This window comes from Eleutherodactylus coqui, chromosome 13, assembly GCF_035609145.1.
Source record: "Eleutherodactylus coqui strain aEleCoq1 chromosome 13, aEleCoq1.hap1, whole genome shotgun sequence".
NCBI lineage: Eukaryota > Metazoa > Chordata > Amphibia > Anura > Eleutherodactylidae > Eleutherodactylus > Eleutherodactylus coqui.
The window spans coordinates 122,370,324-122,439,759 of record NC_089849.1 but is presented as its reverse complement, the minus strand read 5'-3'; the positions used below and the strand labels follow the sequence as shown (position 1 = coordinate 122,439,759).

Genomic DNA, 69,436 nt, shown 5'->3' with positions numbered 1-69,436 from the left:
GCACTCCTATTGCATCTATGTATACATGTGGATCAAAGTTACCACCTGGAGTCTCAACTTATCTCTTAGCACGATGCGGTGTTGGATTCTCACCCTCAGTGTAGTCTTCATATTGCACATTTGATTGTATTAATTTGTTCTGAAACAGGGGGCTAGTGTACAGTAGTCAAAGGTGTATGTTAGAGGAATTGTACCACATTATAGCATGTAAAGGATATACAGGATCATGAGTTTTTTCAGTGCGAAGTGTGGATCCAAGTGGGCTTTCCTTCGAGCTTGACTGCAGTTGGGGTGGTGAGCAACATCTGGTAAGGACCTTTAAACCGGGTTTCTCTCTCAAACTTTTTTTACATAGACCCTGTCACCTGGTTTCAGATTGTGACACTCATCTGTAGGACCTGGGAGGAAAGCAGAGACTGCAGAATGCATTATTGACAATTCCTTGGAGAGGCCTATGACAAAATTAACAAGAAAATCATTCCCCAAACTCTGCCACTGAGGCATGTACCCTCCGGAGAAAAAGAAAAACTAATGGAAGACACTCAATTCAAGATTTGCCCCTTTTCTTCATTGCCTTTTGTATCTACTTTCCCACTACTCCGCGGATGGTAGGGTGTGTAAAAAGTCTGGAATATACCCAAAGCAGACATGATGTGTTGCATTATTTCACCTGTGAAGTGTGTACCTTTGTTGACTCAATCACTTCCGGTGCCCCGTATCTGCTGATTACCTCATTCATGAGCTTCCATGCGGTTACCTGCTTATTTACTTTGGTAACAGAGTAAGCCTCCAACCTGAAAAGACATCAACAACAACAAGCACATATTCATACTTCCCAACAAGTGGGAGCTGAATGTAGCCAATTTGAAATCCCTGAAATGGGTAGAGTGGCCCCGGCAAGTGTGATGTGGCAAATTTACTTCTGCCCTGTTGCTTATGGCAAAGATCATGCAAAATTGGACAAATGATGCAGCAGCTACAGAAAACCCAGGAGCCACCCGTCCTTGTTCAAGCACCGACATCATTGCTGCTTTGAGAGGTGCGTCTTTCCGTGCGTCAGCTGGGCCATCATGGGGCACAGGGACCATGGTGGGAAAGTGCTGTTGACTGTTCACCATACACCGTCCTGTTTCTGCTGCTCCCATATTTAGTCCATTTGTCTTTTTCTTTCTTGCTGGCTTGTAACTGTAAAGTCTTTAGCATATCAAAGTCCAAAGTTTTTATCAAAGTCCAAGTTTTTAGTCAAAGTCCAAAGTTATTGTTAAATTCTTCTTTTCTTCCATGGCTTGAGGGCCGCTGCCTTGCTGTGTGGTCTGTGATGGCGTTGCCTCTTGTTTCTCCAGTGTAGGAATTGGTGTGAGCTCTCCACTTTGTCAGGTAGAAGTAGGGTCTCCATGAGACTCTGCACCGCTGCACCATTCTTAATTGGTTGTCCTGCTGAGGTAAAAAACTGTCTGGCCTTCCATTTTGGGCCTTAATCATGAGCTATGCCAAATGCATACCGGGAGTCAGTGTAAAGGGTTGCCGTCTTACCTTCTGCCACTCTACACGCCTCAGTGAGGGCCTTTAGTTCCGCTTCTTGTACTGAGACATGCGGAGGCATTCTGCTTTTAGGATATCTTGTTGTGTGACCACTGCATATCCAGTGTGGAGTTGTCAATCACCCTTGTACCATCTATAAAAAACAACTCAAAATATGCATTGTTAACAAGGGCTTTCAGTAACTTATTAAAACTTAAATTTTCTTGTTGCATCAATGCTAGACAATCCTGCTGATATTCTATTTCAAAAAGATCAGAATCTTGTTGCAAAAAATTTAAAAATGGCTGATTTGCAATACCTAGATCACCTATGCCTTCTCCTCCCCCCTTTGAACCAGGGTACTCAATTGTAAGAAGAGTCGCCGGGTTTCAGGTAGTACAACATTGTAAAAAGATTTGATGGATGCAGATAAGGCCTGTAAGATGTTAGCACCAATAACAGAGACATGAGTTACATCAGGGCAGAATAATCTACAAACACCTATTAATATTTGAAATGTGATATCCTTTAAGCAAATTCATTATTAATCTGATCCTGCCTGCAATGTCTTATCAAATTTGAGAGAGGAAAAAAAAACAAAAAAAAACTTTTACTAGCTGCTCAAGATCCTCACCCCCTCCCTTGTGGACAAGAGGGATGAAACATTACGTCCTTTACATCATCTAGCTCCACTCCTTCGATACTGGCTGCTTGCTTCTATTTTCACAACTTCATTTAAGCTTTACAGTCCGCAAGTCCACATCACAACCAAGTAAAGTCTTATGCATGGGGGGGGGGGGGACTTTTATCCCCAGTCAATATCCGCATCACACATTTTACATTCATCACAGCCTGAACACTGGGCACTAACTCTCATCCATCCATGCGCTCAAGTCTGCCCCGTCACCCCCCATTGTAGGTGTACCAGTACATACAGATACACAGAAAAAAAGTGTGACAAACATACATACATCAGTTGAAAAACATTGAGGTGAGTGCTATAATGTTATAAAGTACATGATTCTATTGAGATGAGATTGTGAATGAGCGCTATCTTTTACAAATTATGTGAAAAAAAATTTGCTGAGTGACAGACATTCTATCTTTCTTATTTACTGAAGCTATTATATGCTATATTAAACGCTGAAGTATTTTAGAATCTGTGACCCTGAGCTTAGAGTGAATCTGAAAGCCCCCACCTTTGCAAAATAACTGTTATCTCTCTACGAATATGAAACACAGACTGAATAAGTTGTTTTAGTTTAACTATTCCCTGCATTTGAACTCATAATTAACACATATGCTGGGACCTTCTGACAGCGCAACATGTTCTTCATTTTCAACCCCTATATTCTTAAAAGCCCCCACAGGATGTGAGTGGGGTATAACTTACACCTGTATGAAAGAGACCAAGACGTGTCAATTTGTGAATTCAGAACCCAGTAAGAATATACCTTAGAAATTGCTATATTTCCTGCCTTGTAAGACAGTATTAGATTCATTCCATTACAGCAAGCAAGGCTACTTTCCAGGGTTAGTATTGCATTTTCTCTCGCTTTGTTATCGCTTGACCTTGAAAGCTAGACACAAGCTGCAGCTTCAAGTAAACAATCCTTCTCCTCTAAAAGCAAGCTCAGTTAACCATTTGCACACATATATACATATATACACATACATCTATATCTATCTAGTATTATACACCTTTTCCTCTCTGCCAACAAATCACATGCTTTGTAACTTTCCTCTCGACTTTGCTTGTTTCCCATATTCCTCTCCCTACCTAACTGCCAATATAACCTTCAATAGACACTCTCCCGACACCCTCTTGATCACTTACTGTACTTTCCAACATTTCACTTACGGATACTTTCTTAAACAAATAATGTGCACATACTTAACTTTCTCTGACTGTCTCTCTGCTTCTCACTTCAGCACTTTCTAGCAACCCTTGATCTTTCAAGGCGCCCTTCTTGGTCCTAAAGACCTCCTTCCAGTCCCTATATTGTAATCTACCGTGCGGGTCGATGTCACACATTTTCATAAGAGTTTTCTTACAGTTTACAAATTGGGACCCTTGTCTCTCCGCCATCAATTGATTCACACGGCGGCGGCCCATAAGGGGCTCCGTCTTCTTTAATAAGGTCTTACGCATATTAGAACAACAATAATAATAATAACACGCTCCATAGAATGTATCCTCCTTAAACCAAATTGTCAGGCCCTTATATACTGGCAAAACAACCGAAGGTCTCTTCTCCTATGGAACCAGCCTCACAGAATGCATCCCTCTGAAATCTAATCGTTAGCCCCATATATAAGGCAAAACAACCGAGGGTCCCTTCTCCTATGAAGCCTGTCTCACAAAATGCATCCCTCTTAAATCAAATTGTTAGCCCCTTATATACTGGAAAAACAACCGAGGGTCCCTTCTCTTATGAGACTAAATGAAAAGAAAGAGAAAAAAATTCTGCAGATACAATAAACAACCTTCACTATCGTTAAAACACTACGGACTTCAAAGTACAAATAGACTAATGACTAGTCCCTGGGTGAGCGATTGGTGCGCTTATCACGGTCAGTGGTCCGTGACGGCAAACCCGAAGCCCACACGAGTTACCGTGTAGAACTCTTAACCCAACCCGTCCGGTCACAAAACACAGATAGTCCCTCCTGCTGCAAAACTCTCAGCGTAAAACACAACATAAATATATGCCGGTCTTACCTGGAGTTCTGTGAGTTGATCAGGCTCTGTTTGCAGCAGGACGGCTTCCCCGTGGCGTGGATCCGGGTGGACAGGGCTGCACGGCTCCGGTTTTACCGCCCCACTTTGTTGGGCGCCATTTGTCAGGGAAAATTCTGCGTACAGCACCAATCAGGCCCACCCCAATGCCCTGTTGCTGGCGGTAAAGAAGAGACACCACACACGGAGGTCTGGTAAAGTTCCTCACACGGGGACATGACTGCGCACTTTATTACCGATTACATGGGGTCTTATACCCTTTGGTCTCATCACTAGGAATGGGTGATGGGCTCATTGGCTCAAATTCACCGCATAACCATATATGGGAAGTCTGGATTTCCGGCTGAGGTACTGATAGTCATATACGTAGTTAAACAGTCGTTATCTTGATACGGCGCCTCTGGGAAAACAGCCAAGCACGCGGCCTTCGTGTTCGGTTCTGTATCATCTCTGAATTTCTGGACACATCTCTCTCAGCCTTGCAAACTTTTGGAATATCTGATGTAAGGCGACATATAAGTTTTTCTCATTTTAACTTTGAATAGAACTTGCATACAGGTATAAAAGCATAAAAAACATATGGCAATATATACATATACCCTCACAGAAACCCCAGGTCATCTCTTACGCTGCACCATCAACGGAAAGATTACATGGCAGTGAGAAGATGATGACAGAAAACTATATATATATATATATATATATATACACACACAACAGGACCCTGTTGTACCGCCTCTAGCTTGAATACAAGATGTGATACGGGCAGGCATAGAGGTGATAGTACCCTGTTGTACCGCCTCTAGCTTGGATACAAAATGTAATACAGGCGGGCATGGAGGCTCTAGAACCTTGCTGTACCAACTCTAGCTTGGATACAAGATGTGATACAGGTGAGCATAGAGGCTCTAGTACTCTGTTGTACCACCCCACCTCTAGCTTGGATACAAGATCTGATATGGGCGGGCGTAGAGGCGATAATACCCTGTTGTACCGCCTCTAGCTTGGATACAAGATGTGATACAGACTGGCTTGGAGGCTCTAGTACTCTGTTGTATTACCTCTAGCTTGGATACAAGATGTGATACGGGCAGGCATTGAGGCTCTAGTACTCTGTTGTACCACCCCACCTCTAGCTTGGATACAAGATCTAATATGGGCGGGCATAGAGGCGATAATACCCTGTTGTATTGCTTCTAGCTTGGATACAAGATGTGATACAGGTGAGCATGGAGGATCTAGTACCCTGTTGTATTACCTCTAGCTTGGATACAAGATGTGATACGGGCAGGCATGGAGGCTCTAGTACTCTGTTGTACCACCCCACCTCTAGCTTGGATACAAGATCTAATATGGGCGGGCATAGAGGCGATAATACCCTGTTGTATTGCTTCTAGCTTGGATACAAGATGTGATACAGGTGAGCATGGAGGATCTAGTACCCTGTTGTATTACCTCTAGCTTGGATACAAGATGTGATACGGGCAGGCATGGAGGCTCTAGTACTCTGTTGTACCACCCCACCTCTAGCTTGGATACAAGATCTAATATGGGCGGGCATAGAGGCGATAATACCCTGTTGTACTGCTTCTAGCTTGGATGCAAGATGTGATACAGGTGAGCATGGAGGATCTAGTACCCTGTTGTACCACCTCTAGCTTGGATACAAGATATGATACGGGCAGGTATGGAATATCTAGTACCCTGTTGTACCGCCTCTAGCTTGGATAAAAGATGTGATACGGGCAGGCATGTAGGCTCTAATACCCTGTTGTACCACCTCTAGCTTGGATACAAGATATGATACGGGCAGGTATTGAGGATCTAGTACCCTGCTGTACTACCTCTAGCTTGGATACAAGATGTGATACAGGGGGCATGGAGGCTCTAGTACCCTGTTGTACCACGTCTAGCTTGGATGCAAGATATGATATGGGCATGAACGCTCTGGTACACTATTGTACCGCCTCTAGCTTGGATTCAAGCTGTGATATAGGTGGGCATGGAGGGTCTAGTACCCTGTTGTACCACCTCCTAGCTTGGATACGAGATGTAATACAGGCAGGCATGGAGACTCTAGTACCCTGTTGTACTGCCCCTAGCTTGGATACAAGATGTGATACGGGTAGGCATAGAGGATCTAGTACCCAGTTGTACCGCCTCTAGCTTGAATACAAGATGTGATACTGGCAGGTATAGAGGTGATAGTACCCTGTTGTACCACCTCTAGCTTGGATACAAGATATGATACAGGTGGGCATGGACGCTCTTTTACAATATTGTACCGCCCCTAGCTTGGATTCAAAATGTGATAAGGGTGGGCATGGAGGCTCTAGTACCCTGCTGTACCACCTCTAGCTTGGATTCAAAATGTAATAAGGGTGGGCATGGAGGCTCTAGTACCCTGCGGTACCACCTCTAAATACAAGATAAGATACAGGGGGCATGGAGGCTGTAGCAGAGGGATCAGCCCTATTGTCATTTGCACAAAGAAAGACTAGAAGCAATGGGATTAAACTGAAAGGGAGGAGACACAAATTAGATATTAGACAGTGAGGGTGATCAATGAGTGGAACAGGTTACCACGGGAGGTGGCGAGTTCTCCTTCAATTGAAGTGTTCAAACAAAGGCTGGACAAATATCTGTCTGGGATGATTTAGTGAATCCGGCACTGAGCAGGGGGTTGGTCCCGATGACCCCGGAGGTCCCTTCCAACTTTACCATTCTATGATTCTATGACCATGGCAATAACATCTATCTACCTTCTCTCTCTCAACAGGTATGGCCTTCTGCATCATCCTACTCCAGGCTAAACCCGCTCAGCTATTCCCCTCTGACTAAACCATCCGTGCTGATTGTGCTGTGACTTGTGCATATTATCTGTCTGCATTGGTACGTCTGGGATGATTTTTGTGAATCCTGCACTGATCAGGAGGCTGGGGTCCCGATGACCCTGGAGGACCCTTCCAACTCTACCATTCTATGATTCTATGTTGTTCTGCCTCTAGCTTGGATACAAGATGTGATACGGGAGACATGCTGGCGCTAGTACCCTGTTGCACCACCTCTAGCTTGGATACAAGATATGATATGGGCATGGATGCTCTAGTACACTATTGTACTGCCTCTAGATTGGATTCAAAATGTGATATGGGTGGGCATGGAGGCTCTAGTACCCTTTTAGTCTCTATTACCACCTTTAGCTTGATTACAAGATGTGATACGGGTGGGCATAGCTCTATATGGTATCCTGCAGCATATCGCTCCACATTTTCAGTAACTGAGCCTCTATATAATACAAACTCATAGGCTATTGAAGTTGGCATGCCAGATGGTCCTATGCATGTTCCATTGGTGATAAATCTGGCATCCGGGCAACCACGGAAGTGTGGCAATGTTGTGGATGCATTCTTGTAACACCTTTGTGTGTGTTGTTGAGCATTATCCTGCTGGAAAATGCCTCTCGGGAGTCACCATGAGAAGAACACATGTGGCTACGGGATGTCCTGAACATATTGCTGAACTGTCATTGTCCCTCGTACCACTACTAGGGGCAACCAACTGTCATATGCGATGACCCCTAGGACTATTACACCAGCAGTGGAGACAGTGTGCTAACCCACAGCAAAGACAGAATTGAGGCATTACCCCAAGTTCTCCAGATAAAAACACAGCCATTATTAAGGCCCAAAATAAACTTTAATTCGTTACTAAAGACAACCCAGTTCAACTCCGTAGCAGTACAGTTTCATCTGTCACAACACTATGGCAAATGGAGGCAATGGTGGGTTGGTGTCAAAGGCAGTACACATAATGGGTACCTTGAGTCTAAATATCCTTCAGCCAAGCATCTGGAAATGGTTCCAACAGACACAGGGCCTGTACTAATGGTGCCACCTGTATCTGGTTGGTGGACAATAAAACAGTTGGAGCTGCTTATGCTTGTTGGACAATCAGACAATCCACCTTACTACTAGTCTGTCGAGGGCATCCTTGGCTTGGTCACCTTGTGGGTACTGTTGTATCTTGTCTCCACCACAAGTATGGTTTGAGACCTAGTGATGTGCTGTATCCGCCCAGTGTACGCCCACGAGCTACTGATTGGCTGTCCGCAGCAAGGTCCTAGCAGTATGGGGACTGAGGTTTGCCTTGGATGGAGAGTTAGGGTTTGTTTCAGTGTTAGGCTTACATTATTAGCTGTAAATGTGAGAGCGGGGCAGCATTCACATGGAAGCATTATCAGCTAATAATGTAAGCCTAAGACTTAAACTAACCCTAACCTTCCAGCCTAGGCAAACCTGAATCCCCACGCTGCTAGGACCTTGCTCCAGGGGACAGTGACTAGGTGGCCTGCGATAGAACTGCTTATAGCAGTGCGTGCTGCAGCAGACGGGGAAACTAACCGCGTGGCCGTTATGGAACAGTGTCCTCGTTCTCGGGGGCCATTGTGGCAGGAACACACTGCAGGGGAGCGGGAACCACATAGCGGAGCCCGACAGCGCACTGGCCAACAGAGTTCCCAGGGCGAAAAGGGAGAGTGAGTGGCTGCACTTCAAGAGGCTGATGCCACAAGCGCCACTGGAACTGCAGAGGGGTCATGTCGGGCGGCCTTTACAGGCCGGGGAGAAGGTGAGCATACTTGCCAGCTCTGCTGGAGGAAGGTATTTTTCTGGATGCATTATACACCGGCAAGGAAGAGCAGAGCTGTTGCCCGAGATGATGGTAGGCTACGGGGATGGTAACCCTAATCCTAACCCTTCATCCAAGGCAAACCTCAGTCCCCACACTGCTGGGACCTTGCTCAAGGCAGGCAATCAGTAGTTTGTGGGCATACACTAGGCGCATACAACTCATCACTAGGTTTCCACCCATACTTGTGGTGGAGACAAGATACAACAGTACCCACCTTGTGTGCCCTCACACATTCAATGGTCCCAACACCTAACAGTCTGATCAGAACGGCTCAGGTGGCAAGCAATTTGTCAAAACAACAATCCATCTTATTGCATTCCAATAATTGGCCCCCTCTCAGACTCTAGTAACTGGGTGACATCTCTTGCCAGAGGAAGGCAAAAAACCCCAGTGAGGCAGAAGTCAATTTTGCCCATTTGAAGGAAAAAATTCCTTCCCATCTCCATAATGGCAGTCAGAATATTCTCTGGATCAATGTTTGATAGTTCCTGCCTGACTCCAAGAACCGGATTGACAATCCTGCTGGTTATTTAATGTCTATATCCTGTAATATCATAGTGCTCTAGAAACACATCTAGTCCCCTCTTAAACTCCTCTATGGATTTTGCCATCACCACATCCTCAGGCAGAGAGTTCCACAGTCTCACTGCTCTTACAGTAAATAACCCTCTTCTGTGTTGGTGATAAATCCTGCTTTATTCTAGACGTAGCGGATGCCCTCTTGTTACCGTCGCAGTCCTGGGTATAAACTGATCATGGGAGAGATCCTTGTATTGTCCTCTAATGTATTTATACATAGTTATTTGATCGACCCTTGACCCCTTAACGACACAGGACATAAGGTTACGTCCTGCACGTTCAGGGTGTGTATGGAGAGAGATCGTGGGGTGATCTCCCACCATACAACGCGACTGCCAGCTATTTCTTACAGCTGAAACCTGGCAGCAACATCTCAATTAAGCCGCGTGGCTCAGCGGAGCTGTTAACCCTTTAAGTGCCACCGTCAATTCTGACAGCAGCATTTAAATCCCCCGGCTGATGTTCTGGGTGGCCCAACCGCAATAAGCTCACAGGGAGCTGTGCTGGTGTCATGGCTGCCCCAGGCCTTAGCAGTAGGCCATGCCCAAGGCTTTACATTATATTACATATTACATTGCTATGGCATTACATCATATTGCAGGAGCGATCAAAGCATGGCAAATTCTTGTGCCATAGGGGGAACTCTCTGCCTGAGGAAGTGGTGATGGCAAAATCCATAGAGGAGTTTAAAAGGGGACTTGATGTCTTTCTGGAGAGGAAGGATATTACAGGATATAAATCTTAGGTTAATTGTTAATCCGGGTATACAGGTAGGTAGGAACTATTAGGGGTTGATCCAGGGATTAGTCTGATTGCCATTAGGGAGTCGGAAAGGAATTTTTTTCCCCAAAAGGGCTATTTGGCTTCTGCTCTTGGGGTTTTTTGCCTTCCTCTGGATCAACAGCACAGAAGGATAGACAGGCTGGACTAGATGGACATTGTCTTCATACGGCCTTACGAATGCTAGAACTATGCTACTATGACTAAAATAAAAAGTAAAAATAAGTTTTAAAAAGTTTTACTAATTATTAAAAGAAGAAGGTAATAAAATTTGAACTCCAAAGAAAATACATATTTGGTATTGTCGCATACGTAAAAGTCCGCTCTATCAAAGTAATGCATTATTCCGATGCACGGTGAACATCGGCAGAAAAAAATAACGCCAGAATTCTGCTTTTTTTGGGTAACCTTGTCTCCAAGAATAAATGTAATAAAAAGAGATCAAAAAGTTGTATGTACTCCAATGGGAGAATGGGAGGGGTGGCACATACTGGAGAGCAACATCCGTATGTGCAGTCTGAGGAGAATCTAACACTACTCTAAGTGTATACATATTTTATTCCTCAGTTCCTCTGAAGTAACTATGACTTCATGAAAATTTTCTGTGTGAACAACAGGTAAACATAGGGTTAAAAGGGATTGAACTTACCCAGTGCCCAGCAGGGTTCCTAGCTGGAGAACAACCTGCTGGCACCTCTGAGTCTGGGTTTGCTTTGTATTGATGTGGTAGTACCTTGATCCCATCCATATGCAGAAGATTAGGAGAGCATCCAAGGAGAATATGCCCACATGGTCACGATGGGCACATATGCATGAGGGTGGCTTCATACGAGTGTGTGCGTACATAGGTGCGCACCCTTGTACGCACAAAAACATGCGTGGGTGAAGGTCCGTGCATTGCCTTCAATGGAGCCCCGACTGCTGCCGGGGGCTCCATTGAAGGCAATGGTCTGCCGGCACCCCTTAATTGTTTTTCAGGGAACAGCTTTAAATATAAGCTCTTCCCTTAAAATCATCCGTTATAGTGTAAAAAAAAATATATATAAATATATACTTACCTGTCCACCGTTGCCATGTCCCCTGCGGGTATGAAGAACACATCTGCCACATGCGGCAGATGTTTTCTTCATCCCTGCGGGGAATAAAGAATTCCCTAGCGCAGCTGTCACAGATGCCAGCTGTGCAAGAGGATCCAGCTGCCGACACCCCTTAATTGTTTTTCAGGGAAGGACTTTAAATATAAGCCCTTCCCTGAAAAACAAGCCAAACTAGTATACAAAAGAAAAACATACTCACCTTTCTTCAGCTGCCGGGGATCAGCTGCGTCCTGTATGCGCTGTCCCCGACTCTGCACTAAAGTTCTTTCAGCAGGCGGGGAATTAAAATCCTCGCCTGCTGAAAGAGCTGCTTTTGATTGGCTGAGGTGCTCAGCCAATCACAGGCAGCTCTCGCTGAATGAATGACAGGCAAGAGCTGCCTGTGATTGGCTGAGCGCCATACCGGAAATCACGGGGTCCATTGCCCAGGAACTCCGCTGATCAGTTGTTTGCTGGCTGGTGTGCTCAGCCACTTAGCTTTGATTTCTGCAAGAAGTAGACAACTCAATTCCGACTGCAGTGGCGAGGCTTGGTATTACAGGCCATTTACTTTAATGGGAACTTTGCCTGTAATATCAAGCCTAGTCCCTGCAGCGAGAACAGAGCTGTTTACATCCTGTAGATATCAGTTCTGTGTACAAGCCCACTGCCTGACAACAGGTTTCCAGGCCTGCAGACCACCGCTGATCTACTATTGATAGCCTATCCTTTAAATAACCTGGGTTTGATTGCCCAAGGGCAGCAAAGCTGGGGGGTGCATGCTCATCCTTTAGGAGGCTGGCCGGTTGAATTTCCTCCTGGTGGCACTATGAGATACAGGAACATTGCCACATCTGTTGCACATAAACTTGGAAGAATGTAGGGGTGATCAGCGGCCATAACAACTGCATTCCAAGAGCCATAAGCATTTTAATTTTTCTGTTAAATAGCTGTAGAAGTGCTTTAAATTACAATACGAATTGCATGTTTTAAAGATATAATTTTAAAGTACATTTAAAGGGGTTTCCAAGAATTATAAAAATTAGGCGGGCAGCAGATAAGGACACGGAAGAAAGAAAAAGTATCACTCACCTTTTAACCCCTTAAGTGGCACGCCCGGAAATTTTCCGGGGACGAGCTCCACTGCTCATAGCGATACTGCCCGGAAGATTTCCGGGCTATGTATCACTATGGGAGCTGCAGAGCACAATGCCACAAGCTGTGACAGTGTGCTCTGCCTGCACAGACCCACATGGAGCAGTGCAAGGGCTTTGAAAAGCCAGCAGAAGATATTGCCGATATGTCGGCAAACTCCTGCTTTGTTTACAGGTTGCCATAGAGACCATCGGCTTGTCAGAAGCAAGCCGATGGTCTCTGTGGCAGGGAGAGCTTGGTGCTTGGCTGTGAGAGGACAGCTAGGTACCTGCTCTTACAGCAGAGATCAGAGAAAACCTCCGATCTCTGCTGTGTTAACCCTTTACATGCTGCAGTCTATGTGACTGCAGCATGTAAAGGGCTGTCACTGCAGCATGTAAAGGGCTGTCACCATCGGACCCCCGGAATGTGATCAGGGGTCCTGATGGGTCCCTGTGGAAGTCCCCTAAAGGGACAAAAAAAAAAAAAAAAGTAAAAAAATTATAAAAAAAATTATAAAAACCCTTGTCTCCCTTTACTTTGTAAAAAATCAAAAATACAATCACACATGTGGTATCCGTGTGCGTCGTAATGACCCAGAGAAGGAAGTTAATACATTATTTAACCCCTTAATGACATGGTCCCTTTTTTTCTTTTTTCCCCATTTCTTTTTTTCCTCCCTCCTGTTTAAAAAATCACAACTTGTCCCGCAAAAAACAAGCCCTTATATGGCCATGTCAATGGAAAAATGAAAAAGTTATGGCTCTTGGGACGCAACTGCAAAATTAGTTGAAATTCAATGATTAGACCATTTTAAAAAACCTGCCCTGGTGGGCACGACAGGGTGGTAGGAAACCCGCCACTCAAGGGGTTAAATGTCCCAAAGCTCCAGCGCGGCTGCTTCTATTCCAAAAGTAGCTGTAGCAGAAAAGTGCTGTTCAGAGTTCATGTGATCCTCTGCAGCCAATCACCAGCCTCAGTGGTCATGTACCATTCATGCACACGCGACCGCCAAGGCTACAACAGTCACATGAACGGCACTTCAACTTTATAGGAGTTCCAGAACCGGCCTAGCGAGACTTTCTCTTATCAGCTGTGGAGCCAAAAGGCTTAACAAACCACTTTAATGTATTGAAAACCTTTCTTTTAGGGGGAGGATGCAGAAACCAAAGAAATCCTGCTATAGATTTTGGGTTTCCTTTTTACAGCGTCACCTTAAGGTATAAAAGACGTGTTACCTTATTCTCCATGTCAGCATAATTATAGCAATATCAGATTGTTACAAAAATACGGATTCTAAGAATATTATTCTCAAATCCAAAATGTTATTTTTCCAGTTTCTAAGTTGTTTGCGGGCCGGGGGGGGGGTTTGCAGGATGAGTTCATGCACACAAAAACTTTTTGATTGACGATTATTCCATTTTTAGGGCGCCTGCACATGAGTGGAAATTCCGCCGCTGGAAGCCTGCATGAGATTGCGTTAACAAACGCAATCCTATGCAGACGGCCGCGATTTGGCCGAGCGAAATCTCGTGCGGCAAACAAATCGCGGCATCCTCTGTTTCTGTGCGGGGCTCGCAGACAGCCGCACAGAAATGTCACTACCCGGCCGCCGGCTCCGGTCTGCGCATGCGCCGGCTGCGCGGCAAGCCGGCACATCAAACAGCCGGAGCCGCGGGTAAGTATGTGCCGCTCTCTGCAGGCGGCCTTAGGGAGGGGAGATAAATGGAAAAAAAAGGAAACTCTAGTATTTCTTACAGCGTCACCATATGGTTATACAACATCTTACGTCTATCCCACGGGTCAGTAAGATTATGTTGATACCACATTTATAAGGATTTTACTAATGTTTTAATACTTTTGCACAATAAAAAACACTAAGAAAAACCTGTTTTGATGTCGCTATATACTAAGACCAACAATCCACAGAACAATAGCCATACGCAGGGCTCCTGCACACGAGCGGATTTGATTTGCAGAATCCGTGGCTGGCAGCTGCCTCCGGATTCCGCAGCAAGTGCTGCCCATAGCCTCCTATGGAGACCTGCTGCTTTCTGCACATTAGCGGAAAAAAAAAATCACAGCATGCTCCATTCTGTGCGGTTTTCCGCACCAATGGCTTCCATGGAAGTCAATGGAAGCCGTCTGTCCCGCGGACCTCCGCAGTGAGCACTGCAGAAGGGTCGTAGGATCAGCGTCATTGCCTAGAGACGGCGCAGCTTTATCTGTAATGCGCATGGGCGTCAGCCGGCGCACCTGCAGGGCAGACAAAGAAGAATCTGGACTGCTGAGTGGCGTCACCGGCCGGGCACAGGATCCCGCATGTTGGATCCGAACCTGTCGTGTGCAGGAAGCCTTACTGATACATGGGCAGGTACAAAGACCACTTCCCAGCAGTATGCAGAAGGGAAATCTGGGTGGTATCCTGTGATAGTGTGGGGCAGCCCACCTTTTCTAATACTTTGGGAAAAACTCATTGTGCTGTAAGCCTGCATGGTGCACTACACGTACTTGTGGCAATGGCCCCCTGTGCAACGATCTGGTTGGCTTTTCCTAATTGATGGAACCATGGATTTGCTCTCTATCAAAAAATCCTGAAGGGGAATCTCCACTTATTAGTTCTGACTTAAAGGGGTCTTCCAGGGAAAATACTATTGATGACCTATCCTCAAGATAGGTCATTAGTAGTTGACCGGTTGGGGTCTGCCGCTGGGGACCTGGACCAATCAGCAGATTGTGCGCCCGCTGACAGCACCACAAATACACAGGGCTCAGAGCGGAAGCCTCTGCTCTGTCCCCTGTATATCGGCCGGCACTTGTAATTGTAAGCACATCTCTCATTGAAATCAATGGGAGCCATGCCGGCAGTTACAGGTGCCAGACGATATACAGAGGATGGAGGCGCTGTCAGCAGACGCATAATCAGCTGATCGGATGGGATCCCGAGTGGGTCATCAATAGTATTTTCTGTGCAAAGCCCCTTTAAGGCTCACATACAGTTTGGTTATACAGCAGGACAATGAGTGGCTCTGAGTGGCGGATGACATCCCATTCGCAGGCCGTGGTAAGACCTTTCTCGTCAGTTCATCCCCAATTGCTCTCTGATATACCTGAATTGGTGAAGGGTCGCTCCGGTGATTTTTCTCCATTCTCTATATACCTTGGTTACTTATTTCTCTCTACTTGACACTCTGGCCTCTCTTTCCTCAGATGGTCATGTGATCCCAATTCTGACCCGCTCAGATCTATTTGGGTTTATGCTGTCTGACTCCAGTACATTTCTCAGTCTGTGATGCTGTTTCATGAATCTACCCCACAAACGGTCTGGAAGGGGACACAGACACTCCTGTCACAGTTACTGATGATGATCACACAGCTCCTGTCACACAGTTATAATTGAGGGCATCACAGCTCATCCTCCTGACTGTATACTTATGGGCTGTAGCTTATTTAGGTTAATATGCAAGGTAATGATAATTAACGCCTTAGGGACGCAGCTCTTTTTTCTATTTTTGTTTTTTCCTCCCCACTTTAAAAAAAATGATAACTTTTATATTTTCTGTCTATGTAGTGTAGCGATCTGAGAGCTTGTTTTTTTGCGGTACAAGTTCTACTGTTCAATGGTTCTAAATAAACAGGCACAAACACTATTGATATACCTTCAGGATAGATCATCGAAAGTTGATGGGCCATCGTCTACCACTGAGGAACATGACCGATGAGCTGATCCGGAAATGGGTGGGAGCTGTGCCTGTTGTTACATTCCACTGTGACCCCTGAGTATAGTGGTGCTGACCGCATGCGCCAGCTCAGCTGATCAACTATTGGTGACCAATCGTGAGGATAAGTCTATATATACTATACATACTACAGGGATCAGTGTATAATGTGTCCCCCTCCTGCTATATATACTATACATACTACAGGGCTCAGTGTATAATGTGTCCCCTCCTGCCATATATACTATACATACTACAGGGATCAGTGTATAATGTGTCCCCTCCTGCTATATATACTATACACACTACAGGGATCAGTGTATAATATGTCCCTCCTGCTATATATACTATACATACTACAGGGATCAGTGTATAATGTGTCCCCCTCCTGCTATATATACTATACATACTACAGGGCTCAGTGTATAATGTGTCCCCTCCTGCCATATATACTATACATACTACAGGGATCAGTGTATAATGTGTCCCTCCTGCTATATATACTATACATACTACAGGGATCAGTGTATAATGTGTCCCCTCCTGCTATATATACTATACATACTACAGGGATCAGTGTATAATGTGTCCCCCTCCTGCTATATATACTATACATACTACAGGGATCAGTGTATAATGTGTCCCTCCTGCTATATATACTATACATACTACAGGGATCAGTGTATAATGTGTCCCCTCCTGCTATATATACTATACATACTACAGGGCTCAGTGTATAATGTGTCCCTCCTGCTATAAATACTATACATACTACAGGGCTCAGTGTATAATGTACTCCTCCTGCTGTATATACATACTACAGGGATCAGTGTATAATGTGTCCCCTCCTGCTATATATACTATACATTCTACAGGAATCAGTGTATAATGTGTCCCCCTCCTGCTATATATACTATACATTCTACAGGGCTCAGTGTATAATGTGTCCCCTCCAGCTATATATACTATACATACTACAGGGCTCAGTGTATAATGTGTCCCCCTCCTGCTATATATAATATGCATACTACAGGGCTCAGTGTATAATGTGTCCCCCTCCTGCTATATATACTATACATACTACAGGGCTCAGTGTATAATGTGTCCCTCCTGCTATATATACTATACATACTACAGGGATCAGTGTATAATGTGTCCCCTCCTGCTATATATACTATACATACTACAGGGCTCAGTGTATAATGTGTCCCCTCCTTCTATATATACTAGAGATACTACTGGGCTCAGTGTATAATGTGTCCCCCTCCTGCTATATATACTATACATACTACAGGGCTCAGTGTATAATGTGTCCCCCTCCTGCTATATATACTATACATACTACAGGGATCAGTGTATAATGTGTCCCTCCTGCTATATATACTATACATACCACAGGGCTCAGTGTATAATGTGCCCCTCCTGCTATATAGATTATACATACTACAGGGCTCAGTGTATAATGTGTCCCCTCCTGCTATATATACTATACATACTACAGGGATCAGTGTATAATGTGTCCCTCCTGCTATATATACTATACATACTACAGGGATCAGTGTATAATGTGTCCCCTCCTGCTATATATACTATACATACTACAGGGCTCAGTGTATAATGTGTCCCCTCCTGCTATATATACTATACATACTACAGGGATCAGTGTATAATGTGTCCCCTCCTGCTATATATACTATACATACTAGAGGGATCAGAGTATAATGTGTCCCCTCCTGCTATATATACTATACATACTACAGGGATCAGTGTATAATGTGTCCCCTCCTGCTATATATACTATACATACTACAGGGCTCAGTGTATAATGTGTCCCTCCTACTATATATACTATACATACTACAGGGCTCAGTGTATAATGTGTCCCCTCCTGCTATATATACTATACATACTACCGGGATCAGTGTATAATGTGTCCCCCTCCTGCTATATATACTATACATACTACAGGGCTCAGTGTATGTGTCCCCCTCCTGCTATATATACTATACATATTACAGGGCTCAGTGAATAATGCGTCCCCCTCCTGCTATATATACTATACATATTACAGGGCTCAGTGTATAATGTGCCCCCTCCAGCTACATATACTATACATACTACAGGGCTCAGTGTATAATGTGCCCCCCCCCTCCTGCTACATATACTATACATACTACAGGGCTCAATGTATAATGTGTCCCCTCTCCTGCTATATATACTATACATACTACAGGGATCAGTGTATAATGTGTCCCCCTCCTGCTATATATACTATACATACTACAGGGCTCAGTGTATAATGTGTCCCCTCCTGATATATATACTATACATACTACAAGGGTCAGTGTATAATGTGTCCCCTCCTGCTATATATACTATACATACTATAGGGATCAGTGTATAATGTGTCCCTCTTGCTATATATATTATATATACTACAGGGCTCAGTGTATAATGTGCCCCCTCCTGCTACATATACTATACATACTACAGGGCTCAGTGTATAATGTGTCCCTCCTGCTATATATACACTATACATACTACAGGGCTCAGTGTATAATGTGTCCTCCTTCTGCTATATATACTATACATACTACAGGGATCAGTGTATAATGTGTCCCCTCCTCCTATATATACTATACATACTACAGGGCTCAGTGTATAGTGTGTCCTCCTCCTGCTATATACACTATACATACTACAGGGCTCAGTGTATAATGTGTCCCCCTCCTGCTATATATACTATACATACTACAGGGCTCAGTGTATAATGTGTCCTCCTCCTGCTATATATATACTATACATACTACAGGGCTCAGTGTATAATGTGTCCTCCTCCTGCTATATATATACTATACATACTACAGGGCTCAGTGTATAATGTGTCCTCCTCCTGCTATATATATACTATACATACTACAGGGATCAGTGTATAATGTGTCCCCTCCTGCTATATAGACTATACATACTACAGGGCTCAGTGTATAATGTGTCCTCCTCCTGCTATATATATACTATACATACTACAGGGATCAGTGTATATTGTGCCTTCTCCTGCTATATATACTATACATACTACAGGGCTCAGTGTATAATGTGCTCCCTCCTGCTATATATACACTATACATACTACAGGGATCAGTGTATATTGTGCCTTCTCCTGCTATATATACTATACATACTACAGGGCTCAGTGTATAATGTGTCCCCCTCCTGCTATATATACTATACATACTACAGGGCTCAGTGTATAATGTGTCCCCTCCTGCTATATATACTATACATACTACAGGGCTCAGTGTATAATGTGTCCTCCTCCTGATATATATACTATACACACAACAGGGATCAGTGTATAATGTGTCCCCCTCCTGCTGTATATACTATACATACTACAGGGCTCAGTGTATAATGTGCCCCCTCCTGCTATATATACTATACATACTACAGGGCTCAGTGTATAATGTCTCCCTCCTGCTATATATACACTATACATACTACAGGGCTCAGTGTATAATGTGTCCCCTCCTGCTATATATACTATACATACTACAGGGCTCAGTGTATAATGTGTCCCTCCTGCTATATATACTATACATACTACAGGGCTCAGTGTATAATGTGTCCCCCTCCTGCTATATATACTATACATACTACAGGGCTCAGTGTATAATGTGCCCCCTCCTGCTATATATACTATACATACTACAGGGCTCAGTGTATATTGTGTCCCCTCCTGCTATATATACTATACATACTACAGGGCTCAGTGTATAATGTGTCCCCTCCTGCTATATATACTATACATACTACAGGGCTCAGTGTATAATGTGTCCCTCCTGCTATATATACTATACATACTACAGGGCTCAATGTATAATGTGTCCCCTCCTGCTATATATACTATACATACTACAGGGCTCAGTGTATAATGTGTCACCCTTCTGCTATATATACTATACATACTACAGGGCTCAGTGTATAATGTGTCCCCCCTCCTGCTATATATACACTATACATACTACAGGGATCAGTGTATAATGTGTCCCCTCCTGCTATATATACTATACATACTACAGAGATTAGTGTATAATGTGCCCCCTCCTGCTATATATACTATACATACTACAGGGATCAGTGTATAATGTGTCCCCCTCCTGCTATATATACTATACATACTACAGGGCTCAGTGTGTAATGTGTCCCTGCTGCTATATATACTATACATACTACAGAGAATAGTGTATAATGTGTCCCCCTCCTGCTATATATACTATACATACTACAGGGTTCAGTGTATAATGTGTCCCCTCCTGCTATATACACTATACATACTACAGGGATCAGTGTATAATGTCTCCCTCCTGCTATATATACTATACATACTACACGGCTCAGTGTATAATGTGTCCCCTCCTGCTATATATACTATACATACTACAGGGCTCAGTGTATAATGTGTCCCCTCCTGCTATATATACTATACATACTACAGGGCTCAGTGTATAATGTGTCCCTCCTGCTATATATACTATACATACTACAGGGCTCAGTGTATAATGTGTCCCCTCCTGCTATATATACTATACATACTACAGGGCTCAGTGTATAATGTGTCCCTCCTGCTATATATATTATACATACTACAGGGCTCAGTGTATAATGCGTCCCCTCCTGCTATATATACTATACATACTACAGGGCTCAGTGTATAACGTGTCCCTCCTGCTATATATACTATACATACTACAGGGCTCAGTGTATAATGTGTCCCCCTCCTGCTATACATATTACAGTGTTGGTATTATGTTTGCATTTCAACCCCTCATTGTCCTCCTGTGTCCCTGCGGTGTGAGGGGGTCTCCTCTGCAGCAGTGAAGGGGTTACAGACCCTCCAGCAGTGTTTGGGGTCCTCAGGCTGGAGCCCCCAGCAGTGAAGCCCCCGGAGCTGTATAGATGGAGGCCGTGTTATGATATCACTACACATCAGTAATGACGGGGTCAGCAAAGAGGAGGAGGAGGGGGGTTAATGAGCTGAGGCCGATGATCCTGTAAGCAGGAGGAGCCGGAACGTCTGTCACTCGGATACTGTGTGGCACGAGTAGCTTTACAGGGGAACAGGAAGCCGGCGGCACGCATTGCTGGTGGAACGCACGGTCAGGAAAAGCTTTACTCACAATTTCCGGTTAGCAGAACGGACAGAGTACGGAGGATTCATCGCTGCAGGTATATTGGGGAGGTCACAGAGTTGTGAGGAGCTGCTGCCCGCCGGCTGTTGTCTGCTAGTGGGGGCTGTGATGAGGAGGAGGGGATTATTAGCCATATCCCACCGGTCAGAAGCCCCTCAGAGCATAGGAAAGAGGAATGGATGCCTGAAAGGACTAGAATGGACTTGTAGCTGCTAGTAATCTGTGTACCAGCAGTAACCCGCAAGGCGCACGTGGAGAGGGGCTGCAGGTGATTGGTGGGAGGTTGATATGGGATGGTGGCGCCAAACACCGGTCGTGTACGTCAGACTCGTTCTCATGTAGTCCTGAGCCCAGAGGTGGCGCTCCTATACGTTTGTGTGCCTGTTCAGATGGCACGAGCCCCGGCACATATACGCCAAGGCAGTAATGCCAATGCCTCTCTCCTTCCCTCCAGCTGTTTGCAATGGGAGTGGGTGGGATGTGGGCGGAGCTAAGCACCCTTCCCCTCCCTGTCTCTTGTCCGCAGCCAGAAATGGGAGGGGGCAAAGCTTAGCTCTGTCCACACCCCTCCCCCTGCCATTGCAAACAGCCAGAGAGGAGGAGAGAAGAGGGAGTTTAGGAGCCACGCTGCTTAACTCCCTCCCTCCTCCGGCCCCTGTCATTGGCTCCCATAGGACCCCATGTAGCTGCCGACATCTCCCGGCCGGGAAGATAGTTCCAGGACTATCCTTTCGGCCCGGCGCTATATTGGGCTGGTCTGCAGGAATACGGCCATGTGATCTGATGGATTGGAATCCAATGTATCAGATTGCAGGGTATATCGGCGGACTGCCTATATACGCTTCGGTGAACGAGCCCTTAGGCTGTGTACACACAAGCGGAACGGATTCGAGCTGTGAGGCCGGACAGGGACCTTGCGTACAGCGTGTAATTGTATAGCGTACGCCCGCATACGCACGGAGGAGCTCATGCGCTATACAAATGCTTGTTTGTATTCCGCACACCATTGCTAGCGATGCCGCAGATATCCTCAGCCTATATACAGTGTAACTCTGTGGGCTGCGGGTACCTCCACGACCGGAGAGCACAGTGGGCACCGTGCCCGTGGGCACCGCTGTAATATCGGACAGGCTGCAGAATAAGCAATTTGTACCAAGAACTTGAAAATACCCGTCTTTCCATTCCCGGTGATTGTCTGTGCGGATGGTGACTGCGGAACCTGCAATTCAAATCTGGTCACGTGAGACGGCCGCACTCCACCATTAGGCAATTTGGTTGCTTAGCAACAATTATCACTTGCAGGAGAGAAGGAACAGACAGAAGGGAGTCGACACGTGGCAATTACTTAAAGGGGCCGTAAGAGGCAATGTCAGCTACTTACATACACCCCACCCTATAACCTTACACATCGTGTATATATGAATATACCGCCATATAATCATTGTACCTCCCAGGGGCACAAACCCTAAGGCCTCATGTCATAGTAACATAGTTTGTAAGGCTGAATGAAGATAATGTCCATCTAGTCCAGCCTGTCTATCCTACTGTGTTGATCCAGAGGAAGGCAAAAAAAACTCCAAGAGCAGAAGCCAATTAGCCCTTTTGGGGGAAAAATTCCTTCCCGACTCCCTAATGGCAATCAGACTGTTCCCTGGATCAACCCCTAATAGTTCCTACCTGCCTGTATACCCGGATTAACAAATAACCTAAGATTTATATCCTATAATATCCTTCCTCTCCAGAAAGACGTCTAGTCCCCTTTTAAACTCCTATGGATTTTGCCATCACCACTTCCTCAGGCAGAGAGTTCCACAGTCTAACTGCTCTTACAGTAAAGAACCCCCTTCTGTGTTGGTGATGAAACCTGCTTTCCTCTAATCGTAGCGGATGCCCTCTTGTTACCGTCGCAGTCCTGGGTATAAACAGATCATGGAGAGATCCTTGTATTGTCCCCTCATGGATTTATACATAGTTATTTGATCGCCCCTTAGCCGTCTTTTTTCCGGGGTGAATAATCCCAGTTTTGGTGCCTCTCTGGGTATTCCAGTCCCTTCATTCCATGTATTAGTTTAGTCGCCCTTCTTTGAACCCCCTCCAGTACTGTAACATCTTTCCTGAGCACCGGTGACCAGAACTGTACGCAGTATTCCATGTGGGCCTGACAAGTGCCTTATATAGTGGGAGGATAATGTTCTCGTCCCTCCCCCCTATACCTCTTTTAATGCACCCCAAGACTCTATTAGCTTTTGCAGCAGCTGACTGGCATTGGTTACTCCAGTTTAGTCTACAGTCCACTAGTACCCCCAGGTCTTTTTCCATATCCCTTTTCCCTAGCAGTACCCCATTTAGTGTATATTGGTGACATCCGTTCCGCCTGCCCATGTGCATAACCTTACATTTATCAATATTGAACTTCAGTTGCCATTTTTCTGCCCAAGCCCCCGGCTTATCTCGGTCCGTTTGTAGCCGCACATTGTCCTCCGTTGTATTGGTTATATTGTATTATTTTGTGTCATCTGCAAATATTGATATTTTGCTGTGCAGCCCCTCTATCAGGTCGTTGATAAATATATTGAACAGAATGGGGCCTAATACTGAACCCTGTGGCACCCCGCTAGCGACGGTGGCCCAATCAGAGTATGAACCATTTATTACCCCCCTCTGCTTTCTATCATTGAGCCACTTCTTTACCCAGATACACACGTTTTTGCCCAGACCAAGCTGTCTCATTTTGTATATTAGCCTATTATGTGGCACGGTGTCAAATGCTTTAGAGAAGTCCAGATATACGAGATCAATAGACTCTCCCTGGTCCAGCCTAGAGCTTACTTCATCGTAGAAACTGATCAGATTGGTCTGACACAATCGACCCTTCATGAATCCATGCTGGGGAGGAGTTATAGCGTTGTTCTCCTTAAGGTATTCTTCGATGGTGTCTCTCAGAAACCCCTCGAATATTGTTCGTTACTGAAGTGAGACTTACCAGCCTGTAGTTACCAGGCTCATTTTTGGTCCCCTTTTTGTAAATTGGAATCACGTTGGCAATGTGCCAATCCAATGGTACAACCCCGGTCTTGATAGTATCCACAAATATTAGATATAGCGGCCTAGCTATCACATCACTTAGTTCCTTTAGTACCCTTGGGTGTATTCTATCTGGGCCTGGCGATTTATCGATTTTAATCCTCTTTATCCGGTTCCGCACTTTCTCCTGCGTTAGGTGTGAGATATTTTGTGAGGGGTTCATTTTATTCCCCTGTATCTCGTGTGGCATTTCCTTTTCGTTTGTGAATACGCTTGAAAAGAAACTATTTAATAGATTTGCCTTCTCTCCATCATCTTCAATGATTCCTCCTGCATTATTTGTTAAAGGGCCAGTGCTCTCAGTGCAAATCCGTTTGCTGTTAATATAGTAGAAAAATAGTTTCGGGTTGTCTTTGCTCTCTTTGGCGATCAGTCTTTCTGCCTCTTCTTTAGCAGTTTTGATCTTTTCTTTGTTCCGTATATCTGAACCGTGTTTTCACTAGTTTGTTGGCTTGAAAAAGACCTTGTTTGTAGGTCGAAACGTCGCCTCTTTTAAAACTGTGAAACAATAAAATATGCTCCTTTAATCAAGAAGCTATTTTTTGCATCATTACATGCTGCCACAGCTTTGCTATTGTATTGGAATCGCGGAAGGGGCTTAGGTCCATAGCCCCGTTGCTGGCTTTGCATGAATATTTTCGCTACAGAGAAGGAAACCTTTTGAATTTCTCTCTGTCCCCTCCCACCCCCAAGTTTTCTTTTCTGGTGGGGTCGAGTGAGTGCCGTGGTTCTTTTTTGCTAATTACTGTTGATCTTTTCTTTGCACATTTTGTTTTTTTCCCTGTACGATTTTAGCGCTTCTTCGCTACCTTCTTGCTTTAGTAGTTTGAACGCTTTCTTTTTTTCATTTATTGCCCCTCTTACCGTCTTGTCGAGCCACATTGGTTTCCTTTTAGTTGAGTTTCTTTTATTTTTAAAGGGAATGAACTGCTCACATGAGGCGATTAGGATCCCTTTAAACGTTTCCCATTTGTCCTCTGTACGGATATTTTTGAGGATGTTGTCCCAATTAATGTTACCGATAGTAGTTCTAAGCTCATCAAAGTTTACTTTATTTGTCGAAAGGAAAACATTTTTCCTTTCGTTTTTACTCTGTTCTGCAAGCTTAATTATTGGACTGCTTGAATTCTCCTGCAGCTCTCCGTGCTGACGGATATTGGATAAAAAGACCTTTCTATACGCCTGCTTGGACAACAGGTGCCAGCGGGGTTCCTTAGCTAAGGTATACCTCGCTAGGCACCAGGTGAGTTGACAGTTATTTATTTGCATATTAGAAATTGTATTGAAAACACCCAGGGGACTTCTGACTGTATCTTTGTCATTTTGCTTATTTGTCGCTCCCTGATGAGGCTTCTTATTGAATGACAGCTGGAAGTTGATTATATTGTGGTCACTGTTCCCTAAGTCCCCCTCAGCCTGCACCCCCTTTATTCGGTCCGGTTTGTTAGTTAGTACTAAGTTCAGAGTGGCCCTCCCTGTAGTTGGTTCCCGCACAAGTTGGATAAGGTAGTTATCTTTAATTGTTCTCATGAACTTATCACCCCTGTGAGATTTGCAGGTTTCATTTTCCCATGTTATATCTGGATAATTAAAGTCCCCCATGATAATTACACCGTTGCGGTTTGACGCCTCTTCTATCTGCCTTATTAGTAAGTTTTCAGTTTCTTCTGTAGCTTTTGGTGGTCTATAGAAGACCCCTATCAGGATTTTGTTACTTTTTTTTCTCCCTGTATTTCTACCCATAGAGATTCCACATGTTCATCTCCTGCACCTATATCTTCCTGTAGCCTTGGCAATAAGTACGATTTAACGTACAGGCATACCCCTCCCCCTATGTCCGCCCCTTCCCTATGTCCACTGGGAAATTCAGGCCCATGCTGATTCTCCATGCAGAATCCCGCAGCGGGTCCCTCCTTTCCCGCAGACATAAAACCTGAAAATAGATTTTACTGACCTGTCCGCATGCTGCAGGTTCTCGTTCGACGCAGCCGGATCTTCTTTTTTTCTGCCCGGCGGATGTGCTAAGCACGCCGGCAGCGTTTTTTGAACTCCTGCTCTTTCGCGCTCTCACGGCAGAGCAGAAATTCAGCTGTGGGTGTGCTGCGGAGACGGACGGCTTCCATAGGCCCCAATGGAAGCCTGCGGCAGCCGTCCGTGCGGGAAACCCACAGAAAATGAAGCATGCTGCGGGTGATTTCCCGCACGCCCGATCCGCGCAGCAGGGAAAAATGACATCCGCAGGTAGTTACTTACCTGCGGGTGTCCAATGCATCCCTATGGGGCGCGGATCACGTGTGCGGGACACCCATGCAGATTTGCTAAATAGAATTGTCCAGTGGACATGAGGCCTAAATCATCTATTGCCTGCCCCCCCCCCACTCCCCCCAAAACAAAAATATTATGTACAGTCATATTGTATATAGTTATCTAACATTGACGCTATACCAGCAAATATTATAATTAAATGTTATTCATATACTGTTACTGAACAAACTGCACTATATAAAGACCAATGTTACCACTGTGCACGGCCGAAATAATGCCGTCACACTCACCCATAGTGTCTAACATTCCCATAATGCTGCTGAATGAAAACCATTACAGAAGAACCGATAATAGCACTATACAAGGCCCAAATAACACTGCTACATGGTGATGGCATATTGCTTCCAAACCTATATACAATGACTCATTTTACCACCATATAGTAGATACCAGCTCTACTCGGGCACTCTGCAGGTTGTATACAGTAAGTGAGTACAGTGCCGTTATATCAGTGATCACAGGTGATATCCATTCTGACTGGAGTTCTCTTTTCTATTCAGCCCAGAGGAAACATGGTGGAAGCAGCGCCACCACCCGCAGCATCTTGAGGGCACAGTGTGGTCTTTGATATAAATCTATGCTCGGCCATCTGTGAGTAAAAATCGCCAGTGTGTTAACTAATCAGTGGAATCTGCCATGGGGGTGCAGAAGTAGGAGAAAGGTTCATGTTTACAAACATCAGGTGACACACATTGTCTGTGGACAGTTATCACACCGCCAGCGGGGCAGGCAAGCACCTCTACAGCGTGTTGTGCAAGTTCTGGCCACTTGTCCAGCTTGGACACCCAGAAGTCAAAGGGGCCAACGCCATGTCTGAGTACATCCGTGCAGGAGCTTACCTGCTCAGAGACCATCATGGATAAGTGTTGCTTGTGACAGTTAGGGTGCCTTCACACAGGCGATAAAAACGCATGATGCAAAAGTGAGTAAAAACAGAATTATCAAACCGATGGTCAATGGTTTCCTGCACATTAGCAATGTTTTCACTGATGCAATGTTGCGAGAAAAACAGACTGCGACATGCCCTAACGTTCTGCGGTTTGTGTTTTATCTCCCATGTTTTTCTATGGAGCTTCCTTTTTATCGCAATGCACAAACTTGCGATTTTCATGCAATGTGTTTTAACATTAGAAAGTCTTATTGACTTTCGCAATAAAAATTGCCCAATTTTACTGTGGGGGGCAGCGGTGCGATGCAGGGTTATGCTCAAGAAAAAGCATTGCTGACACTCAAAAATGTTTTCTCACAGCAAAATCCTGATCGCCCTTGTGAAACTACCCCCAGTCCTCCCCTGGGCTTTTTCAATGGGCTGAAAAAGTGATGGCACACTACTGCTAGACTTCCCCTGCCACTAGTGGTGGTGCTGCGGCGGCTTCCTGCTCGTCTGCCATGAGACCTACAACTGCAATCTGTTATGGATGCATCCCTGCTGCCATGGGGGAAATCTGTGCTCAAACTCCTTAGTAGTCTGTCCTCATAGTGCTGCATTTTGAAGTCCCTCTCCACTGCCAGAATGAGATTTGTTAATATGGCCTTGTAACGCTGGTATCAAGAAGGGTAGCCACCCAGTCATAATCTGATGTTTTGATGTGCCCTAAGGGTGATGCCCCACAATTCTTGGAGTCAGGCCTAAAAGTGTCCTCTGGGTGATGCTGCCATCCACATAAAATAAGAGAGGTTAGTGATGGATGGAGGAAATGTTGCGTAGAATCATAGAGTTGGAAGGGACCTACCGCGTCATGGGGTCAAACTCCCTGCTCAATGCAGGATTAACTAAATTATTCCGGACAGACTCTGAACACTTCCATTGAAGGAGAACTCCCCACCTCCCGTGGCAACTTGTTCCACTCATTGATCCCCCTCACTGTCTAATATCTACTCTGTGTCTCCTCCCTTTCAGTTTCATCCCATTGCTTCTAGTGCAGATGAGAATAGGGATGATCCTTCTGCACTGTGACAGCCCTACAGATATTTGTACACAGCTATTAAGGCCTCATGCCCACTGCTGGGTTGGACTCCGCCAGCAGCATATCGCAGCAGAGTCCGACACAGCGCCCCTTAAAGACACCATAATCACTCCATAAAACCCTTCACAGGTTTTTGGAGGGGATCAAACCTTTGACCAATATGACGAAAAAAGGGTTTTTTACTTCTGAATGGTCGCCTAAAGCAATTCATACATTTGAGACTTTGAAGAAGTGTTTTGCATCTGCCCCCATTCTTGTACAGCCAGACTCCTCCAAGCCTTATGTTCTTGAGGTGGATGCTTCAGAGGTCGGGGTGGGGGCTGTTCTGTCTCAAAACGCTGGCAAATTAAAGAATCTTCGTCCTTGGGCATTTTTTTTTCTCTAAAGAACAAAACTATGACGTTGGGGACAGAGAGTTGTTAGCCATTAAATGGGCATTTGAGGAATGGCGACATCTTCTGGAAGGAGCTCAACATAAGGTGACAGTCATCAACAATAACTTAACCCTAGACAAGCCCGGTGGTCATTGTTTTTCACTCGGTTTGATTTTGTGGTCACATACTGACCTGACAGTCATAATATCAAGGCGGATGCTCTCTCTAGGAGTTTTGTTCCAGTGGTCTCTGACGAACCCCCTGCACCCATTCTGTCGGAGGGGGTGGTGATGTTCGTGGTGTCCTTGGATCCTAAGGAGCAGATGCATAAGGCACAAGTTTTTGCACCTGCTGGCTTGCCTAAAGGCAAACTTTTTTTCCGCTACATTCGAGGTTTCAAGTACTTTTGGATATGCATAGCTTATCTGGCAGGTCATCCTGGCATCAATAATATGCGTAAGTTAATAAGTCGGGCTTTTTGGTGGCCGTCTTTAAGGCGTGAGGTTTTTTGTTTTGTGTTGGCATGCGAGGTCTGTGCCAGAGCCAAATCACCTCGGCATCTCCCTGCCGGGAAGTTGGTGCCCCTACCGGTGCCAGAGAGACCCATGACTGATCTCTCCATGGATTTTATCATGGACTTACCTTCCTCCGAGGGAAACGCAGCAATCTGGGTGGTGGTTTATCATTTCAGTAAGATGTGCCATTTTATGGCTCTGCCTGGCCTACCTAACGCTAAGAAATTGGCTAAGCTCTTTATAGACATCTAACATTGACTCTGACCGAGGGGTTCAGTTTGTATACGGATTCTGGCATTTTGTCTGTTGCCAGTTAGGCATACAACTGTCCTTTTCATCCGCTTACCAGCCTGAGAAAAATGGTCAGAAGGAGACGTGTAACCAGAGTCTCGAGCAGTATCTGCGATGTTTTGGAGAATCAGGATCGCTGGTCTGGTTACTTACCACTGGCAGAGTTTGCTCTGAACAACAGATCTTTAGAGTCTACAGGCACATCTTGGTTCTTTTGCAATTATGGGTTCCATCAGTGCTTTGATTCTTTTACTAAATTCACGTCGGAGGTACCACAAGAGAGGGAATTTTTGTCCAACCTCAAAGCAGTTTGGAAGGAGGTGCAGCGAAATATCAAGAGCTTGGTCAGAAGCTATAAGAGGGTGGCGGATAGCAATAGGTCCAAGGGGGTTAGCTTTCAGGTGGGTGACTTGGTCTGGTTGTCCACAAGGAACATCAAGCTTGAACAACCATCTTTTAAGCTGGGTCCACGGCTTATTGGTCCCTTTAAGGTTACTGAGAGAATTAACCCGCTGTCCTTTAGATTGGAGATTCCCAGATCACTTAAAATCACTGATGTGTTCCATAAGACGTTACTTAAGAAGGTGGTGAATCCCGGACTTGGGTTGTCACCTCCTCTACCAGTGTTGGTTGACGGGAATCTTCAGTTCGAGGTCAGCCGCATCATTGACTCTTGTGAGTCTGGAACTCGCTACAGTATCTGGTGTATTAGCGGGGGTAAAGTCCTGAGGAGAGGACGTGGGTTCCAGCGGCTGAAGTCAATGCAGACCATTTAGTCAGGAATTTTTACAAATGGAATCCTGGTAAACCAGGACCTAAGGGCCAAGAGGCCCCTCCTCAGAGGGGAGGTACTGTCGCAGCTTGTCGGTCGCGATAATGTTGTGGCATGCTGGCTTCAACACAGGCAAAGACCTGCGGGTCCTTTTGCAATTGTATTGTTGTCTTTCATTTTTGTTTTTTCTTTGCGTGTCGGGTCATCTCTCCAGGGGTTCCTATAGGAACCATCAGGGCCCAGAAAGAAGACCGTGGGGCCGCATTTTATCGAGGCGACAACCCTGCTTTAGGCAGGAACCCATCACCTTGCTGCTAGGTTAGGGCCAGGCTTCCTTCCATCTCCCTGGAGTGGTGCTACCGCCCCGCATAGCGTGTTGTGCGGCTTTTTCCTACTGTGTGTACGTTCCCCGTTGCCGTGCTGAGTGTAGTCTGTTTTGTCGCACGGGCTTTATATCTGGGCTACGTATTTCAGTTGTGGTGCACACTGCTCTTCGGTGCATAAGTCTATCTACTAATAGTCGTGAACATCATCCTGCGTCCGTACTGAGCGTGGTGCTTGTGAGCAGCATGGACGTGACACATAGAACATGCGCGGAAACATTGGAACTGTCTTTGAGCTCCGGGGTTGTACCAATGGATTGGTGTATTGCCAATGTGGTTCTAATATACAAAAAAGGGGTCAAGAATAGAGCCTGGTAACTACAGTAGCTATAATACAGTAAATCACTATTGGCTGCAGCTATATCTTTGTAAGTTTCTCTCACTTTGCAGCAGCCTCTTCCTCCTCCCCTGTCCATAGACTTCTATGGACACCTTGAGACAACACCCACTTCCCTTCCTGTCTTTTGAAAAATCTGCTTCTTTTTCCTTCAGTTACTGAACGATTTGGGCTTGATCATAAATGAAGACCAATCATAGTTGACTCCAGCAAAATATAAAAAATTCCTTGTGGTTCTTTAGACCGTACAGTTTAATCTCCTTTCTCCCAGGGACAAATTGGACAATTTAATTTAAATTTCAAAGATTCAAGGGTTCCAGAAACAAAAATCTTGTACCATAAGGAAAGCCATAAGTCTATTGAGTCTTCTCACTGCATGCACTCCTTCCATATACTGGAGTCAGAACCCTTAAGTCCCCTGTCCACGGCCGCTGGGGCCTGCATCAACGAGTTTATATGCTATTGATAATGGGGTGGTACAGAAGGTAAAGGGGCTGGAGATGGGCACGGTATGGCGAGGTGGAGAGTGAGGGATGCTATACACATAGACAATGGTCAGACTTCGGTCGTTGAATCGGTATGACTGCAGGGGGCGGTTAATTACGGCTAGCAGGGATTGCAGTCAGAGAGGGCAAGGAGCATGTTATCAGGCAGAGTGCAGAGGGGTTTGGTTTAGGGGATATGGTATGCCTCCCTAAAAAGGTGCGTTTTGAGAGCACACCTGAAGTTTAGTGTGTCAGCGATTGCCGGGATATTTTTTGGCAGAGCGTTCCAGAGAGAGTAGTTTTAGGTAGAGAGAGGAGATAGTGTTAGACACTGCAGAAAGACAGTCGGTGGCGTTCTGGAGGAATGTTGCTGTGATGTCGCGGTGTTCCCATGAGGTCAGTCAGGGACCACGGGTGGCATGGTTCGCCATGGCGTTCTGGGATGGTGTTGCGCCCATGTTCGGGGCGGCGAGCGGCGCCGCCGTGCTCTTGTGTGCAGGCTCGGCGTGCGCGTGCCTGCTAGGAGAGGCGCGCGCTCTACCTCTGAGTTATAGTGGCTGGCTGGGAGCTCCAGTCAGCTGGCTTGATTGGTCTCCGCCCAAGGGGCGGAGACTCCTGAATATGGTCTGGCAGCTGCTGATAGCAGTTGCCAGTTATTGGTTCCGTTCCCTGTGTGTTTGACTTCGGTCCTGCTCCAGTGACCGTTACCTTGTGTCGATCCAGCTCTTCCTGTGGTCTGTGGTTTTCCTGTCGTGTTGGTTTATTCTATCTGCCTAGCCTGTCGGTACTAGTAAGTTGTTATCTGCATAGGTATGGAGGTTCCTTCCTGTCCTACCACTAGCCAGCGTAGGGTCAGTGATGGTGGCCTGGACCTGTCCACCTTTGGGGCTACCTCCAGGAAGGGACATTGGCGTGGGTGAGGGTCAGGGAGTCCCGCGCCGTGTGTACCTGTGCACCCTACTAGTACTGTTACACACGGGAGGAGGTGTATAGCTGGGTATTGTCCGCATATAGATGGTACTGAAAGCCAAATCTCCTGATGTTGTGTCCAATGGGGGCTGTATAGATGGAGAAGAGGAGAAGGCCAAGGACCAAGCCCTGGGGGACTCCAACAGCAAGGGGAACAGGAGGGGAGGTAGAGCCAGCAAAGCAGACACTGAATGAGCGGTCAGATTGGTATAAGGAGAACCAGGAGAGGGCAGTGTCCTTTAGTCGAATGGAGCAAAGCATACTGAGGAGTAGTTTGTGGTCAACAGTGTCAAATGCTGCAGAGAGGTAGAGGACGATCAGTAGGGAGTAGTCGCCCCTCGATTTGGCCGTCAGGGTGGTTTCTGTCGTGTGTAAGGGGCGGAAGCCGGACTGTAGAGGATCAAGGGGAGAGTTTTCTGAGAGATAGCCTATAAAGCGAGAGTAAACCAGGCGTTCTAGTAGTTGGGAGATGAAGGGGAGGTTGGAGATGTGTCGATAGCTGGCAGCATCAGTCGAGTCAAGAGTCGGTTTCTTTAGCATCGGGGATATGATAGTGTAAATGAGGAGGGGAAAATGCCAGAGGTCAGAGAAAGATTGAATTTAGTGGTGAGTTGGGAGATGACCACCGGGGAGAGGGATCGGAGGAGGTGTAAGGGTTGCTAGCACAGGTGGTGGGGCGAGCTGAGGAAAGCAGTCTGGAGACTTCTTCCTCTGTCATTGGTCTAAGTACAGAGTGTGAACAGGAGCTAGATGCAGTACTGACGATACTAGGGTCGGGGCTAGTTTGGGATTGTGAGGTTATTTCCTGACGGATGTCGTCAGTTTTCTTTTTGAAGTAAGCAGCCAGCTCTTCAGCACTGAGATCTGTCATGGGGGCTGCAGTTTTGGGCTGAAAAGGGAGTGGAAAGTGTCAAAGTCTTTTAGGGTTATGGGATAGTGAGGAGATGAGAGAGGTGAAGTAGACTTGTTTGGCGTGGTGGAGGGCGAGGTTGTATGTTCTGAGCATGAACCTAAAGTGGGGAATGTCTGTGGACTTTTAAGACTTCCGCAGCCGTTCAGCACACCTAGAGCACCGCCGGATGAAGCGTGTTTGAGGCATGAGTCAGGGTGGCCACAGTCTATATCAAATGGATTGGGTTACGGGGGGCGCCGCTTCACCCAGGGCATGTTTGAGAGTGATGTTGTAATGTGCGGCAGCCAGGTTGGGGCAGGAGAGGAGAGAGTTAGGGGACAGAGAAGACTGTAGAGACTCGGCAAAACGTTTGGTGTGAACGACCTGAAGGTTCCTGTACGTACAGGAGGTAGGAGTAGCTGGGGACATACTAGGAAGCTTAACAGAGAAAGAGAGGAGGTTATGGTCCGAGAGCAGGAGAGGGGAGTTGGTGAAATTGGAAGCAGAGCAGAGACGGAAGAAGAGCAGATTAAGTGTATTGGCATCCGTGTGAGTGGAGAGGCTGTGAGTTGTGAGAGACCAAGGGAGGAAGTGAGCGACAGAAGCTAAGAGGAAGTTGGGGAGATAGGGTCATTAGTGTGGATGTTGAAGTCTCCTAGGAAGAGAGTTGGGATTTCGCAGGAGAGGAAGTGAGGGAGCCAGGCGGCAAAGTGGTCTAGAACAGGCGAGGAGCACCTGGTGGGCGGTAGATAACTGCTACTCGCATGGACAGTGGACGGAAAAGCCGTAGGGCATGTACCTCAATTGATGAGAAAGTGAGTGAGGGTACTGGGGGGGATGACCTGGAAGGTGCATTGTGGGGGGGGGATGACCTGGAAGGTGCATTGTGGGGAGAGGAGAGCACCTACTCCTCCACCACGCCTGTCTTCCGGTCTCGGGGTATGGGAGAACTGCAGGCCATTGTAAGGCAGTGCAGTAGGGGAGGCTGTGTCAGACTGCTGTATCCTCATTTCTGTTAGAGCTAGCAGGTTAAGGGATTTAGCAGTGAAAAAGTCATAGATGGTGGTGAGTTTGTTGCCTGCTGACTGGCAATTCCAGAGCGCACATTGAAAGGAAACCGGGGAGGATATGCAGGGACTAGTGGTTGGACTAGAAGGGGGTCTCAGTGGGGCAGGTGGGGAGTAATAGTTAGGGGCACTAGTGGGTGGGCCAGGATTGGGAGAGATGTCCCCTGCTGCTAGTAGCAGCAGTATAGCGAGGGTGAGCAGGTGGTTAGGGGATTTATGAAGGTGAACGTTATGTTTCACTGTGGCTTCAGGGGGATTGAGACGTTTTAGGAAAGTGAAGAGTGCGTACGAACTGTGCACGGGTGAAGAAAGGACAGCGGAGCTGATATGGATAGAATGCACCAGTGGTGGGCGTTGTATGTAGGTTTGATAGAAAACAGTAAAGATAAGAATAGAGACTATAGTAGTAGTGATGGTCAGGGAGTGCAGGGTTTTAGGACAATTTATGTGGCATACCTGTCTCTTGCCCAGTTGAACTGTATAAAAGTTACACTTGATCACGGTCACAGTTCATCACAGGGAACAGTGTCAGTGAATGGATACTACTTTTAAAACCAAGCAGCAGCCAACAGCTGGGAGGGACTAGGTTAATTAGATTCATTAAGCAACTAGCCAGTGACCCACCCAGAGGTTTTATGGCTTGCTTACATAAACAACATCTCTACACTAAAACTGGACATAGAAATGGGGGATGATACTATGTGGGGGGAGGGGGTGCACAAAAGATACTCAAAATATGACCAGTATTCAATCTAGGCAATAGACACGTACCACAGACATAACAGTGGAAATATGCAAGAAGGTAGCAATGATGCAATTTAAGCAGAGATGAAGCAGCGTTTTGTAGCAGGATTTTGTAGCCCGTGTGAAAGAGGCCTTATGGATGAAGGTAGTGAGTTTGAATTAAATTCTGTATTTGACGGGCAGCCAGTGCAGTAACTGGCCCTAGGGCGGAGGCATCAGAGTAGCGGCTGGACAGGAAGATGAGCCTGGCTGCCGCATTCAGGATGGGATTGGAGAGGGTAGTGCCTGGTGCAGGGGAGGCCGATCAACAACGAGTGCAATAATCAAGCCGAATGTGGATGAGGGCAACAGGTGTAGATAACTGTGGTACAGACTTTCTCAACAGACAAGACCTAGATCCAGGGAAATGGTGAAAAACCTCCATCTGAAAGTGAATCTGTTTGCATCGAGAGAAAATGCAAAAACATCAGCCTTTTATTCTCTGAATCCCAGGGACATTAGAGATTTGACTTAGAAAATGTTAGTGACCTGTTCTTACATTACAGGGTTTTGCAGGCTCTTGTCCTTTATTCATCTAAAAATTCTCCTGGAGGTTGTTCTTGGGGAACACAATGGAAAATGAGAGATAGTCTCATCAGCAACTCTGTTTCCATGAGTCCATCATGATGGCACATTACAATACACGCAAACTGTCATGGATCGAACCTGGCACCTCCTGTACTCCAGCCAGCAGCTTTTCATTTTGAGCTATCCAGCTCTCTGGATAAGCTCACTTGCTGAATCCTTGTTTCTGGGTCCTTGCTCCTGATTTAGTTCCTGCCTCTCTGTCTTATCCTATTAAGGACCTAAAGAATGCTTGTGCCAAATATCATGCTTGTACGACACAGAGAAGTTACATTACATAGGGGTGCACTTACTTTTGCAATTACCATTGAATAATCGAGTTGTGAGCCCTTTACTTTTCCTATTTAGGATGTTAAGAAGGCTCATGCTAAATTTCACGCTTGTACAACAGCGAGACGTTACATTACATAGGGGTGCCAATACTTTTGCACTTGGCATTGAATAATCGAGTTGTGAACTTTTTACTTTTCCTATGTAGGACCTAAAGAATGCCCCTGCCAAATTTCATAATTGTACATCACCGGGAAGTTAAAGAATTAGTGTCGAGTCAGTTAGTCAGCCTCGCCTGAGTTAATTTGATAAAGGTGTTTTATGTGTTATTTGCATGGAAAATTTTATGAAGTCACGGTTACTTTAGAGTAACCGAGGAATAAAATATGTATACACAAAGAGGACCGTTAAATTGTCCTCCAGCTGCATGTACCAATGTCCCTCTGCAAAATGTGCCACCCCTCCCACTCCTCATTTAGGACTTAAAGAATGGTTGTGCCAAATTTCACACTTGTACGACACCGGGAAGTTACATTACATGGGGATGCACTTACTTTTGCACTTAGCATTGAATAATCAAGTTGTGGCCCCTTTACTTTTCCTATTTAGGACCTAAAGTATACTTATGCCAAATATCATGTTTGTACGACATCGGGAAGTTAGATAATTAGATTTGGTACATTACACAGTGGTGCCAATACTTTTGCACTTGGCATTGAATAATCATGTTGTGACCTCTTTACTTTTCCTATTTAAGACCTAAAGAATGGTTGTGCCAAATGTAATGTTTGTGCGACACCAGGAAGTTAGAGAATTAGTAGTCAGTCAGTCAGTGAGGGCTTTCACCTTTATAGATGGATAGATAGTGACAATTAGGGAATTGGTCACCATGCAGGATAGCCACCTCTCCTCCACCTAGGTGGGTCGCCACACTTCAATGACCAATGTCCAGACCAGAGTAGGTGGTAAAACTCAGGAAGCCTATTTATTATGGCAGCAAGGGTAACAATCACAAAGGTAACAGTTTTTGCACTGTTGTTGTATTCACAGTACACACCTGCTTTAAATTACATAAATCCTAGCCGTGTGGTTGCTAACTCACATTGGCTTCAGACCTATCTCTCAATGGCCTAACACCAAAACATGGCACTGTACCCAACCAGAGAGAGTCAGTCTAGTGGCGCTCTTCCCTGTCAGACTTGTGTCCGTACCACAGCCTGGTCTGCCACAGACCTCAGGCTTTCAGCCTCTTCCAAGCTTCTCTCCCAGGGAGTAACTCCAGCAACAACTCTGCTCTGGCTTTCAGTAGCCAAACCCAATTTGGCTGGAGGTCTTTACTCTTCCAGACACTCCCATACAGCTGTCCCTGTTCGTTAGCACCTCGACATGCCTGTTCTCCAGCCCTCCGCAGGCTAGTCTGTGTACATTTATTTATATATAATTTCCCTCCTGACCGTTGTTTAACATTATAAGTGTATGATGATTGCACTAGTCAATAAATTAATTTGCACACTTGTAGTGGTGTAGTTATTTGGAAGAGAATGGAGAGAGGGGCCCTTTAGTCTTTCTCGGTTCCTCTCCCTACACAGGTCAAGGGTTAACCTCCAAGTGGTGCCATCATAGTGAACTTGTGGAAACGGAATAAACGGAGAGACTAATTTTCAGTATTTACTCTGACCACTAAGCCTCATAATAAGCTGACTCTTCCTATCTTACTGATCAATTTTTAGTAGTTGTCTCATACTTATTACAGGCAGGATTAAAATGAAGGCTATTATCTATATATAGATAATACAGAATCGCACTATTCACGAAAGGAGATGTCACAGCTCACCTCCTCCCCATTACTGCACATCTGCATAGGACACACAGCATGCCTATAAACCTCTCTAATCTACAGGTTCCTGTGCTCCATGGGGCTTGCTGTAAAGTATATCTCTGAATGCTACTAACAGCAGCTCAGGCAAGATGGCTACCTGCCTAATCATATACAGGAAATAGAAGAAAAAAATCTACCATCAAAAAGGTGAAAATACATTAGAAAAAAATATTTATCAGTATTTGGTTTAATTAGTAAAAAACAGGCGATACATTTGCTTTAAAGATTGGAAAACCATTTTACCAACAAGGCTTTTCTTTGTTTCCCCCACAGATTTCATTGGAAGTTCAGAAGTATTCAAAGGATTTCACGATCCTGTTTCTTCACCAGATACTCGGAATGACAAACCACATTAATTAGAAATACTCAGACTGCAACATACTCAACATCAAGTCAACTCAACGTTCTCAACTGTAGAGAACATTACTAAGATACCTGCGACAGGCAATGTGGGACATTTCAATAACACCAATATGAACACAACTAATGAACAACCAGATCTGCCTACTCAATTTAAGGAGGAACCAGTCTCGTCGGACGGTTACATGCTCACAAAGTATGCCCATCTCAGTCCTTCCCCCCATGTTAAGGAGGAATTATTTGCAGCCGACATTTATACACCAGCAGATCTTCCACAACAACATTTATACTGCATTAAGAAGGAATCCTTCACACAAGATGAAGCAAATTCTTCAGACCACACACAATATATATCAATACATATCAAAGAGGAATTTGTCTCAACCGAAGCAAACGAGTTACATTTTAAAGGAACGCAGATGGGTACAAACTATACAAAGCAAGACCCACTTATTTATGTTAAGGAGGAATCCATCTCCTGTGCTGAAGGAAATCTCACGGGCAATGATCTTTGCATATCTGCCGACAATACCCAACAGTATCTACCATATCTTAAGGACGAATCCGTCTCTGATGAAGACGCAAAACTCACTGAGCTCTATGCACCCAAAGATCATCTACAATACATGTCTCTTTGTATAATGGAAGATCCTCCCTCATATGTAGAAGCAGACCCTGACCTTTATATATCCACAGGTCATACACAATACACTTTTTCTCATATTACAGATGAATCCACCTCCTATGAAGAAGTCAGTTTATCAAACATTGACATCTATACACCCACAGATGATACACAATATACCACGTTATCTACTTTTACAGATGAGTATGGAAGTGAAGACGCAAACCAACCTCCAGCCGAGAAGGATTTGCTGTGTTCTACTTGCGGAAAATGTTTTAAAACCATATCACTTCTTAGCCAACATCAGCAAATTCACACATGTGAAACACCTTATTATTGTCAGGAATGCAGTAAATATTTCAGTACTAGCTCGAATCTTATGGCACACAAGCGAACTCACACAGGGGAAAAACCATATTCTTGCCCAAAATGTGGTAAAGGTTTTAGCACCAACTCCAACTTAATGGCGCATCAAAAAATTCACACCAGGGAAAAGCATTATTCGTGTTCGCAGTGTGGTAAATGCTTCAGCAGTAATTCATATCTTGTTGTACACAACCGGATACACACAGGGGAGAAACCATACTCTTGCTCAGAATGTGGAAAGCGTTTTACCAGCTACTCAGAACGTAGCAGGCATCAGAGGATACACACAGGAGAAAAGCCATATTCCTGTCCGGTGTGTGAAAAAGGCTTTCTAAGTAGCTCTGAACGAAACAGTCACCAGAGGATCCATACCAAGGAGAAACCGTATTCTTGCATGGTTTGTGGTAAATGTTTTATCAGGAATTCCGATTTTATCAAACATCAGAGGATTCACACAGGTGAGAGGCCGTACCCATGTTCAGAATGTGGCAAATGCTTCCGTAGCTCCTCAGAACTAAATAGACACCACCGGTTTCACACAGGAGAAAAACCATTTTCTTGCTCAAGTTGTGACAAATGTTTTCTCAATTATTCCAAACTTGCACGGCACCAGAAAAGTCACACCGGAGAGAAACCGTTTTCTTGCTCTGAATGTGGGAAATGTTTTTCTAGTAATTCGCATCTTGTTAGACATCAGATGATCCACACAAAGTAGACAACAGCACAGAATGATGCCTTTGGAGCACAGGAACCCACAGATTCTATCAGATAAAGCCTGTTGTTGCTAAAAGGACCTTCCAGTCAAAAGCAGTGTTCGCCAGCCATCATATTACTGCACACATCTATACACTAAGGCTGTGGTCTTCACCTAGTGACTCACGACCCCCTGCCGTGTGGTTCGCCATAGAAGTCCTGAGTTAAAACCATGTGCTCTGTATCTAACCTCCAAACCATGCCAATTCAGAGGCATTAATGTGTATCAATTTCTCACTGAAATACTTATCAGGAAATGTTTGCAATTTCACAGTTTATTGATTCTCCGCGTTGAGGCTAGGACTATACCGCAACTTTGAGCACATCACACAGCCAAAGATCGCACCACTTCATCTCCTTATGTAACTGAATATGGTTGTGCTGCAACTCGCTAATTGCCACTACCCGACAGTTGCCAGAAATCCATCATGTGTGACCATGGCAACTTGTGAGTTGGAAAGAGACCACATTTACTTAGTTTAGGATGCAATGTAGCAGTGTGATCTATGGTGGTGTGAAGTGTATTGCGGCCAAAATAGCACCTAGCAGTAGCCTAAAGATTTCCTTCCGGTATTTTTTTTGTTGAATCTGGTTCCTGACCATCACTCAAAATTGAATGTGGCCCACAAAGTAAAACGGGCTGGGGATGTCTGCACTAGGGCAACAAAATGTTTAGACTGGAATGAAATGAAAAATGAATGAGCTAACATTGGGTCTTCCAGCATGGTAAATGACATCATACTTCACTAGGATATGGATAAAAGTCCAAGGAGAAAGGATGCTGACAATGACAAGGAGTAGATTATCCAAGGACATATAAAATATTGTGGTTCTCCACCTTCTGTGTTTATCTCAGGGTTTGGTGGTTCTTACAACTGGGTATCCAAGCTGTTGGTTGATCAATGGTACTGAACTATGCATAGTTGTTTTTCGGAGTTAGCTGTTATTTCTCACGGAAACCGTGTCCAATAAATGCTATCATTTGGCTTTCGCTAATAAGCAGCAGTCCAAATGGTTGACAACAAATACTTCTCCAAAATGAGTCATTTGAGAAGGAATTGTCTAAAAATGGATTTGTAAATAAAGTTTACATTTTGAAATATCTTTCTGAAATATGTTTTTTCTCTAAATCTTTATTTGTAATCTTTCATCAATATAAAAGTGGAAAAGCAGAACAAAACAAACTTATCATAAAAGGAAGATCATTTCAGAATCACATGTAGCAAGCAAATCTGGCAAGTACAGTTTACAGTGAGCAAATCTAATGACAACCAAGATGATAGGTTTACAACGCTCTCCTTACCATGGAAAAGCACAGTGGAGGGGTGTCTCAAGAAACAAAAGGAAATGAGATTATCAAAAGAACTAAGAATCGAGCCATGGTTCAGTATTGAGATAATCAGAATCAAGTAAAGTGGAACCTCCAAAAAGGGATAAGAGGAATGTGGACAAAAGAGTAGAGAGGAAGAAAGCAAGGGTAAGAGAGAAGAAAAAAGGGGGAGATGTGTGAGGGAGGAAACAGGCCAATTAGACGCACTCGGAATAGACCGATACGTGTCCGTGTCCTAAAACATAATTCAAGGTGACCAGGAAACACTAAAGTGTCCTGTGTGTCCCGTAGCGAAGTTGTGCGCTCCTCCATAGTCATTATCTCATCCACCTTGTGTATCCAGAGAGAGAGCGAGGGGACCATACTCTTCTTCCAAAGGGCAGGGATACAATTAAATGCTTTAAGATGGCTTTCCGATGAGGAATGAGGGTTCATTTACACAGGAGTATGTGTCCCGTGTATTACATGTGTAAAATATGCTGTAGATAGCAAATACACACCAAAATAGGACATGCAACATTTTTTATGTGTGTAATATGCGTGTGTGAGTGGCCCAATAGAAATTAATCGGCTTTTAGCACCATGTATCACGCACGTGAATGTGGCGACATACGCCTTTGGGAGTAAGCCCTTAGTCGGAGAGGTGCAAAAGGTAGAATAAGGGAGATTTGGGAACCCAGAGGTAGAGAAATTCACAGGTGACCTAATGGATCCTCTTCTAGAAATCATCTAGTTTCAGGCAATCCCAGAAAACCTGGAGTAAGGAGCCTTCAAGTGTGAAGTGAGAAAAACTAGAGCTCACCCTCTCTAGTTGGGACCCCACAGGCAGGCTATGATAATAGACGGGAGCCAGACCAGAGGAAAAACGTCAGCTTCAGCTTTCAACAGCTAAGTTGAAAAAGGCTGCAGGACTAGCCGAAACACGTCCAGATCCTTGATGTCTGTTTACATGATGTCTTTTCCCGGAAATAAAGAAGATTTTAGATGTAGAAGCCAACCTTTTTTCTTCATTTAAATAAGGAGCCTTCAGCACTCTGACATCTCTAGTAGTTGGGCGAGACAGAGGGAAACGTCTTGTGCAGCCGGGAGGTGCTTGCACCTAGTGAGCAGTTTATAGTTGGCGTCTTGGAATTTAATAACGATAGAGGATATGTGGGTAAATTCTATGATTGTACTTGTCTGAGGGGTGGAGAATATATAATCAGTGTAAGCATTGGTGTATAGGGAAAAGCTGGCTGATTCTCAACGCAATGTTATTATGGTTTTTGCTTCTTGTAATATCTGACCTTGGGGTATCTCTGAGCAATTCAGAAACTAACAAGCTCAGGTCAATCTGGTATATTGAGTCCATCCATGCATCTACTTCTTATAAGAAACAGTTTACTGCTTCACATTCCCATAATACAGCACTTCAGGGGCAGAAAGGTGCCTCCTTTTTTAGAACAGGGTGGTCAAATTGTGAGGGTATATGTATATATTGCCATATGTTTTTATGCTTTTATACCTGTATGCAAGTTCTATTCAAAGTTAAAATGAAAAAAACTTAATCTGTCGCCTTACATCAGATATTCCAAAGGCCTTGCAAGGCAAAGACAAAATGTATCTTAAACACCGCAAGGAAGAACCGGATACGAAGGCCGCGTGCTTGGCTGTTTTCCCAGAAGCGCCGTATCTAGATAACGACTGTTCAACTACGTATATAATCATCAGTGCCTCAGCCGGAAATCCGGACTTAACATATATGGTTATGCGGTGAATTTGAGCCAATGAGACCATCACCCATTCCTAGTGATGTGACCAAAGGGTATAAGACCCCATGTAATCTGTAATAAAGTGCGCAGTCATGTCTCCGTGTGAGGAACTATACCAGACCTCCGTGTGTGGTGTCTCTTCTTTACCGCCGGCAGCGGGGCATTGGGGTGGGCCTGATTGGTGCTGTACGCAGAAATTTCCCTGACAAAATGGTCAACTGCAAATTGCTGGTCACTCAAAGCAGTAAGCAAAATTCTGCTGATGATTAGTTGGAAACGATTAGCAGCAATCATTAAATGTGAAATACCTAATGTGCAAGCTGGTTTTCGAAAAGGCAGAGTCACTCATGATCATGTCTCAAGCCTGAGACTGATCATAGAGGAAGCAAGAGAATACTAAAGAGACCTCTGTCTGTTTTATTAACTACAAAAAGGCTTTCAATTGTGTAGACCATGAGAAGCTCTGGATTTGCCCCAAACAAATGGGTGTCTTGACACATCTCATGGAGTTCATAATATCACTCTATATCAATCAGAAAGCAACACAGAACACTATTTGGGGACTCGGACTGGTTCACAATCAGAGCTATAATTTAAAAAGGTGCTCCAGCCCTGCCTCAACAAACACCCGGATCGTGACAAATCTGCTATTTGTCAATACGTTTATTGGGATTGTACAATGCATTTCGTCGCTCTATGGCGATTTTATCAAGTACTTAACAATTGTAGAACATTTAAAACTTTATATAGTTACTCACTCATTAGTGGCATCCTGTTCTGGTGGAGCTTCCGGGTTAGTTGCGCTCACGTGACTTGTAAGTCATGTGAGCGGCGTCTGCGTGCACTAGTAATTCTCAATTACGTGATGACATCATTGCGTCATGACGTAGGGATCATGTGTTTTAGTGTGCGTCAAAACGCGTTGTACAATCCCAATAAACTTATTGACAAATAGCAGATTTGTCACGACCCGGATGTTTGTTGAGGCAGCGCAGGAGCACCTTTTTAAATTATAGCTCTACTCCATCGTGGGTCCAACCCTACAGTTGGACACAGAAGCCCTGCAGCGGACTCCAATTATCAGAGGGACCTATTGGCACAATTGTGAAGATCTATTGTGATCTGATAAGCGGACCTGGACGAGGAGGTGTTGGTGAGACTCCGACACACAGGAGATCTCACCATACACCGGGTGAGTCCTTACTATATACTATTGTTTATCCTTTTGTTATAGTCACCATCTTTATTTAAGCCTACACTCCAGGGCAGCCTCCTAGAAGCGCCTCCCTGACGTACTTATGGTTCACAATCAGAGGAGGAGTGCGCTAAGGGTGCACTCTGTCACCATTTCTTTGCAGCTTCTACGCTGAGGCAGATATGAGGAAAATCGTCCTGGATGAGTCAGAAATTGGTGTGAAAATAGGAGGGAGGAACAGGTACTGGTGCATTATTTCTACACCGGAAGCTAGAGGTTGACCTGCCTTAGGTAGAGGTACCGCCTCGGTCATGCCCCTAGCTGACGATTGGCACCTGTGGATCCATCTATCCATCCAGCCCGCCGGGGAGCAGAGTGAAGTGGCTCCATTCTCATACATACTGCACCAGGGAGGCCAGAGATTACTATTAAAGCAGTGTCGCTTAGCCTTCGCCACCATTGACACTGATGATAGCGGGTCCGGTTGCTCGGTGGGCCCAGAGTGCACACTGACAGCATTGGAAGGCAGTGAAGCACAGCAAGGAGACTGACAGCAGCACCGCCTGATCTGAAGGATAGGTGTGGACAGTGATACCCTTGGACGCCAGCGGAGCACAGCCAATAGAATGACAGCAAGGCCGACTGATCCGGGGGTGGGGGGACATGAGTGGACAAGCTAGTTGGCCCACAAAATGTGTCGGCATCTCAGGGGGATGGGAGCGGACATATAGTATGCCAGTCCATCCGGGAGATGTGTGAGCTGTTCGGGGGAGGCGAAAGAGCGGACATGCAGTATGGCAGTCCCGTAGGGACATGTGTGATTAAGAGGGGAACGGCAGTGGACATGCCACTCGGCTGAGACGTGTCAGCTTGTCAGGGGGATGCGCGCAGCCAATCCGCAGATGTGGCCATCACCTAGGCATACCCTGTAAGTCAGGGCGGCCAACCCATGTCTCCACCCATATATCCTCTGCAGACATGATGCACCAGTACCAGAGGAACTTAAACAGTCTGTGATATGCTGATGAATACCACCTTGTAAAAAGTCAAGATTATCTAGAACAGTTAATAATGGCAGTCAAAGAAAGAATGATTGAAGATCCGTCTCAGACGTGCTTGAAAAAGGAGCATTTATAATCTCCAAAACGCGTTGCATTTCTATGTACTTTTACTGTGTGGTTTGTGTATGAATTAAATTGGACCTTATCTAACATTCTTCATTGGACTAGACTCTCTCCATTATATCTTCCTACCGTCAGACCTACCTGGACCTTGAGGGGGGTGTTTGTGGGTGCTGCCCTTATCCCATTCTAGATTAGGTGTCACTCCTATTTATGGTCCATTTGAACCCCGAGCACAGGAAATCATTTTCTTCAGTCATTCATTCTATGCTTTTGCTTGAGATATTAGATATCTCAGATTTCTCCTTGCACCAGCTCTATCCAGATGTCCTTGGGACAGGTTGTCTTCTTCACCATCAGCATGATTTCATGCACACTTGGACCAGTGGCGTAACCACTAACCTTTTTAGTTTGTGCCGTTCATGCCAGGTGAGTCCTTTCCTAGTCACTTGCATAATTACTCTATCCATCACCTCATGGCAAAGGCACTGTCCTGATAACCTTTTTGTTTTGACATCATAGTGTGCACCTGGGATCAGCTCGTGCAGCGGAACTTCGACGAGGGGGAAGGGGAGGTAAGTATATGGGTCTTGGGAAGGTGGGGCGATATTACTACTGGGGCTTATATAGGGGATACTATTAGTAATAGTGTCGCCTATATCGGCCCCAGTAGTAATAGCATTACTACTGGAGCCGCTGTGGGGATCACTATTACTACTGGCGCTGCTGTGGGATCACTATTACTACTGGGGCCACTGTGGGGGTCAATATTACTTCTGGGGAAACCGGGGGGTCAGTAATATTACTGGGGCCACTGTGGGGGTCACTTTGACTGCAGAGACCACTGTGGGGGTCACTTTAACTGCAGAGACCACTGTGGGGGTCACTTTAACTGCAGAGACCACTGTGGGGGTCACTATTACTGCTGGAGCCGTTGTGGGGGGTCCTAATACTACTGGGGAAACTGTGTGGGTCACTAATACTACTGGGGCCACTGGGGGGATACTATTACTACTGAAACCACTGTGGGGCTCACTATTACTACTGGGGCCATTATGGGGGTCATTGTTACTGCTGAGGCCACTGTGGGGGTCACTATTACTGTGGGGGGGCACTTTTACTGCTGAGGCCACTGTGGAGGTCACTATTACTACTAAGGCCACTTTTGGGGACAATAATACTACTGAAACCACTGTGGGGGTCACTTTTACTGCTGAGGCCACTGTGTGGGTCACTGTTACTGCTAAGGACACTGGGATTAAGTATTACTGTTGAGGCCACTGAGGGGGTCACTATTACTGTTGAGGCTACTGTGGGGGAGTCACTATTACTACTGGGGCCATTATGAGGGTCACTGTTACTGCTGAGGCCACTGTGGGGTTCACTATTACTACTGGGGCCACTTTGGGAAACATGATTACTACTGAAACCACTGTGGGTGTCACTATTACTACTGAGAGCTGCTGTGGGGGCTACTATTACTACTGAGGCTACTGTGGGGCTCACTATTACTACTGAGACCACTGTGGGGGTCACTATTACTACTGAGGCCACTGTGGGGGTCACTATTACTACTGGGGCCATTATGGGAGTCACTGTTACTGCTGAGGCCACTGTAGGGTTCACTATTACTACTGAAACCACTGTGGGGGTCACTATTACTACTGGGGCTACTGTGGGGGTCACTGTAACTGCTGAGGCCACTGTGGATGTGGTGCGATGTTGTGGCCGGCTCCATTGAAAACAATGGGCGGGGTGGTGCGATGCGAGAGCACGCAGGGAGATAGAACATGCCGCTATTTGTTTCCTACATTCACATGTATGAACCTTATCGTGGAACCATTTTATTGTTGGTTTGTAGATCATTTGGCTGAAGCTCAACAAAAGGTAACTCGCATAACAAAAAATGTAACCAACCATGCTGTAGAGTATCTCAACAGATATGAAGGATTATCATGGGAAATTACATCCAAGAGATCAGGGATTTGCGCCCTCCTGGAAATGATTTGTAAGCGAGATCTTGAATTTTAGAGCTACATTTTAGGAACTTCTACAGTCATTATTTCTGACAATGTGATTCTGTGTTCATATTTAAGGGGTTTCTGAGAGACGCCATCCTAGAATACCTCAAGGAGAACAGAATAACTCCTCACCAGCATGGATTCATGAGGGGTCGATCGTGTCAGACCAATCTGATCAGCTTATACAATGAAGTAAGCTCTAGGCTGGACCTGGGAGAGTCTATTGATCTCGTATATCTGGACTTCTCTAAAGCATTTGACACCGTGCAGCATAATAGGCTGATATATAAAATGAGAAGCTCGGATTGGGTGAAAACATGTGTATCTGGGAAAAGAACTGGCTCAGAGATAGAAAGCAGAGGGTGGTAATAAATGGTTCGTACTCTGATTGGGTCACCGTCGCTAGTGGGGGCCACAGGGTTCAGTATTGGGCCCCATACTGTTCAATATATTTATTAACGACCTGATAGAGGGGCTGCACAGCAAAATATCAATATTTGCAGATGACACAAAATAATACAATATAATCAATGCAACGGAGAACAATGTACGACTACAAACGGACCGAGATAAGCTGGGGGCTTGGGGGGGGGAATGGCAAATGAAGTTCAATGTTGAAAAATGTAAGGTTCTGCACATGGGCAGGAGAAACGGATGTAACAATATACACTAAATGGGGTACTGCTAGGGAAAAGACCTGTGGGTACTAGTGGATTGTAGACTAAACTGGAGTAAACAATGCCAGTCAGCTGCTGCAAAAGCTAATAAAGTCTTGGGGTGCATTAAAAGAGGTATAGGGGCGAAGGACGAGAACATTATCCTCCCACTATATAAGGCACTTGTCAGGTCCACATGGAATACTGCGCACAGTTCTGGTCACCGGTGCTCAGGAAAGATGTTACAGTGCTTGAGGGGGTTCAAGAAAGAGCAACTAAACTAATACATGAAATCACGGGACTGGAATACCCAGAGAGGCACCAAAACTGGGACTATTTACCCCGGAAAAAAGACGGCTAAGGGGCGATCAAATAACCACGTATAAATACATGAGGGGACGATACAAGGATCTCTCCCATGATCTGTTTATACCCAGGACTGCGACGGTAACAAGAGGACATCCGTTACGTCTAGAAGAAAGTGAGACTGTGGAACTCTCTGCCTGAGGATGTGGTGATGGCAAAATCCATAGAGGAGTTTAAAAGGGGACTTGATGTCTTTCTGGAGCGGAAGGATATTATAGGCTATAAATCTTAGGTTAATTGTTAATCCGGGTGTACAGGCAGGTAGGAACTATTAGGGGTTGATCCAGGGAACAGTCTGATTGCCATTAGGGAGTCGGGAAGGAATTTTTTCCCAAAAGGGCTAATTGGCTTCTGCTCTTGGTTTTTTTTTGCCTTTCTCTGGATCAACACAGGCGGATAAACAGGCTGGACTAGATGGACATTGTCTTCATTCAGCCTTACAAACTATGTTACCACGCTGCCAGCCCGACATCTCTCTCCCTGGCGCTACTGTGACGTCCGTCCCTGCCGCCGGCTGTGAACTCCGTGCCGGCCACCGATTCTTAGCTGCGTTGTGCCCGGCTGCTCTGACCTCTGTTGCGGACGCCGGCAGTGAGCTCCGTGGCGGCTGCGACCTCTGGGCCAGCCGGCCTCACCCCCGATGACAGCTGGCAAATGAACAGGGGGTTCCCACTTCTAGGGCACCGCCAGGGAAAGTACTTGGAGCTGTGCCTGCACCCTCGGCGGCCCCTCTGTTCCTTTCCAAGCGGTGCTTAGTGCCCTTCCAGGACCTTGTGGACAAGAAGCTGCGCAGCCAATCTAATATACACTAATACCGTTTTTCTAATTCCACCAGTGAGAAAGCGGCCGGAGAGAGCGGGGCGCGCCGCACGAGGGTCCATAAACATACGGGGGTCTATATGCTGTAAGGAGAGTCAAAGGGTGGAAGAGCGTGGCAGTGTGTTTCTGCCCTCTGGGACCCCCACAATCGAAGCCCCTGACTACCCTGGATGAAAAGAATAAAGAGATTTGCGCTGCGAGGAGAGTGTGCTCGGCAAGCATCTATTAAAAAAGGAGAGTCGTGTCTCTGGCCAACATGCTAGCATAAACTATTCCAGCCACCAGGTGGTGTACGAGGGCAGACTGCGCTAGGTATGTATAGCAGGACAACACGGCACGTCCACATGTGTGCAGGACGGGCGTCTAAACAAAGAGATAACCGCTAAGGGAAACATCACTCACTGAGACGGTCCAATTTGAAGGTTAAGCGCTCAGTGTGAAGGCGGCCGGTAGGGGGGTGCTGATCGTAAACTGTGAACGTGGTGGTCAGGGAGACGTACAGTGTGAACAGGGCTGGGGGGGACGCTGATCGTACAGTGTAAACAGGGCTGGGGGGGACACTGATCGTACAGTGTGAACAGGGCTGGGGGGGACGCTGATCGTACAGTGTGAACAGGGCTGGGGGGTACGCTGATCGTACAGTGTGAACAGGGCTGGGGGGGGGGGACACTGATCGTACAGTGTGAACAGGGCAGAGAGGGGGACTCTGATCGTACAGTGTGAACAGGGTTGATGTGGGACGCTGATGGTACAGTGTGAACAGGGCTGTGGGAAACGCTGATCATACGGTGTGAACAGGGCTGGGGGGGACGCTGATCATACGGTGTGAACAGGGTTGGTGGGGGACACTGATTGTACAGTGTGAACACAGCAGGGGGGACGCTGATCATACAGTGTGAACAGGGTTGGGGGGGGACGCTGATCATACAGTATGAAAAGGGCTGGGGGGATGCTGATCGTAAAGTGTGAACAGGGCTGGGAGGGGCTGGTGATCATATAGTGTGAACAGGGCTGGGGGGGACTCTGATTGTACAGTGTGAACGTGGTCGTACAGTGTGAACAGGGATGGGGGGGGAAGGACACTGATCATACAGTGTGAACAGGGTTGGTGGGGGACGCTGATCGTACAGTGTGAACAGGGCTGGAGGGGGACGCTGATCGTACAGTGTGAACAGGGATGGGGGGACACTGATCGTACAGTGTGAACAGGGCTGGGGGACGCTGATCGTACAGTGTGAACAGGGCTGGGGGACGCTGATCGTACAGTGTGAACAGGGCTGGGGGGGACGCTGATCGTACAGTGTGAACAGGGCTGGGGTGGGACGCTGATCGTACAGTATGAACAGGGCTGGGGGGACGTTGATCGTACAGTGTGAACATGGCTGGTGGGGGACGCTGATTGTACAGTGTGAACAGGGCTTGGGGGGACGCTGATCGTACAGTGTGAACAGGGCTGGGGGGAAGCTCATTGTACAGTGTGAACAGGGCTGGAGGGGGACGCTGATCGTGCAGTGTGAACAGGGCTGGAGGGGGACGCTGATCGTACAGTGTGAACAGGGCTGGGGGGACGTTGATCGTATAGTGTGAACAGGGCTGGGGGGACGCTGATCGTACAGTGTGAACAGGGCTGGGGGGACGTTGATCGTATAGTGTGAACAGGGCTGGGGGGGGACGCTGATCGTACTGTGTGAACAGGGCTGGGGGTAAGCTCATTGTACAGTGTGAACAGGGCTGGAGGGGGACGCTGATCATGCAGTGTGAACAGGGCTGGAGGGGGACGCTGATCGTACAGTATGAACAGGGCTGGGGGGAGGGACGCTGATCGTACAGTGTGAACAGGGCTTGGGGGGACGTTGATCGTATAGTGTGAACAGGGCTGGGGGGACGCTGATCGTACAGTGTGAACAGGGCTGGGGGGACGCTGATCGTACAGTGTGAACAGGGCTGGGGGGGGACGCTGATCGTACAGTGTGAACAGGGCTGGGGGGGGGGACGCTGATCGTACAGTGTGAACAGGGCTGGGGGGGACGCTGATCGTACAGTGTGAACAGGGCTGGGGGTGGGACGCTGATCGTACAGTGTGAACAGGGCTGGGGGGGACGCTGATTGTACAGTTTGAACAGGGCTGGGGGGGGACGCTGATCATACAGTGTGAACAGAGCTGGGGGGACGCTGATCGTACAGTGTGAACAGGGCTGGGGGGGGACGCTGATCGTACAGTGTGAACAGGGCTGGGGGGGACGCTGATCGTACAGTGTGAACAGAGCTGGGGGGGACGCTGATCGTACAGTTTGAACAGGGCTGGGGGGGACGCTGATCATACAGTGTGAACAGAGCTGGGGGGACGCTGATCGTACAGTGTAAACGCGACCGACGGGGGGAGGGGCTTTAATCGTAAACTGTGAACGTTGTGGTCAGAGAGACGTACAGTGTGAACAGGGCTGGTGGGGGACGCTGATCGTACAGTCTGAACAGGGCTGGGGGGTACGCTGATCGTACAGTGTGAACAGGGCTGGGGGGGGGGTACGCTGATCGTACAGTGTGAACAGGGCAGAGAGGGGGACTCTGATCGTACAGTGTGAACAGGGTTGATGTGGGACGCTGATGGTACAGTGTGAACAGGGCTGTGGGAAACGCTGATCATACGGTGTGAACAGGGCTGGGGGGGACGCTGATCATACGGTGTGAACAGGGTTGGTGGGGGACACTGATTGTACAGTGTGAACACGGCAGGGGGGACGCTGATCATACAGTGTGAACAGGGTTGGGGGGGGACGCTGGTCATACAGTATGAAAAGGGCTGGGGGGATGCTGATCGTAAAGTGTGAACAGGGCTGGGAGGGGCTGGTGATCATATAGTGTGAACAGGGCTGGGGGGGACTCTGATTGTACAGTGTGAACGTGGTCATACAGTGTGAACAGGGATGGGGGGGAAGGACACTGATCATACAGTGTGAGCAGGGTTGGTGGGGGACGCTGATCATGCAGTGTGAACAGGGCTGGAGGGGGACGCTGATCGTACAGTGTGAACAGGGATGGGGGGACACTGATCGTACAGTGTGAACAGGGATGGGGGGACGCTGATCGTACAGTGTGAACAGGGCTGGGGGACGCTGATCGTACAGTGTGAACAGGGCTGGGGGACGCTGATCGTACAGTGTGAACAGGGCTGGGGGGGACGCTGATCGTACAGTGTGAACAGGGCTGGGGTGGGACGCTGATCGTACAGTATGAACAGGGCTGGGGGGACGTTGATCGTACCATGTGAACATGGCTGGTGGGGGACGCTGATTGTACAGTGTGAACAGGGCTTGGGGGGACGCTGATCGTACAGTGTGAACAGGGCTGGGGGGAAGCTCATTGTACAGTGTGAACAGGGCTGGAGGGGGACGCTGATCGTGCAGTGTGAACAGGGCTGGAGGGGGACGCTGATCGTACAGTGTGAACAGGGCTGGGGGGACGTTGATCGTATAGTGTGAACAGGGCTGGGGGGGACGCTGATCGTACAGTGTGAACAGGGCTGGGGGTAAGCTCATTGTACAGTGTGAACAGGGCTGGAGGGGGACGCTGATCATGCAGTGTGAACAGGGCTGGAGGGGGACGCTGATCGTACAGTATGAACAGGGCTGGGGGGAGGGACGCTGATCGTACAGTGTGAACAGGGCTGGGGGGGACGTTGATCGTATAGTGTGAACAGGGCTGGGGGGACGCTGATCGTACAGTGTGAACAGGGCTGGGGGGACGCTGATCGTACAGTGTGAACAGGGCTGGGGGGGATGCTGATCGTACAGTGTGAACAGGGCTGGGGGGGGGACGCTGATCGTACAGTGTGAACAGGGCTGGGGGGGACGCTGATCGTACAGTGTGAACAGGGCTGGGGGGGGACGCTGATCGTACAGTGTGAACAGGGCTGGGGGGGACGCTGATTGTACAGTTTGAACAGGGCTGGGGGGGGGGGGACGCTGATCATACAGTGTGAACAGAGCTGGGGGGACGCTGATCGTACAGTGTGAACAGGGCTGGGGGGGACGCTGATCGTACAGTGTGAACAGAGCTGGGGGGGACGCTGATCGTACAGTTTGAACAGGGCTGGGGGGGGGACGCTGATCATACAGTGTGAACAGAGCTGGGGGGACGCTGATCGTACAGTGTAAACGCGACCGACGGGGGGAGGGGAGGGGCTTTAATCGTAAACTGTGAACGTTGTGGTCAGAGAGACGTACAGTGTGAACAGGGCTGGGGGGGACGCTGATCGTACAGTGTGAACAGGGCTGGGGGGGACGTTGATCGTATAGTGTGAACAGGGCTGGGGGGACGCTGATCGTACAGTGTGAACAGGGCTGGGGGGGACGCTGATCGTACAGTGTGAACAGGGATGGGGGGGGGGACGCTGATCGTACAGTTTGAACAGGGCTGGGGGGGGGGGGGACGCTGATCATACAGTGTGAACAGGGCTGGGGGGATGCTGATCGTACAGTGTAAACGCGACCGACGGGGGGGGGGAGGGGCTTTAATCGTAAACTGTGAACGTTGTGGTCAGAGAGACGTACAGTGTGAACAGGGCTGGGGGGGACGCTGATCGTACAGTGTGAACAGGGATGGGGGGGGGACGCTGATCGTACAGTGTGAACAGGGATGGGGGGGGACGCTGATCGTACAGTTTGAACAGGGCTGGGGGGGGGGACGCTGATCATACAGTGTGAACAGGGCTGGGGGGATGCTGATCGTACAGTGTAAACGCGACCGACGGGGGGGGGAGGGGCTTTAATCGTAAACTGTGAACGTTGTGGTCAGAGAGACGTACAGTGTGAACAGGGCTGGGGGGGATGCTGATCGTACAGTGTGAACAGGACTGGTGGGGGACGCTGATCGTACAGTGTGAACAGGGCTGGGGGGGGGGACGCTGATCGTACAGTGTGAACAGGACTGGGGGGGACGCTGATGGTAGTTTCCGTTTATCTCCGTGGTTGCACGGAGCGCGGACCGGTCGGGCAGGCTTGTGGCTCCCTGCAGGGTTCCCTCAGCAGCCGCTCCCTCCTGCAGACACGCATCACAACCAGTAACCTTCCGTCCACCGTCACGTGACTGCAGCATGTCACGTGGGATCATGCCGTAAAGCAGTGATAGTCGCGTGTCGCTCTCACAAGCGCTCAACACAGTCGGGAGAGCGGCGGGTGAGTCCGGGGAGCCGCGGCCCCTCACTCCTCCTCCGGGCTACTTCCATCCGCTGCCATGATTACTGCAGCAGGCAAGGGTCATCCCGGGAGCCCCGCAGGGTTGGCGTCCTGTTAGTGGGGTGTCCAGGGGAGCCACAACACACAGGAGTGCGCCAGCCGCGGTGCAGTGGCCGCTGCTGGGAAGTGCAGCCCTGCTGGCAAAACCAGCCGGAGCTGCGCTGTGGGCCCCGACCATCGGAGGTTGTGGCGGACGTCTGACCGCTGTGTGGGGGCCGGCCTGACCGCAGGCGGCTCATCAGTATTTGCCTAGAAACCCCCTAGAAGAAGCTCCTCCCCCGCTGCGGGGTGTGGCTGACGGCGGTGACTCCCACAGCTACAGATGGTGCTCCTGTCCCGGCCGCCATGATGCCGGTAGTCGGTGGACCATCTGCTTCATGTGCGGCACTTTCCACGGGTCGGCGTGCGCACTGCGATCTTCGGCCGGTTGTGTCTGTGCTATTGGGGCTCTCCTGTGGGATTGGAATGGCCGCCCCACGCGCATCGCTCGGCCGCCCCACGCGCATCGCTCGGCCATTGTGTCACCTGTGTTGGCCTTTGGCTGATTGGTGTCATTACTTGTGTCTTCCCAGGTACCCAAGATGTCTTCCGATGACCCCCTCTTGGGTGGAGGCAGCTCTGAAGCCGGAGGCTCTTGGCCGTCTTCCAGTGGCCCCTCCACCAAGTTTGAGCTGGAGAAGGAGACGGAGCTGCGGCTGGAGGTGGAGGGCTCGGCCCCCGTGCAGGTGGAGCTGATCTCTGGACTCGCCGAGGTGTTTGGCACCGAGCTGACCAAGAATAAGAAGTATACGTTCCCACCGGGCAGCAGGGGGGCCGTCTTCACGTGGCACGGGTGCACCGTCCAGCTATGGGGCAGCCCCGATGTGGCTTATGTGTCCAAAGATACCCCTATGTTGCTCTATCTCAACACTCATGTGGGTCTTGAGCAGATGCGGGCCCAAGCGGAGCGTGAAGGAGAGCGGGGGCCCCGGGTTTTAGTGGCGGGCCCTTCGGATGTGGGCAAATCTACGCTTTGCCGCCTTTTGTTGAACTATGCTGTACGGAGAGGTCGGAGGCCAACACTGGTGGAGCTGGACGTGGGGCAGGGCTCGGTCTCCGTACCCGGCACCGTCGGGGCTCTGTGCGTGGAGAGGCCAGCAGATGTAGAGGAAGGGTTCTCGGCTCAGGCTCCGCTCGTCTATCACTTTGGATCTACTACACCGGGAACCAACATTAAGCTGTACAACAAGGTGAGTGCGGGGTGGAATACCTGGCTGGACCTCTTATTTAAAGAAACCTCTAAAATAGTTGTTGGGGGCTCTGTACATCTGTCGCCGTGGTGACCCAGAACGGGTCTGGTTTGGGGTTCTCCAATTAATATGGTTGTATAGTCTGAGACAACTTGTGGGACAGTAACAAACACCTAGACAGCAGAGCAGTACAACGGATGAGGAAGCTTACTTATGTCTCACAGTCAACATAGACCAAGCCAACCGGTAAGTAAGTGACCCCCTAACATACATTCTGCTCCTATGTAATTAGCCCGCTGGATTCAGAAGGCTTAGATGTATGTGGCGCTCCTGTGATGAATGCTCTGTAGCGTTCCTTTTTGTACGAGGTGTACATGTGCCGGTGGAAGCATACGCAGTACACAGAGGCCTGGAGACCCCCGAGGTTCTCATGTCCCTCTAGTAGCGGGAGGTCAGCTGCTACACACTGTGGTATAAAGCTGTAAGGTGACAGTATGATGCCTACGAGGAACGGGTAAAGGATCTGGGAATGTTTAGCTTGCAAAAAAGAAGGCTGAGAGGAGACTTAATAGCGATCTACAAATATCTGAAGGGCGGTCACAGTGCAGAGGGATCAGCCCTATTCTCATCTGTACAAGGAAAGACCAGAAGCAATGGGATGAAACTGAAAGGGAGGAAACACAGATTAGATATTAGACAGTGAGGGGGATCAGTGAGTGGAAGAGGTTACCACAGGAGGTGGGGAGTTCTCCTTCAATGGAAGTGTTCAAGCAAAGGCTGGACAGATATCTGCCTGGGATGATTTAGTGATCCTGCATTGAGCAGGGGGTTGGACCCGATGACCCTGGAGGTCCCTTCCAACTCTACCATTCTATGACTGCAGGCCAAGAGGAACCTACAGTAGCCTTTATGCTGATTGTCGAGCTGGTAGAAGATTGGAGGGACGCGTTTAGCCCTTTGACCGCCAGGACCATGTTCACACTCTTGACAAACACAAAACCTGAAGAATACATTAGATATTCTACTCCTTTACCTATAATTTCTTGATAGGATACTCGGCCTGGCATGTAGTAGCCGCGGACTCGGCCTGGCATGTAGTAGCCGCGGACTCGGCCTGGCATGTAGTAGCCGCGGACTCGGCCTGGCATGTAGTAGCCGCGGACTCGGCCTGGCATGTAGTAGCCGCGGACTCGGCCTGGCATGTAGTAGCCGCGGACTCGGCCTGGCATGTAGTAGCCGCGGACTCGGCCTGGCATGTAGTAGCCGCGGACTCGGCCTGGCATGTAGTAGCCGCGGACTCCGTCATGCACATTGTGCATCAAAGTGTAACATTTTGTATAAACCTAAAACAATCTGGGTCAGCACTACAAGCCCCTCACTGCCTGTCACACTCTGAGGTTTCCTCTATGTATTGTATGGTCTTCCATGCAGTACAGCCTCCTATCAGGCACCATCTTCATGCTACTTTCAGACAATCCCACGATGCATTAGCTGGAGGCTATACCATCTCTAACTGTTGTGTGGATATTATCAGTCTTTACATTCAGATGAAAGTCTTTTTACATTGAACCATTATTCAAAAAATCAGTTAAACAAGCGAAAATGAGTGCTAATTAATTGTTGAGTGTAAAGGCCCGTTTACATGCAACGAATATCCCTCAAAATTTGCTCAAACGATGTCTTTTAAGTGATGATCGTTGCATGTAAATGCTGCTATCGTTTACTTTTCGGTTGAACGATGATTTTTAGTTGTGTTTAAAATCCATCGTTCAGCCGATGATAGTAGGGATCGTATGCTGTGTTTTTTCCACGGGGAGCGTTGTATTTTGCTTGCGGTCCCAGGGCAGAACAAAGTAATAAGCTGCTAATGGGCACTAGTGCCCATTAGCAGCGTATGCAAAACGATCGCTCAAACTGTCAATCATCCTATCTTTTGAACATATTTTGAGCGATCACCTTTGTATGTCTATGGGCCTTAAGGTGGCTCGTTAGGTTTAACCCCTTAATGACATGGCCTATTTTGAGCTTAAGGACCAAGCCTTATTTTTCAAATCTGACATCTGTCACTTTCTGTGCTAATAACTTTTGAATGCTTTTCCTTATGAAGCTGATTCTGAGACTGTTTTTTCGTGACATATTGTACTTTATGTTAGTGTAAAAATTTCATCAATAAATTTTGTCCTTTATTAGGAAAAAAAATCCAAATTAACTGAAAATTTGGAAAAATTCACAATTTTCAAACTTTGAATTGTTTTCTTTGTAAGATAGAAAGTCAAACACCACAACATAGTTATTAATTAACATTTCCCATAGGCCTACTTTACACAGCAATCATTTTTTAAGTGTTATTTTACTTTTTGCAGACTCCACAAAGTATATAAATTTAGCAGTAATTTTTCACATTTACTAGCAAATTTCAAAATCTAAATTTTTTAAGGACCAATGCAGTTCAGACATAGTTTTGCCGAGCCTGTATATCAGAATCCCCCATGAATTGCCCCATTTTAAAATCGGCACCCTTCAAAGTATTCAAAATGGCATTTAGAAAGTTTATTAACCCTTTAGATGTTTTACAGGAATTAAAGGAAAGTGCATCAAAAATTAGAACAGTTCCTTTTTTCTACTGATTTTCAATATAAAACCTTTTTTTTATATAAAACAGTAGGAGTTAGCAAAAGAAACAAAACTTGGAATGTATTACCCAGATTCCGCAGTTTTTAGAAATGCCCCATATGTGGACGTAGCCTGTTGTATGGGCACATGGTAGGTCTCAGAAGGAAAGGAGCGCTTCTTGTCTTTTTGAATGCAGATTTGGCAGGAATAATTTTCAGACCCCATGTAGTGTTTGCAGTGCCCCTGAGGTAGCAGTACATTTGAAACCCCCAATAACTGACCCCATTTTGGAAACTACACCCCTCAGGGAATTTTTTAAGGGGTGTAGTGAGCGGTTTGAACCCACAGATGTTTGAGGAATTTTTTTAACAGTTTGAGTTCAATACAAAAAAATCACATTTTTCACATAATGTTTAGCTTTAGGCCCAGATTTTCATTTTTCACCAGTGGCAGAAGGAAAAACGTACCCCATGATGCGTTACCCAGTTGCTCTCGAACACGGAAATGCCCCATATGTGGACGTAGCCTGTTGTATGGGCACATGGCAGGACTCAGAAGGATAGGAGCGCTTCTTGGCTTTTTGAATGCAGATTTTGCTGGAATAATTTTCAGACCCCATGTAGTGTTTGCAGCCCCTGAGGTACCAGTGCATTTGAAACCCCCAACAACTGACCCCATTTTGGAAACTAGACCCCTCGGGGAATTTTTTAAGGGGTGTAGTGAGCGGTTTGAACCCACAGGTATTTGAGGAATTTTTTTAACAGTTTGAGTTCAATACAAAAAAATCACATTTTTCACATAATGTTCAGCCTTAGGCCCAGATTTATATTTTTTACCAGTGGCAGAAGGAAAAAACGTAACCCATGATGCGTTACCCAGTTGCTTTCGAACACGGAAATGCCCCATATGTGGATGTAAACTGTTGTTTGGGCACATGGCAGGGCTCAGAAAGAAAGGAGCGCTTTTTTTGAATGCAGATTTTGCTGGAATAATTTTCAGACACCGTGTAGTGTTTGCAGCCCCTGAGGTACCAGTGCATTTGAGACCCCCAACAACTGACCCCATTTTGGAAACTACACCCCTCAGGGAATTTTTTAAGGGGTGTAGTGAGCGGTTTGAACCCACAGGTATTTGAGGAATTTTTTTTAACAATTTGAGTTGAGAACGAAAAATTCACATTTTTCCAATAATGCTCAGTTTAGGCCCAGATTTTTATTTTTTACCAGGGGCAGAAGGAGAAAACGTAATCCATGATGTTACCCAACAGGGAAATGCCCCATATGTGAATCTAAACTGTTTTTAGGGCGCAGGGCTCAGAAGGGAAGGACTTAGCATGTGGCTTTATGTACAAGCTGTGCGAAGTACATCAGGGTAAAACGTCAGGGCAATAAAAAAATTAAAATTTCAGGGACGTGTGGTAGATCTTAAAACACTCATTTATACAGAGGCCGGGTTGTGTGGGGCACGTTTCACACTGGTATCTGGTGTCTTTTCTTATCCCCTGTTTGTAGCACACTCTGCACCTCTTTTGGGTCCTTCCCTTCGTCGCAGTGGAGGGAATTTCACTGAGAAAATGCTGCCCTGGTACAATTCTTGTGGCCTCGCTTCCAGAAGTACTGGGCCTCTCCCCCACCTCCTGGTCCCCAAATATTAGGTCCTTGATAACTTCCTCTTGAAATTCAAGGAATGTCCCCCTGTGGCCTGCACCTCGGAACAGCACGTAGGCATTATACAGTGCCATCTGTTCGAGGTGCACGGCCAGTTTTTTGTACCACACCCGTGTTTTCCGCATGGCTCTATAGGGCTCCAGTACCCGGTCTGATAGATCGACCCCTCCCATGTACTTATTATAGTCGAGGACGCAGTCTGGTTTGGGGGTCTCTGCACTGGTACCTCGTACTGGGCAGGGGGTACTGCTGTGGCCGTGTATTGTCGTCAACATAAGGACATCCCTCTTGTCCTTATATTTAACGCACAATACATTGTCGCTGCATTGGGCCCGGCTCTCACCCCTTCTGAGCAGTTGCCCAAGCAGCGTCTTAGGGAGGCTTTTTTGATTTTTCCGAACAGTGCCACATGCCACTGTTCCTCTGGAAGCGAGGCACTGAAACAGGGGGACACTGGTATAAAAGTTATCCAGGTACAGATGGTAACCCTGGTCTAATAGTGGGTGCACCAGTTCCCACACTATTTTCCCTGTTACTCCCAGCACGGGGGGGCATTCTGGGGGCTCAATTTTAGTGTCCTTCCCCTCATAAATACGAAACTTGTGGGTGTACCCTGATGTACTTTCGCACAGCTTGTACAACTTCACACCATACCGTGCCCGCTTACTGGGCAGGTACTGGCGGAATTTTAGCCTCCCCTTGAAGTGTACCAGGGACTCGTCTACTGCAATGTTTATCTGTGGGGCATACGCCTGGGCAAACTTGGCGTTAAAATGGTCTATTACGGGCCTGATCTTATACAACCGATCGTAATTGGGGTGATCGCTGGGGGGGGGGCACAGCTGGTTGTCATTGTAGTGCAGAAATTTTAAAATACACTCAAAGCGCGTCCTCGACATCGCCATGCGGAACATTGGGGTGTGGTACAAAATATCGGTAGACCAGTACGCCCTGATTGTTGGCTTCTTTATTAGCCCCATGGTTAGTATAAGCCCCCAACATTTTTTTATCTCTGGTGCATCCACAGGGGTCCACTTATCGGGTCTGGCATAGCTGGAGGTGGGATTTTCTTCTATAAAATTCTGGGCGTACAAATTCGTCTGGGTAACAATGTGGGCAATGAACTCTTCAGAAAAAAAAAACTTGAAGAAGTCCTTCCCTCTGAGCCCTTCCGTGTCAAATTGAATCCCTGGGTTCCCAATAAAATCAGGGATCTGGGGTCTGTAATCTTCCGGGGTACTCCAGTGAGCATCTGATGCATTGGGGTCAGTGGCGGTCCTTGGACGCCTTCTCGGGGGTGCAGGGAGCTCAGACTCGCTGGATGAGGATGAGGAAGAGGAGTCGGAGAATGCCAAAAAAGTGGGGTCGTCATCACCACTACCTGAGTCCGAGTCTGATGCAATGATTGCATACAGTTCCTCTGAAGTGTACCTCCTGCGGGCCATATTTATATAAAATGGGGCACACGGGGAAAAAGTTTTATTAGATGGGACACTGCGGGATGGGGTGACCACGGGACGGGGGTCGGAAAGAACGCGGAAACTTATGTGGTGTATTCACGTAAGTGTTTTTTTTTTTATTTTTTTATTTTTTTACACAGACGAATACACTGACACAACACGGACTAACGACACGCTACACACTAGACGGACTAACGACACGCTACACTAACTAATAACGGTTGACGGGACAGGTAACGAAATGGGAACAACAGGAACTTTATTTTTATTTTTTATTTTTTTTACACCAAGGGATACACTGACTACACGCTGCGCTACACTACACTGCTGATCGCACGCTACAGCTCACTCACTACACTTCTGATCACACACTACAGATCCCTCACTCACTACACTACACTTCTGATCACTCACTCCACTCTGCTACACTACACTGCCTGATCAATCACTCACTACACTACACTGCCTGATCAATCACTCACTACACTCACTACACTACACTACACCACACTGATCACTAACACTCACTCCACTACACCACACTGATGACTAACTCCTCTCCACTACACTGATCACTAACTCCACTCTGCTACACTACACTCCACTCCACTACACTACACTCCACTACACTACACCACACTGATGACTAACTCCTCTTCACTACACTGATCACTAACTCCACTCTGCTACACTACACTACACTCCACTCCACTCCACTCCACTCCACTACACTACACTACACTCACTCCCTGCCTAATCTACACACTAATCGCTCTTTTTTATCACAGTAGGTGCTCTATCTACAAGCACGGGATGCTTGCACATGGAGCCCCTACTGTAAACAGCGCGAAGTCCGCTGCGGCGCTGTGATTGGTCAGGGAAAAACTCCCTAACCAATCACAGCGATCGTGGGGGAGGGACCGCTCTGATTGGTCCCCAGCCCGGACGCAGCACTTGTCTGCTGACTATGTCAGCAGACATCACTGCTGTGTCGCCGCGATTGTCACCGCGGCGACACTTTAATGGCATGACGTACCAGGGTCTATACACTTCTGTATGGCCATATTAATGCACTTTGTAATGTACATCGTGCATTAATTATGAGCCATACAGAAGTTATTCACTTACCTGTTCCGTTGCTAGCGTCCTCGTCTCCATGGTGCCGTCTAATTTCAGCGTCTAATCGCCCGATTAGACGCGCTTGCGCAGTCCGGTCTTCTCACTGGTGAATGGGGCCGCTCGTGCCGGAGAGCTGGTCCTCGTAGCTCCGCCCCGTCACGTGTGCCGATTCCAGCCAATCAGGAGGCTGGAATCGGCAATGGACCGCACAGAGCCCACGGTGCACCATGGGAGAAGACCCGCGGTGCATCGTGGGTGAAGATCCCGGCGGCCATCTTGCTAAGGTAAGGAAGAAGTCACCACAGCGCGGGGATTCGGGTAAGTACTATCCGTTTTTGTTTTTTTTTAACACATGCATTGGGTTTGTCTCGCGCCGAACGGGGGGGCTATTGAAAAAAAAACAAACCCTGTTTCGGCGCGGGACAACCCTTTTAAACACGATCATTCAGTCATTGTCATTCATCGGTACAGCGACATGAATGACTGAACAACTGTTAAAAAATATATATATATATATAAATTTTTTTGTTTCTTAACTTTGCACAAATGAACGCTCAGACGATGTCAGCTGATTCGCTCGGCACCATGAATAAGCCGCAGACTATAAGTATAGTCAGGAGGATGAACAGGCTTCATTAAAGGCTTTATTCACATGAGCGTATATTGGCCGCCCTTTTCACGGCCGGCTGCTATATGCTGCCATTTGATGAATTGGATCCCAATGCATCAGATCAGAGGGCTGTAATCCCCTGGCATAAAAGCACTTTCACGCCGGTCAGGAATGATCATCCTGGAACTATCTTTGCGCCTGGAATATGGTGGCGGCTGCTGCATAGACTCCTATGGGAGCCAATGACAGCTGCCGGAGAAGCGAGGCGGGAGGGAGTTTAGCAGCGCGACTGTTAAACACCCTTTCCTTTTCTCCGGCCCTTGCCAGCTGTTTGAAACGGGAGGGGGTGGAGCTAGTTGCTAAGTTCCAGTTGCTGGCTGCTGACATGGGGCGGGACCTTGGCACACTAGCTCCCGCCCCGTCCTCCATCCTCCCTTTGCTGAGAGCTGGCAAGAGGGAGACAGCAGAGCTAAATCTCACCCGCCCGGCGGCATTGCAGGCTCAAAGTATATACGCCCGGCCATCTGAATGGGCGCACAAATGTTAGCTTTGTGCGCCCGTTCACGCGTTTTAACAGTGTCATCGGGAGAACGTGAAAACGCTGATGCCCGTGTGAAAGGGCCCTAACTGTGACAGGAGCCGCTAATCATCAGCAGTAATGTGATAGGAGTTTCTGAGAACATCATGTGAGGTACAGGCCATCCGCAAGGAGTAGTGACCCCCATAAAGGTTAGAAGTCACAAGAGCGGTCAAAGACAGAAGGTCCGACACAAAGAAATGTGTTCTGAGGTCTATAAAGTATAGTCAGCCCATCAGGTAGTAATGATGAGCAGTCAAATCCAGGTGAGCCGTTCGGGGAGCCACTAGAGGGCGTTCTAGTGACCTCTTGTGTGACTAGTGAAATGGCTGTGTCTAGGGAGAGATGTCCGGCACAGGTCTACCGGTACACGCTGAGGGCAGCTGCCCTTTGAACTTGTACCAAACCTGGCAGTTTACTCTAGTTTTGCACCAAGTTTTAGTTCTGGCACCTTTGCATTTGTGCAGCGTTAGTTACAACTTCTGCCTAAGGCCCCGTCCCTGTCGGGAGCTCAGATGAGGTGCCTTTTAACTCCTCGGCTCAGCAGTAGGGATGAAGGGCCTCCTGGCAGTAGGCATTCTCCAGTGTTGGATACGTCCACATGTTGTGTTTATGTGGATTTGCACCAAAACCTGCATACTTTTTGCACTGTGAATGTTCACCAAAGGCCGCCTGCAGACGTGCCAAAATTCCGAAGTGGTATTTTGCGCAAAATTTCCGCCCGTGGAAGCTGCCATAGGATTGTGTTAGAAAACGCAATCCTAGGCAGACGGCCGCGATTCGGCCATGCGAAATCTCGAGCGGTGAATTTGTATATTTCTCTGTAGTCCATAATGGTTATTAATACCCATTTACAGTTGTATTGAGGAATTACCATGTGGTTGGTTTCTTTGTGCATTCTAACCTCTCTGACTTCGCCCTCAGCTGACGTCCCGTCTGGCTCACGTGTTCAACCTCCGATGTGAAGCCAACCGTCGAGCATCGGTTAGCGGCTGTCTTATAAACACCTGCGGGTGGGTGAAAGGATCTGGTTATCAGGCGTTGATACATGCAGCCTCGGCCTTTGAAGTGGATGTTGTCATAGTCTTGGACCAGGAGCGCCTGTACAACGACCTGCGGAGGGACCTCCCCCATTTTGTTCACACACTACTTCTTCCAAAGTCTGGCGGGGCTTCCGAGCGCTCCAAGGAGTGTCGAAGGGAAGCCAGGGATCTGCGGGTGCGGGAGTATTTCTACGGCCCACGTGGGTCGCTTTATCCTCATGCCTTTGAGGTCAAGTTCTCTGAGGTGAAAGTCTATAAAGTTGGGGCCCCATCTATTCCTGATTCCTGTCTCCCATTGGGAATGTCACAAGAAGACAACCAGCTGAAGCTGGTGCCCGTTACGCCAGGCAGAGACATGGCACATCATCTCTTGAGTGTGGTGCCCATAGATGGTGGCACAGCAGATGAGGGCTTGGAGGAAAAAAATGTTGCTGGCTTCATCGTCATCACCGGAGTGGATACCGAAAGACAGACCCTGACTGTGCTCTCCCCCGCCCCGCGCCCGTTGCCTAAGTGTGTCCTGCTCATTATGGATATACGCTTCATGGATTTGAAATGATGTATACAAACCGTTATGATTTCGGAAGGTCTTTGGCGTTGCGTTCTTACAACAGATATGTTTCACATTTTAATAAATGTTCCTTTTAGTTTTGCCTCTGCCTGCCCTTTATCCTGCCCTTTATCCTGCCCTTTATCCTGAACAGTTCTATCTTGTATATGATGGCTTCCTAGCATGGTTCTCTCGTCAAGCATGTCCAGACCTCCTATAACTAACGCAGCCCTGCCGGCACACGGCTCCATCGTTTACAGGAAAACAAATGTCCCCATTGCCAGAGTCCGCCCCGTAGGATGAGCGTTATGTGATCGCGCTCTTCTAGTTTCACGGCTTCTGCATATTCTGCATTTTTGCATTCAAATTTTGCATGTGTGAAAAAATACGCAACCTGCTCTATTTTTGTGCACACCCAAATTATCATAGGAGTCTATGGGGGTCTGCAGATGTGCGCCCCATCTACACAGTCGTGCAATGAACGGCGCAATTTTGTGGTGCTCGATAATATGCTGCACAGCTGTTCAAATCACAGCGCGGCCGTGTCCTGCGCCGATGTGAATGGTCCCGGCAGCGCAAAAATGTACAGTAAGTAGCACTGCTACGTTCGTGAAAGCACATACTGGCGCAATCGCGGCACGCTCTCGGGAGCGAATATATGCCTGCTCTTGTATGCATACACTTTGTACTTCCTGGTTTTAGCTGACCAAGACATGTGGCTGCTGCAGCTAATCAATGGCCACATCAGTGATCTTCTATAGGCCGAGATTGGCTGCAGCAGTCACGTGTCCTGACTGTGAAGCAATTTTAGATAGTTGGAAAACCTCTTTAAGAAAGATAAAACCTGACTAAGGTGACCAGACGTTCCGATTTAAGCAGGACAGTCCCACTTTGGGACCCTGTCTCCGTTTTCCATCAAGACCCCAGCAGAACAGCCAATTGTCCTGCTTTCAGGATGGCTTGTCACCAGTATAGTGATTACCAGTGGGGGTGCTGCAGCTTCCCCACGGTAATCACTTTGCAGTACTGCGGATCGGATGCACACACTGATGGCAGTGTGTGCATCAGGGATCTTCGTCCCTTCCTCACCTCTCCTCTTTGTTCTGCAAGAGAGGAGAAGGGAGAAGGCGCTGCTGCGGGGTGTGCACACTTCCAGCAGCAGCCACGCTGTGAATAGGAAGAGATAAGTATATGGGGGCACTATTACTACTGTGGGAGGTCACATTACTACTGGGGCTACTGTGCGGGCTCACTATTGTTGTGGCTACTGTGGGGCTCTCTATTATTGCTGGGGCTGGTATAGGGGAGCACTATTACGGAGACCACTCTGCATGCGGCAGCGTACCTCAAGCTGAGATAGATGTTTACATGTGGTGGAAATGCTGCAGAATGTCCACAGTGGAAATTTCCGCAACAAATTCCATATCTAAAAAATACATTCAGAATCTGTATCATTGGTGCAGATTTTGAATGGAAATCAGCTGTGTATACAATGCAGGGATCCCCCTCGCCTCCTCTGTAGGCTTCCCGCTCTCGGCGCTCCCCCTCGCCTCCTCTGTAGGCTTCCCGCTCTCGGCGCTCCCCCTCGCCTCCTCTGTAGGCTTCCCGCTCTCGGCGCTCCCCCTCGCCTCCTCTGTAGGCTTCCCGCACTCGGCGCTCCCCCTCGCCTCCTCTGTAGGCTTCCCGCACTCGGCGCTCCCCCTCGCCTCCTCTGTAGGCTTCCCGCACTCGGCGCTCCCCCTCGCCTCCTCTGTAGGCTTCCCGCACTCGGCGCTCCCCCTCGCCTCCTCTGTAGGCTTCCCGCACTCGGCGCTCCCCCTCGCCTCCTCTGTAGGCTTCCCGCACTCGGCGCTCCCCCTCGCCTCCTCTGTAGGCTTCCCGCACTCGGCGCTCCCCCTCGCCTCCTCTGTAGGCTTCCCGCTCTCGGCGCTCCCCCTCGCCTCCTCTGTAGGCTTCCCGCTCTCGGCGCTCCCCCTCGCCTCCTCTGTAGGCTTCCCGCTCTCGGCGCTCCCCCTCGCCTCCTCTGTAGGCTTCCCGCTCTCGGCGCTCCCCCTCGCCTCCTCTGTAGGCTTCCCGCTCTCGGCGCTCCCCCTCGCCTCCTCTGTAGGCTTCCCGCACTCGGCGCTCCCCCTCGCCTCCTCTGTAGGCTTCCCGCACTCGGCGCTCCCCCTCGCCTCCTCTGTAGGCTTCCCGCACTCGGCGCTCCCCCTCGCCTCCTCTGTAGGCTTCCCGCACTCGGCGCTCCCCCTCGCCTCCTCTGTAGGCTTCCCGCACTCGGCGCTCCCCCTCGCCTCCTCTGTAGGCTTCCCGCACTCGGCGCTCCCCCTCGCCTCCTCTGTAGGCTTCCCGCTCTCGGCGCTCCCCCTCGCCTCCTCTGTAGGCTTCCCGCTCTCGGCGCTCCCCCTCGCCTCCTCTGTAGGCTTCCCGCACTCGGCGCTCCCCCTCGCCTCCTCTGTAGGCTTCCCGCACTCGGCGCTCCCCCTCGCCTCCTCTGTAGGCTTCCCGCACTCGGCGCTCCCCCTCGCCTCCTCTGTAGGCTTCCCGCACTCGGCGCTCCCCCTCGCCTCCTCTGTAGGCTTCCCGCTCTCGGCGCTCCCCCTCGCCTCCTCTGTAGGCTTCCCGCTCTCGGCGCTCCCCCTCGCCTCCTCTGTAGGCTTCCCGCTCTCGGTTCCCTGCATCCTAGTCAGATGATGCTGATCAGGTGAGGCCACTACAGGCCGCTCGGAACCTGAATCCAGGGAGCCCGGATAGCGGAAGCCTACGGAGGAGGCGAGTGGGAGCGCCGCATAGTATTGAAATCGGCTGCAGATACGCATCAATGATCCGTATTTTGACTTTTTTGGATGCAGAAATACTGTAGCATTCGCTCCGTCTCATTTGGAAGCGCTGCTGTACTTTTTATAACGACAGAGGTAAAATCATCCATTGTGATAAGCCCCGCCCCTGGCCACACCCCTCTGACCTGCTGTGACCCTGGGAAAACCTTATCACTTTAAAACTGACAAACCTCTATCGGTAACAATGTGAGACGGTTCAGTCTGTGAATCCAGCAGGATTTCCCCCTCAACAAGCGTGGTCCAATATCGTCACTGTCCCTCCCAGAACATGCAGTCCCACAACCCTCAGCCCGCCCGACTCGCCTCCACCATGGGGGGATCATGTGATAATGTACAGCACTTTGGGAGGAACTGCGCTTTCAAATGGTTTATTCTTGGTTAAACGTCTACATAATGTCAGCATAATTCCTTCTATGTTACTACGTTACCTTGATATTAGGGCGTGCCCGTTGTCAGCTACTTTGCAGTGTGACCCAGAAGTCATGTTGGGGTTTCAAATATGTGCCAATTGATAGACAGTCTCCCAAGTTTTCCATCTTAAGGTTCGTAGGAGTGTGTATCCATGGCGATAAGAGTACTCAAGCTGGCGACTATTCAATCGTAAGTACAATTATAATCTGTGACTCGTGTGATGCGAGTACTGTTGTTTATAATGAAGACCCCCCGCGTGAAAAGAACATTCGTGATTGGGATAAACAGTTGAAAGACATGGAAAGCCTCCTGTAC

General features: G+C 47.4%; 2 protein-coding genes across 3 annotated transcripts; both read left to right on the top strand.

The window, feature by feature from the left end:
- Window positions 1–21,375: 21,375 nt before the first annotated feature.
- Window positions 21,376–43,706, top strand: LOC136588098 (zinc finger protein ZFP2-like). The gene is made up of 2 exons (XM_066587055.1): window positions 21,376–21,467; window positions 38,682–43,706. Exon 2 carries the CDS (start codon window positions 38,882–38,884, stop codon window positions 40,472–40,474), a length of 1,593 nt encoding a protein of 530 aa, XP_066443152.1. The 5' UTR covers window positions 21,376–21,467; window positions 38,682–38,881; the 3' UTR covers window positions 40,475–43,706.
- Window positions 43,707–54,877: 11,171 nt separating this feature from the next.
- Window positions 54,878–65,970, top strand: CLP1 (cleavage factor polyribonucleotide kinase subunit 1). 2 transcript variants are annotated; one of them, XM_066587110.1, is made up of 3 exons: window positions 54,878–54,945; window positions 55,578–56,234; window positions 65,205–65,970. In XM_066587110.1, exons 2-3 carry the CDS (start codon window positions 55,587–55,589, stop codon window positions 65,880–65,882), a joined length of 1,326 nt encoding a protein of 441 aa, XP_066443207.1. In that variant the 5' UTR covers window positions 54,878–54,945; window positions 55,578–55,586; the 3' UTR covers window positions 65,883–65,970. The 2 variants fall into 2 exon arrangements, with proteins under 2 accessions (XP_066443207.1, XP_066443208.1); XM_066587111.1 differs by lacking the exon at window positions 54,878–54,945 and adding an exon at window positions 55,296–55,384.
- The last annotated feature ends 3,466 nt before the right edge of the window (window positions 65,971–69,436 follow it).

Excerpts from the sequence above, each read along its gene's own strand:
- LOC136588098 (XM_066587055.1), top strand. The coding sequence starts at position 38,882 with ATGAACACAACTAATGAACAACCAGATCTGCCTACTCAATTTAAGGAG.
- CLP1 (XM_066587110.1), top strand. The coding sequence starts at position 55,587 with ATGTCTTCCGATGACCCCCTCTTGGGTGGAGGCAGCTCTGAAGCCGGA. Across the intron at positions 56,235-65,204 it reads ACATTAAGCTGTACAACAAG|CTGACGTCCCGTCTGGCTCA; the intron begins GTGAGTGCGGGG and ends CTTCGCCCTCAG.